The 72089-nt window shown below is 36.1% G+C and overlaps 2 protein-coding genes and 1 long non-coding RNA gene across 12 annotated transcripts in view; all 3 read right to left on the bottom strand.

Moving 5' to 3' along the window:
* Positions 1–28241: 28241 nt before the first annotated feature.
* Positions 28242–36314, bottom strand: LOC132803950 (uncharacterized). Of its 2 annotated transcripts, none has more exons than XR_009639230.1 (3): positions 36079–36314; positions 32370–33656; positions 28242–29959 (listed from the first exon to the last, which is right to left on the bottom strand). It is a non-coding gene; the product is annotated as an uncharacterized LOC132803950 (long non-coding RNA). The 2 variants fall into 2 exon arrangements; XR_009639229.1 differs by lacking the exon at positions 36079–36314 and adding an exon at positions 33830–34262 and having other exon boundaries at positions 32370–33717.
* A 29350-nt stretch (positions 36315–65664) lies between these two features.
* LOC107430253 (uncharacterized) lies at positions 65665–70014 on the bottom strand. 6 transcript variants are annotated; one of them, XM_048463787.2, is made up of 4 exons: positions 69615–70013; positions 68281–68658; positions 66438–68115; positions 65665–66135 (listed from the first exon to the last, which is right to left on the bottom strand). In XM_048463787.2, the coding sequence occupies exons 3-4, from the start codon at positions 68107–68109 to the stop codon at positions 65780–65782; spliced, it is 2028 nt and encodes a 675-aa protein (XP_048319744.2). In that variant the 5' UTR covers positions 68110–68115; positions 68281–68658; positions 69615–70013; the 3' UTR covers positions 65665–65779. The 6 variants fall into 6 exon arrangements, with proteins under 6 accessions (XP_048319744.2, XP_048319746.2, XP_015896563.2 ...); XM_048463789.2 differs by lacking the exon at positions 68281–68658 and having other exon boundaries at positions 66438–68112; positions 69615–70014; XM_016041077.4 differs by lacking the exon at positions 68281–68658 and having other exon boundaries at positions 69615–70010.
* Positions 70015–70756: 742 nt separating this feature from the next.
* Positions 70757–72089, bottom strand: part of LOC125419005 (uncharacterized) — a 4824-nt gene continuing 3491 nt past the window's right edge. For 3 of the 4 annotated variants that reach the window (XM_048463790.2, XM_048463791.2, XM_060818193.1), the window contains one exon: positions 70757–71494. In XM_048463790.2, coding sequence (XP_048319747.1) covers positions 70959–71486 — 528 coding nt within the window. In that variant the 5' untranslated portion in view covers positions 71487–71494 and the 3' untranslated portion in view covers positions 70757–70958. Of the gene's footprint in view, positions 71495–71797 lie in introns of all 4 variants that reach the window. The other variant, XM_048463793.2, reaches the window with a different exon arrangement.

Here is a 72089-nt window from a genome sequence, read left to right as displayed (position 1 = left end):
GAGGTGAGATAAAATCTGATCCTAAACTTCAAAAATCTAGAGAAATAATTTGTTTTAAGTGCCAAGGAAGAGGACACATATCCAGCCAATGCCCAAATAGAAGAATCATGGTATTAAAGGGTGATGGTGAGCTGGAATCCGCAAGTGAAGAAAGTGGAGCTGAAACCGAGCGAGAGGAGGATTGCAATGAAGATGAAGCCGAACCTGTAGATACATCTAATGCTGAGTTGAGCTTGGTTTCAAGGAGAGTACTTTCTGTCTATAAAGATGAAGTGCAGATACAAAGAGAAAACATCTTCCATACTCGCTGCGAAATACAAGGTAAAATTTGTAGCATGATTATAGATAGTGGGAGTTGTACTAATGTGATAAGTAATCTTGTAGTTGATAAATTAGGCTTGAAAACAATTAAACATCCAGAACCTTATAGATTACAATGGCTTAATGATAGTGGTGAGATGAAAGTAAACAAACAAGCCAAAGTAAAATTTAATATAGGTAGATATGAGGATGTAGTTTTATGTGATATTGTACCTATGATTGCTGGACATATACTATTAAGTAGACCATGGCAATTTGATAAAGATGCTACTCATTTTGGTCGAGAAAATAGTATTGTTTTCAGGTTTAAAGGGAAGAAGATCAAGCTGGAACCATTATCTCCTAAAGAGGTTTACAAGGACCAATTACAAATGCAACAAAGGAGAGAAGCCGAAAAGCTCAAGGAAAAAGCAAGCATGGCACCAACGGCTTCACCATCCATTCAAGAAGGTAAGATTGAGGTTGCTGACCAAGGTAAGGGTTCTAAGGTTCATATTGAGTGGAAAGACCAAGAAAAAGCCGAGAGAGAGGTGAGAAAAGAGAGCAAACCCGAGAGCATAAAAAAACTGGAAATTTCCGCCAATGAGAGCCAAACCGAGCAAGGAAAAAGAAAAGAAAGAAAAGAGAGGAAAAACCAGAATTTTTATTTGAGTTTAGGGGATATTAATAAGGTTATTGAGTGTAAGAAACCTTTGCTGGTCATGATTTATAAAGAAAATTATTTAATGATCAAACTAACTTTGAAGAACTTGAATTGCGAAGTTCAATGATTTCTCTTTTGAAGGAATTTGGAGATGTCTTCCCAAATGAAATTCCAAGTGGACTACCATCCAATCAAGAGGGACAAGGTGAGCTTGCTGTCCAAGGTAAGTCTTCTAATACTCAGGTTGTGTGGAAAAATTTTAATAAAACCAAGAGTGAGAATTTTGGTGTAAAAGCCGAGAGTGAGGAAGGTGAGATGGCCGTGAGTGAGAAAGGAAAAGGAAGACAAGAAAGGAAAAATACAAATTTTTATCTTAGCTTTGGTGATGTTAATAAAGTAATTATGAATAAGAAATCATTGCTGACCATGAATTTTAAAGACACTTATTTAAAGATGTCTTTATTGCATAGAACTTTATCTGCATTGTTGAGAGCTTTACTTAGTGGCAATTTGAAAATTTGGAAAATATTGTTTGCTAACTTTAAAAAGTGTAATTTTTACCATAATAAGCATGTATTTCTAGATTTTGTTGTAATAGTATTTGACCCAGGAGAATTGGTTTGGTTGCACTTACAAAAGGAAAGGTTTCCTAATCAAAGAAAGTCAAAGCTCATGCCGCCTATGGATGGACCTTTTCAAGTTTTGGAGCCCAATAACAAGAATGCCTACAAGCTTGATTTACTAGGTGAGTATAACATGAGTGCTGCATTTAATGTTACTGATTTAACTCCTTTTGCTGCAGGTGATGATCTTGATTTGAGGACAAATCCTTTTCAAGAGGAGGGGAATGATGTGATTCCGCCCGAGCCCGCTCCACCGATAACCTGCTGGGGTGCTGACTCGACACGGATGAAGACTAGGCCAATCACGAGAGCTCAAATTAAGAGATTTAAGGGCAACCTGGGAGTATTTATATAGAGGGTAATCAATCTCAATAGAGCTTGTCCATACTTGAAGATACAAAGCCTATTCGAAGCATCCAAGTGGTGGAAGCCGATATGGACCCGGGTGACGGTTTTGGTACATTTTTGGAGTCCGGGAAGCATGAAATGGTTCCAATTCTTTATGGGTTCAATACATATGCCTAAGAGGTCATGGAATCAAGTTAAAGCAGCCTCAAATGCAATCAAAAAGGGCTTGTACGGACAGCATCAACAATTTGGCCGAATTTGCTGTATTGCTTGCTGGCTTTACTGTATTTTACTGTTTTAGCCTTTTCTTATTTTTCCAAGCATGGGCAACGTGTGGAACTTCATATTCAGCTTATTTGGCATCCTACAAAGCATCTAGAAGCTGACTTGAAGCTCAAAGAGGTCAAAGATTGATCAAAGTCAACTTGATCAAAAAGGCTAGCATTTTTAGTTTCCTAATTTGTTTTTACTTTTTGTTTTAGGAAACTACCATTACTTTTTGGCTTTTATTTATTTATTTTCTGGACAAATAAGATTAGGAAAGTTATTATTTTATTATTTTCTTTGTAAATTAATTAATTCCTAATTCAAAATAAAGGAATTAATTAATCCAAATTAGATTAGGAAAAGGAAAGTTTCGGCCAAGGTAGAATTCTTCATTGAGTGGCCGGTTTTTCCTAGGGTTTTTAGGGTTTATTTTGTTTCTTTCAAAGCCTATTTAAAGGCTTATTTTTCATTAATAATATAACTTTAAACTTTGATTTGATTAAGAAAATACTTGTGAGATTAATTATCTCTTTGTTCTTTGAGAACACCTAAAACATCATTAGAGAACTGGTTGTTTTAGCTTGACTTATCAATAGGTTTTCCATCCCCTATTGTGGCGTCTACATTATACCAAGGTTTCTAACCACAGGTTGGTTAGGGGTTGAGGTCCATTCCATTGGAACTTGAACTTAATTAAGATCCGGGCTAATATAATACGGGTTTAGGAGCAGGTCGTCCTAGGTTCGTATCATCGGGGGAAGTAACTTTGGAGATGACTTGGATGAGGGGATTGATGAAATTTTTGAACCTCAAGAAAGGCCAATCCATGGAGACCATCAAGGACTGAAGATAATGATCTAGGGAGTATCAAGGTAAACATTCCACCTTTCATGGGAAAAAAGTGATCTGGAGGCATATTTGGAATGGGAGGAGAAAATGGAGATGCTTTTTTATTGTCATAATTATTTGGAGGCCAAGAAGTTGAAGTTAGCAGCAATGGAGTTTGGTCATTATGCACTAAAATGGTGGACCAATGAGCAAAATACCCGAAGAAGAGTTGGTGATGACTTGATCACTACATGGCAACAAATGAAAGGAGCCATGAGGAAGTGGTTCGTACCATCACATGATCATAGGTTGCTGTATCAAGGGCTTCAATCTTTATCTCAAGGAAGTAGGTCCGTGGAGGATTATTATAAGGAGATGGAGATGCTTATGATGAGTTTAATCATGAATGAGGATAGAGAAGCAACCATGGTAAGATTCTTTGGTGGATTAAATCGAGAGATAGCCGATCAACTAGAATTGTAACAATATCTGGAATTGGAGGAAATGTTGCATGTGGCTATTAAATTGGAGCATCAATTCAAGAGGAGGGGTATAGACTCACGGTTTGGGGGTGTTTCCAATAGTGGAAGATCAATTCCAAGTGGCTGGAGAAACAATCCTACCTATGAAAGAAAGCCAAAGCCGAAGGTGGGAGAAGAAACCACCAATTGACCAAAAAGGGAGCCTAAAACTAAATCTGTCCAAGCACATAAAAATGAGGTAAAATCTTATCCGAAACCTTCAAGATCAAGAGAAATTATTTGTTTTAAGTGGCAGGGATGAGGACACATCACTAGCTAATGCCCGAATAGAAGAATCATGGTGTTAAAGGGTAATGGTGAGCTAGAAACAGAAAGTGAGGAAAGTGGTGATGAAACCGAGCAAGAGGAAGAGGAAGAGCTTGAAGGTGAGGCTGATACTTTGAATGCTTCCCATGCTGAATTAAGCTTGGTTTCTAGGAGAATTCTGGATGCATACAAAGATGAGGATGAAATTCAAAGAGAGAACATCTTCCACGCCCAATGTGAAATCCAAGGTAAGATTTGTAGCATGATAATTGATAGTGGAAGTTATACAAATGTAATTAGTAACATTGTGATTGATAAAATAGGCTTAATAATTATTAAACATCCAGAACCATATAGATTACAATGGCTTAATGATAGTGGTGAGATGGAAGTTAATAAACAAGTCAAAGTAAAATTCAGCATTGATAAATATATGGATGTGGTTTTGTGTGATGTTGTATCTATGAGACATATTTTACTTGGTAGGCCTTGGCAATTTGATAGAGATGCTATTCATTATGGTAGAGAGAATAGTATTGTTTTTAGATTTAAAGGTAAAAAGGTCAAGCTAGAGGCGTTAACTCCTAAAGAGGTGTACAAAAATCAAATACAAATACAACAAAGGAGGGTGGCCGAACAACTCAAGGAGAGAACTAGCATGGCCCCCACGGCAACAACACCCATCCAAAGAGTCCAAGCCATGCAAGACCAACTAGGTAAGTGTTCTAAAACCCAACTTGAGTGGAAAAACCAAGAGAAAGCCAAAATTGGAGTGAAAAAAAAATGAGAAACCCAAGAGCTATAGCAAGAAACCCGAGAGTAAGGAAAGTTGTGTGGTGGCAGAGAGAGAGAGAGAGAGGGAAAGAAAGGAAAGAAACGAAGAATAAAGATTTTTATTTGACTTTTGGAGATGTAAATAAAGCTATCTTGAGTAAGAAACCATTGTTGATCATGATTTATAAAGATAATTATTTTAATGATCAAGCTAACCTTGAAGAACTTGAATTGCCAATTTCGATTCTTTCTCTTTTGTAAGATTTTGAAGATGTCTTTCTGGATGAGATTCCAAGGGGATTACCACCAATTAGAGGGATTGAACATCAAATTGAAATTGTTCCAGGGGCTTCCATACCAAATAGACCTGCATATAGAAGCAATCCCGAAGAAACAAAGAAACTACAAAAACAGATAAGTGAGTTACTTGATAAAGGTTATATTCGTGAGAGTATGAGTTTATGTGTTGTTCCTATTTTATTAGTGCCTAAAAAATATGGTTCTTAGAGAATGTGTATTGATTGTAGGGCTATAAATAATATCACCATTAAATACAAACAACCAATTCCTAGATTAGATGATATGCTTGATGAATTACATGGTGCTTGCATGTTCACTAAAATTGATCTTAAAGTTGATACCATCAAATTAGGATGAAAGAAGGTGATGAATGGAAGACTGCATTTAAGACTAAATATAGGTTGTATGAATGGTTAGTCATACATTTTGGTTTAACTAATGCACCTAGTACTTTTATGAGGCAAATCATGTTATGCGTCCATTTATTGGTAAATTTGTGGTTATGTACTTTGATGACACTTTAGTGTATAGCCGAAACTCGGATAAGCATGTAGAACATCTTAGGAAAGTTTTAAATATCCTTAGGAAAGAAAGGTTATTTACTAACATGAAAAAGTGTGACTTTTGCAAAGATGAGCTTGTTTTCCTAGGATTTGTAGTAAGTGCTGCAGGAATCAAAGTTGATCAATCTAAAGTTCAAGCAATCAAGGAGTGGCCAACACCAACATCAATCACCCAAGCTAGGAGCTTTCATGGTTTGGCTAGTTTTTATGTGGCCAACACCAACATCAATCACCCAAGTTAGGAGCTTTCATAATTTGGCTAGTTTTTATTGAAGATTTGTCAAGAACTTTAGCATCATCGCAATACCTTTGAATGAAGTTGTAAAGAAGAATGCTGGCTTTAAATAGGGGAAAGTACAAAAAAAATCTTAATTTATTGAAAGAAAAATTATATAATGCACCTTTACTAGTTTTGCCAAATTTTTTTAAGACTTTTGAAATTGAATGTGATGCTTCAGATGTAGGTATTGGAGCTTTATTAATGCAAGAAGGAAGGCCCATAGCCTACTTTAGTGAGAAATTAAATGGAGCTACACTAAACTACCCGACATATGATAAGGAGATGTATGCTTTGGTGAGGGCTTTGGAAACGTGGCAACATTATCTCATACCAAAAGAATTTGTGATTCATACAGATCATAAATCTTTAAAGCACATTAAAGGTCAAGGAAAGCTCAACCGAAGGCATGCCAAGTGGATTGAATTTATTGAGACCTTTTCATATGTGATCCGCTACAAGAAAGGTAAGGAAAATGTGGTTGCCGATGCATTATCCCGAAGATATGTTCTTTTTTCTACCTTAGATGCTAGATTGCTTGGTTTTGAACAATTAAAAGAACTTTATGAGCATGATAGTGACTTTGGAGAAATATTTAGAACCTGTTTGAAACATGGATTTAATAAATTTTACATATTTGAGAGGTATTTTTTAAGGAAAACAAACTTTGCGTGCCTAATTATAGCATTAGGGAGTTATTAGTTCGGGAAGGTCATGGGGGTGGTTTAATTGGACATTTTGGTGTTTTTAAAACTTTATCTTTTCTGCGAGAACATTTTTATTGGCCTAACATGAAGAGAGATGTTGAGAGAATATGTGAAAGGTGCTTGAAATGCCAAAAGACTAAGTCCACATTGAAGCCGCATGGATTGTACCAACCTTTGCCGATTCCTTCACATCCTTGGGTAGATTTGTCTATGGATTTTATTCTTGGTTTGCCTAGGTTAAGGATAGGTAAGGATTCAATATTTGTTGTTGTAGATAGATTTTCTAAGATGACACATTTTATTACATGTAATAAAACTAATGATACATCTAATGTTGCTAATTTATTTTTCAAAGAAATTGTGAGGTTACATGGAATTCCTAGGACTATTGTTTCGGATAGAGATGCTAAGCTCTTAAGTTATTTTTGGAAAACTTTGTGGGCTAAATTAGGTACTAAGCTGTTATTTTAAACTACTTGTCATCCACAAACTAATGGACAAACCGAAGTAGTAAATAGGACTTTGTCTACATTGTTGAGAGCATTAATTAGTAGAAATTTGAAAACTTGGGAGGATTGTTTGCCACATGTTTAATTTTCTTATAATAGGTCTTTGCATTCAGAGACTAAATTTACTCCATTTGAAATTGTTTATGGTTTTAATCCTTTAACTCCATTAGATTTAACACCTTTACCTTTAAGTGAACGTGCTAATCTAGATGGAAAACAAAAAGCTGATTTTGTGAAGCAAATTCATGAAAATACTAAAGCAAATATTGAGAGGAAGACCAAGCAATATGCAAGAAGTGCTAATCAAGGCCGAAAACAAGTTTCTTTAAACCTGGAGATTGAGTTTGGTTGCACCTAAGAAAGGAGACGTTTCTCGAGCAAAGGAAGTCTAAGTTTATGCCACGTGGAGATGGACCTTTTTCAAGTTTTGAAGCGGATAAATGACAATGCTTACAAAGTTAATTTTCCAGGTGAGTATACTATTAGTACTACTTTCAGTGTTGCTGATTTGTCTCCTTTTGCTGCAGGTGATGACTTTGATTTAAGGAAAAATCCTTTCCAAGAGGAGGGGAATGATGCGAATCCGCCGGAACCCGCAGAACCAACAACCCGCTAGGGTGCTAATTCGATACGAATGAAGACCGAGCCGATCACTAGAGCTCAAGCTGAGATGTTTAGGGACATACTTGCCAATTTTATCCAGGGGATAATTCATTTTCAAGAGGGCTTGTCCATACCCGAAGAGCCAAGACCAATTTTGAGCATCCCAGTGGTGGAAGCCGATACGAGCTCGGGTAGCTGTTTTGGTACTTTTAAGGAGTCCAAGTAGCATGAAATGGTTACAATGCTTCATGGATTCAATGAATATGTATAATAGGATATGGAATCAAGTCAATTCAGATTCAAACCCATCCAAAAAGGGGTTGGGCGCATGGATTAAAGTTTGGCTGATTTTTGCTGTTTTCTTGTTGGCTTTACTGTATTTTGCTGAGTTGGCTTTTTGTCTTTCTTCCAAGCAAGGGCAACGTGGGGGACTCCATAATAAGCTTACTTGGCATCCTAAAAAGCATATTGAAGCTGATTTGGAGCTAAATTAGGTCAAAGATTGGTCAAAGTCAACTTAGTCAAAAAACTAGTATTTTAGTTTCCTAATTTGTTTCTACTTTTTGTTTTAGGAAATTACCAATACTTTTTGGGTTTTTATTTATTTATTTGCTGGAAAAATAAGTTTAAGAAAGTTTTTATTTTATTATTTTCATTGTAAATTAATTAATTTCTAACCCAGAATAAATGAATTAATTAATCCAAATTAGATTAGGAATGGAGTAAATTTTCGGCCATGATAGGATTCTACAAGTCATGGCTGGTTTTACCTTTTCTTTTTAGGGTTTTATTTTGTTTTCTCTTAGCCTATAAAAGCGCTTGTTTTTAAGAAAGAACATACCATTAATAATATTCAGAATTTACTTTGTGAGATTGAATTTTTTTTGTTCGTTTGAACACCTGAAACACCATTAGAGAGTAAGTGTTTTAGCTTGACTTATCAATAGGACTTCCATCACCTATTGTGGCGTCTTCACTATATATCAAGGTTTCGAATCATAGGTTGGTTAGGGGTCAATGTGACCATTAGAACTTGAACATACTTAGATCCGAGCTAATATAATACGGGTTTAAGAGCAGGTCATCCTAGGTTTGTATCAATGAGTTTACAAATAAACTAAGTTACTCCTATGCTATATAAAATAGACATGCAAATGCCTATTATGTGATCATATTATCTTACACATGATACATAATTATTTTATGCAAATTCCAGAATGTATAAGATATATCTTTTTACCAGAACATCAACACTCTCACAGACACTTATCATTGTAAACATAACATGCTATATCATATATGATAATTTATAGTATAACTTAGAGCACAAAGAAATTAATGCTGGAATTTTCCATAAGGTGTAAAAAAACCCACTTAACATATTTTATTCGTAAAGTGTAAATCACCCATGTATCATATTGCATGTAAATTCTCATTTTTAAGAGTAAAGTAGCATGATTCTGTTTAATCAAGTTAAACAATGATATTCAAACTTTGTTGTTCTGTGCTCGGTTCATTTTAACAATATTTACGTATCATAATTTTGTATTATACACTTAAAAGTATAAAAAAAAAAAATCATATGTACATCGTACCAACATAGCATTTTCACATAAGCTTTCATAATATGAGCCTAATGGTAAAATATAAAATATCTCAATAAGAAAAATTTATATTTTTGAATGAATCTTTCCAAAACTGAAATAAACATGTTAAAGCACCTGAACACAAGTTCCTTGGTTACTTCACACCTGTTTCTCTTGAACTTCTACAAAATGATGTGCTTTCTCTCTCTCTTTCTCTCTCTATCTCAATTTATAACTCTCTTCTTTATTCTACTTCACTTTTTGTCTTATTCTATTGTATTATAGAATTCCATAATGTGTATATATATATATATATATATAAAAGTAAGAAGATGACTCCTAATATAACTCAACTAGCATAAAATAATGAAAGATAGTTATACCCTTTATCTTTTGTTGTAATCTAAAACATATAATTCAAACTTAAATAATCCTTTTTTAACCTTATCTAAACCCAACTAACCAAGAGATAAATAAAAAGATAAATTATTTATCCTTACTCTTATAAGAAATTCAAATAAGATACATAAAAAATTCTATCTATTTCTTAAAAGTTAGAGTTCTAGTCAAAATAAGTAAACAAATGTTAAATCTTTCGGGCAAATATTATGAGTAAAAGATTGTTTTGCCCTCGCCAACAATTCAGGGGTATTACAAGTAAATCTTCTAGAAAGATATCAATGAAGTGTCGAACCACCTTCATATTCTTCAACTTTGGTGTCATTTTGTTTAAGCCCACTACACTTGCTAGGTAGGCTTGACATCCCTTTCTCACACTTTGTAGTGCTTGCATTATAGAGATAACCTTCAGAAAGGGTTTGATGCCAAGCCCCTAAAAAACTAGTGTCTCTTCAGTTTCTAGTTTAAAAAGAATCTTCTTCTCTTAACACTCAATCCTAGCATTCAACTTAGACATCCAATCCCTACCAAAGATAACATCAAAGTCAAACATATCTAGTACAATCAGATTTACAATTAAAGTCTTGCATTTATTTCTACATCACAAGATCTGAGCACATTCCTAGCATTCATAATACTTCCAAAAAGTGTGAACACATTCAACTCAACATCAAGCTTAATAGGAAGGTTTTCTATTAATTTAGCAAATCTACTATGTCGACGAAGAATCAAACAAAACATAAGCTTCCTTACTAGAAATTGAAAGCTTACTTGTTACCACCAAAGGATAAACTTTTACATCATCACGTGACATAGAGTGAAATCGTGCTTGAGCTTGACCTACTTCCTTATTCAACATGGGACAATCTTATATCATGTGACCTATCTTCCTACACTTTATGTTTCTTTCCACATGTAGAACATGTAGGGATCTCTACTTAACCTCTTTCCTATCTTGGCTTCTTGCCACTTGTGTCATTCTCATTAAATTTTCTATAGTTGTTACTATTATGATTCCAAGGCTTCTTTCCAGAATTTGCATTAGTGTTCTTCTTTGCAAGTTCCATTTCAGCTATAGTTTGGACTCTTTGCTAAACCTCCTCATACATTGTCAAATGTAACATTGCCACAACATTATAGAGGTCATCCTTCTTTATAAAGGTCACAGTGACAAATTTCATAAACTTGTGACAAACCTCAAATTGAGAGATATCATTGGAAATAAGCCTTTTAAATATATAGAAGTTAGTAAACATTGTTTTTGTAGTTTTTTTACGGAAAAGAAAAAAATTATTAAACAAAAAAGTAATCAAATAATTGAGTTTAAAGAGCTTAAGGAAATTAACATTTTATCAAAACAAAACCTTTACGCTTTGACTGAAATATCTATTTTTCCATTATATTCTTTGTCATTTTCTTCCAAAATATGTAAAATCAAGAATATCTATAATTAAACCAAAAATATTGAACAAAATACATATATGCACTTACCACAATAGTTTGTAAATTTAAATTCTTTCTTATCAAGAATATTTTTATACAATTTAACCAAAAACAAAGGAGATGAGTATTATACAAACCAATTGTGAGAAAATATGTCAAACTTAAGAGACACAAATTAAGAAGTAAACACTTTCACAGAGCACAAAAAAGTATGTTCAAATTACCCAAAATTATCACATAAACTTGAGCAATGATCATATTTCCTTTTTTTCTACCAAATTAGTATGATTGCTGGTCTAGAATCTTTGAATTCATCATAAGTACTACTGACATTTCTATGTAATCATAGTTATTATATGCAAATTCTTCAAAACTTCTTGTTTACTTCCTCAACCAAGTGAAAATGCATAAGAAAATAAATAAACAAAATGAAAATAAGAATATTAAGAGGAACCAAAACATACAAAATATGAAGTATCCATAAAATAGGAAAAAATAAAATAGAAAGTAAGAAGATTAAGTTCCAACCTGTAGATTGAAAAAGTAAAAAACCAATACAAATTTTGAAGTAAATTATAGCCTTTTACGACAAAAAAAAGGTATTCTAAACTGCAAAATGAAAATGAAACAAGAGAAAAGCAGAAATACCAGAAAGATGAGAGGGATTAGTAGCACTAAAAAAATTCTTTCTTCGTAAATGGCAACACTAACACAAACATTCATATATATATATATATAGGAGATGAGATTAAATAAAAATACTTTAAAACCATATTGCATCCATTTGAGAACCACAAATATAAAAGATAAATATGTAAAACCAACATTAGTTAATTGTAGAGGAAGCAAAAAATAATTACCTGAAAATCATATCATATTCATTTAGAATCACAAATATGAAAAACAAATTTGTAAAATCAACACTAATTAATTGGAGAGCAAGCAAAAAATAGTAACACCACATACTTAATAAAAAACCATAAAAACTGAAAAAAAATACATAAATACAATCTAACCTTTTATTCAAAATTATTATATTGCTATAGATATAGATTCATCAATAAAGATTGTGAAATATAGTTTATTAAACTTAATATATTAGTCCATATTTGATAATTCCACGTAACATTCATTAGTTTAGTAGATTTTATATTTAGAACTAAAGTATTCAGTGTTAGATATTTTATGTACACTAGCCATAATCATGCAACTCACTTATAAAGATTATTTGCGCTAGTAATGAAACTAGTTTATTTATTGAATTTTGCAATAAGGCTCTTAGATACACATTCATGTAATAATTCAATTGGTCAACTGGATTGAAGAATTTATCCTAGAGGGCTAATTAGTTTATTCCTAGTTTTATTATTGTTGTTGTTATTCTTGTTTTTGTCATGCTTTCTTTTCAACTATCACTTTTCGAGTTTATCATATATATAGAAAAGGTAACAAGGTCACCGATATCCTATCTAAGAATTCTATCTCTTTGTCTTTTGAGTCTTCTGGGTCTTTTGCTCTAGTTTTTTGCAATATAGCAGTTCAAGATGATATGTTGGGTCAATCTTCTTATTGTTTTTGTTGATGTTTTTCCATTTGCTTTGTTTTTTGTTGTGTATTATTATTATTATTTTTTTATTATCTAGCACTCTTTTTCCTCTTAGAAATTTTCCCCACTGGCAAGGGGTTTTAATGAGACCATATGGGGTTTTCGACATTTTTATTTTTGGTTTGTTTTACCTCCTCATATGATTTTTTTTCTTTTTTTCTTTTTTTAATCTCAATAGCTGCATGGAAGGTTTAGTGAATGTAAACTTTTATTTAATAAAATATAGTATATGGATGTGTGTAGAACTTGGATTTATAGTGCTATAAATTGTTATTCATTAGTTTAAATATGTTAATTGATTTATTGTTTTAGCATTATCAATTGGAATCAGAGCCACAAACACGTTTAACTGTATTTTAACATTTGATCTTTATAATCTATGATTTATCATAGCTATGATATGTGTTTTATCACTCATTTACCAAGCCATGTTTGTATTTTATGATCTATATCTATGATCTATGCAAAATTTATGTGAAATTATTTTGATGAAAAAAATTTATTATCGTTTGGTTTTGATATACTATGTTGTGTAACAAAGAATTTGGATTCCACTCTTTTTTTCTTTTTTTTTTAATAAGAGTATCGGGTTTTACACCAAGGTAAAACTGATTTTATGCAAAAATTTTGGAAAAATTGAGACCTAGGTATTATTGAATCATGTATAATGAAGTGAATGAAGTATTTGTTGATCATCAATTTGGTGTGAAAGCATGTGTTTTCCAAATGAAACTATGAAACACCAGCCGATCCCTTTTTCTTTTTTCTTTTTTCTCTTGTTTGACCATCGAATTTTCTACAAGATTTGACAAAATTTGAACTTGAGATTTGTTATAAAGTGTTTTTCAAGGTAAAATGGAGTGAGTTCGTGCATCCAGTTTGGTCTTAAACACTGTTGAATCCAGAAAAATATGGAAACCCATGGTTGAATTTTTCTAGGTTTGGGACATTAATTTTCTAGTTGTTTTAGGTTGGTTTGACATAGAAATCTTGTCAGTTCCATCTGGATGAAACGAACAGCATAGGTTTCAACAAAAATTATGGTTAGAGATGGAAGCTTTGTTAGGTTTGTGAGGTGAGTCATGTGACCCGTTTCCCTATAAACCAGTTCAAGCATGACCCAATTCATTCTAGAAGATTATGCAAACAACGCAACATGTAGTTATAAGGGTGGGCCAAAAAATGTGTTGTCTAGATGGTTGACATCATCATGCTTACATCATCTAGTGCTGATGTCATCATGATAATGTTAGAATTCTTTTTTTGAAAAAAAATATATATATATATATATATATGTATATACATATTTTTCCATTTATCTTAGATGGTTTTAATTTTAAAAAAAAATATTTCATTCCTAGTTTTATTTAAATTTAAATGCTCATGGTCATTTAAATGATTTTTGTTATATTTTCCCATTAAAAATGCTTTGAGCTATGTTAATATTGTGGTGAAAATTAGTTAAGTGCTTGCTTGTTGAAATATTTGACATGTCTAAATGATAAATTATCATGAGGCTTAATGCCTAGTTGAGATAGTGGTATGGAATTTTGAGGTCTCACCTGTCATGAGGCTTAAATTTGTTATATCATGGGTGTCAATGGAATTACAGTTGACATAGTAAATGGAGTTTTGGATACTCACTCTATTTTGATAATTACTTTGTCCAATTTATGAGTATCAATGTGAACTTGACATAGTAAGTAGGATGCCTAAGTATTTGCTTATCATAAAATTTAGCTTGCCTGTTTCATGAAATTACTAATTTAACATATTCTCTCCCACTTATGAACCAAAGTCTATAAGGATGATTAGGCTACGCTGTTGGTAGTTTAATTACTTGGTAGGATATTAGGAATGACAATGAAAGTTGATTGTGTCAGGATCCTCCTAATATTACCTATCGAAACACTAGGATGGCCTCAACTAGGGGAAATCTTATCAAAAATTCGATAGAAAATATAGCAGGATCTCCTCTATAAATTGGATACTCCCAAATGTACCCTACAAAGAAAACTTATCCCTTTAGCATCTAGAAAATATACAAATACAAATTGGATTGCTAATAATTGATAAATTGTAAGACAATTTTTCATAAAATGAATTACATCTAATAAAATATACATAATGGAACAATATTTTAAATTGAATGATTGAGGTCTTACTAGTAACTCCGATGTCACCCTTATCCAGAACCAATGTATATATACACATACATTTTATATATATTTGTACACAACGTCTTAAAGAATTGTATAAACTACCCAAGAATATAATACCTGTCCGAAAGCTAACACGCATTGCTCGAAGGTTAACATCTTCCTTAATGCTACAAAACCTTCCCAAAAGCTAATATACCTGTCTAAAGGCTACGATACCTGCCCGAAGGCTGTAATACCTACCCAGAGGTTAATGCCCTGCCCGCAAGCTATGATACCTGTCCAAGTCTGCAATACCTGTGTGAAGGCTAATACACTTGCTTGAATGCTACAATACTTATTCAAATATGACAATAACTAACCAAAGGCTAATACACCTGTGCAAAGGCTTCGATACCTGCCCAAAGCCTACATTACATAACTAAAGGCTAATACACTTGTTTGAAGGTTTCGAAATCCATTAAGTTATCAATTTGGACAAATACAATAATTGTGCAGAACAATAATAATAGTGATAATAATAATATTAATCATAAGCGTAAATAGGTAAAATAGAACTAAAACTGATAAATAAATTACATGACATGTACACTCTTAGCAACGGTACACTTGATATACCATATAGTACACTAATACATAGTTCTACGATATCAATTGTCTACAGGTATACTATTACTAATACAACCAATGGTGGTTGCCTATAATGGAACCCACTGGTCTCATAAACAATAAAAATACAATACTAAGCCATTCATAAGTCGAGCTAGGTCATTGCTATAGTACGGTGTGGTATACCATAACATAACATAATATATATATATATATATATATGTATGTATACATCGAAAGGACATCTGATGTATCATACGATATAGCAAATGCTGCTACATGATGCTTGGCGTCCCAAACTTGACAGATGGGAAGGGAAGAGGAGAGCCTGAACGCGGTCCCATTAGCATCCCAATAGTGTTGCTAAATAACCTTCATTCTACAACCAAGAGGATGGTTAATGTCATCACCTTAGAAATACCTGACTATCCTTTCTCACTTTAGCGTCTATAGGAATTGCTAAACTGTCATCCTCAAGCCATGGGTAGGGTGGCTAATGCCATTACCTCAGAATACCTACCTATCCTCAATCACCAAAGATCATAAAGGATAACTAAATATAACCTATGCGTTAATCCATAAATATAACAATACAAAATACCAGTATGGTACAAAATTATAAAAAAGTCAATTTCTCATAATTACATTTCTAAAACCATAATTAAATATTTTAAACAAACAAACAAACAAATAAATAAATAAATATTCATAAAACCCACAACATAATTTTAGGGAAATATACTATAGTAACATCATTTTAATATTAAATATTTTTATAACTTTAATTCTCTTAGATCAATATAGATAAATGAATAAATAATTAAATAATTAAATAAATCAATAATTAATAACAATTAGCCTTACGGAAATCATATGCATGTATTCATTTATACTCACGCATATAAATATATATATATATACACACTAACATATTTTAATAACATGTATATCAATTTACTGCCAATTTCTAAAATCCACTTTTTAATAGTAACTAAATTTGATAGAATTCACCTCACCAGCCTTGCATGTCAGCATGCCACATTGCAAGCCATATCACCAACCATACCATGTATATCATCTTCTTCAGCATTCCAAGAATCGCTATCAAAGCCGGTACTACACCTATACTACACACCACCTCAAAGTTTGCCAAGCATAGGCCAAAATAATCCAGTCTTTGTAATAATTAGGACCATAACATTAACAATAATTTTAAAATAAAAATTAACATTCACAACTTCATATTTACACAATCCTACATACACACATATATGTATAAACATGTATATATATATATATATATTATTCAATTTAACACAATTTCTACAATAAATACAAATTTACTCAAAAATGGAAACATGTCAAATACCTAACCAAAATTTACAAATTATATACCAAATGAAGGCTTGATGGATGAGTATCAAAGATACTTAGCTCAAACATGCATATATCATCACAGGTGGTCATAAAATGGCTGGGAAATTTTGGTCAAACTTCAAATCATTGTATCTCTTCAACCACTTGGAATTTTAAAAAGTGGTGGCCTTATTTGAAGAAAAGGGGTCAAAATTAAGGGGAAAGGACCAACCTTATAGCCAAAAACTTCTAGAAAATTGGAAAACTGGACAACACCAGCTGTTGGCATTCAAAATGTCGATCCCGATGCGTTTGCCAAACAAGTGGCAAGGGATTTGGTGACCAGTGTCACCTTGCTATGGGCTTCCATGTCGAACGATATGTGTCAGCACCCAATGGCTGGAGCATGGCCAATTTTGGTCGGTTAGAGAGAGAAAGAGAGAGAGAGAGGGCTTTTGGTGCATGGAGGAGGAGGAGGGATATAGAGAGAGAAAAGAAAAAGAAAAAGAAAAATATTTTAATGGTCACACGTGGCACTCCTAGGCCATGACATGTGGCACTCACCAATTGGTGACACATGGCACCTACCAATTGGTGACACATGACACTTATCAGATATCCGTTTAAATATTCCATTACCTAGTAAAGTCAGTCCTAGAAAAGTAGGCACAACTTTATAGTTCCTTAACCTTTCAACAGTAGGTCCAAATCAAACATGTTAGTAGTCTACGAACTTATATAAATGAGCATTATCACAGAGTACATAAGTCAAAATCATAATTAATAAAATAAAAAGTCAACCTTAGGCTCGTCGATTAGTTTGGACTACAAATTGCTATGACGATAACTTTCTAATTTCAACTCCAATTTTGGCATACTAGTAGTCTTCGAACTAGAGTCGAAGAGTACTTCACCATGGTGCCTTGGTCGAAACAAAATTCCTCTTACAGTAAAAAATTAATCATAGAATCCACTTGGTCAACCCTGAGAAAACTTGGTCAAAAATTCAAATTCAGAGCACTTTCTCAGATCGAGGTGTTACAAATTGACTACCATGAATTGTAGGTTTTGAATTACGCTTTCGATGACTTATATCAGTTCATTTAATTTGATTAATAGTCCTTGAGTGGTTATCGAATCCTTTATTCTACGAAGATCCTAGCTATATTATATATTTTAATCTGGATAGAGGGGATTGAGAAGATAGCACTTACATAATCCTTATGATGTAATGCATTCTTGTTTTTGGCCATTTCCACAACTAAGAGAATCCTTAGTACTGTGCTTGTACATATCAGGATAAAATTGGATTGGACTAATTATCAGAAGTGTAGAAAAAAAAAATTGTAATGTTTTTTTTTTAACTCTTATAAAGCTAGATTTAGCTTTAGAAATTTATCCACTAGAGATACCAAATAATTAAAGTATAAAGAATCACATGGATAATTATATTTTTCAAATATTCCATAGTTGAATCCTGTGAATGAGCTCAATATGAAATTTATCAAGTTTGATAAATTGAGAAACACTACTATTTGGATTTATTGAACTTTATTATGTATGACGGAGTCAGTAATGTAAAGGAGATTATCTTGAAACTTTCCTCTTATTATAATAAGCTCATGGACCTTGGGATAAACATTGCAGAGAAGAATCTAACCTACACCATGATGAAGAGTCTTTCGTCTCTTTTTTAACAATATTAGGTCAAGCCTCAACACACTAGGAAGTTTGGATGTGGTTTAGAGGAGTTAACTATTATTCTATTTAAGAAGGAGAGTGACCCAAGTTGAACAGGTCTAAACTTTAGCTATATGACTAGTCAAAGGGACAAATTCAAGAATATTTTTGTACAGAAAGGATAAAATCAAAAGTGCAATAAGAAGAAGGATTTTGATATGAAGTTTCATTCGCACAGAGTTGGTTTATCACCTGGAGATAGAAATAAAATATATATTTTATGTGTAACTTTGGCTCACAGTTCGGTAAACTATTGAAAGTTAATGGCTTAATAAGAAATAACACGGAATGTTAAACTAATTGAGACTAGCTATTATGAGATTTTATAAGGTATTTTATGGCAACTTAACTTATAAGCAGCTATTTGTGTGAAATTCTCTTGTTATGTTATTATTATACCAATAGTTGCACTTTTATGGTCAAGAATTAGTAATAATTCTTTATGTTATGATCACGATGTCTATGTTTTTGTTACACCTTTTGCTTTGGAAGGCTATAGGTATTTCATTATCTATATTGATGACTTCTTCTGTTATGGATATGTTGTACTTGTCTATATGAAGTTTGATGCTTTATATGAGTTTAAGGTGAATATTGAGCTTCAGATGAATAAAAAATCAAAAACTATGAAGTCTTACATTGATGGTGAATACTATGGTAGATATGACGAGATTGGATAACTCACAGAGCCATTTGCAATTTATTTGCATGAGTATGTCATTGATTTGTAATATACAATGCCTAACACTCCTCAGCAAATAGCATAGTTAAAAGGAAGAATTGCATTTAATGAGTATAGTGTAGTGTGTGTTGACAAATTTTCATTTGTCTGATTTTTTTTGTGGATAAAAAGTTATGTCTAGATTACACCTTTTCTTGTGTATAAGGTTGCAAAGCTGAGACTATGATTTATAATTCTTAAGCCAAGATTTTGGATCCAAAAAATTTAAAGTTTATTTTGTAGTCTATTGTATAGGATCCAACAATTCCAAATTATATTGTCCATCTCACACCACCATAATTATTAAGTCAGACAAAACTACTTATTTTGAAGATATTTTTATCATTGATAACAACAATAGTATAAGAGAGCTTGAATTCAAGATGGAAAGTGTGCTTATTCATATTGCTAATGTTCTTCTTATAGATACTATTGATCGGATAGTTAAGGAACCAGTAGTTGGATGGGATTGAATCCATTGAGATAGAATGAGATGTTTCGGTTGTAGTTGTTGCTAATGTGCCCATGAGAAGGTTTTAAGGGGTTTGAAGTTTTGTTGTACTTGAGGACTATTTTTTCAATTTGTAGGACCATAAATTTGATATAAGTGATGAATTGGATTAATTACTTGAAGGTGGTAAACCTATTGGATGCAAATGTGTCTTTAAGACTTAGAGGATCTTCAATGGTCAAGTGAGGTAAATATAAGGTTCTACTAGTTGCCAAAAGGATTAGTCAAAAGTGTGGTATTAATAGTAAAGAGACAATTAAGGTAATTGTTTATATTATGACAATTATGGCAATTATGGCTCCTTATGACATGGAGTTGCATTTATTATATGGATGTTAGAACTACTTTTCTAAATGGAGATTTGTATGAGGACATGTACATCATCCAACTGATTGGTCTTCAAGTAGTGGGGAATGAGAATTTAATTTTGTATGCTTAAGAAGTTCATTTATGGTCTTAAGCAGGTATTTAGATAGTAGTATTTCAAGTCTGAAGAAATTATCACCAAAAATAGTTTTAAGGAGAATATTATTGATAAATGCATAAATATTAGGGTTAGTGGGAGCAATTTAATATTGTATGTTATGTTGATAACATAATGTTAGCTTCTAATGATATTGACCTATTGATTGAGACAAAACAAATGTTGCATACCCATTTTGATATTAAAGGTCTTGGACACACTTTCCACATTGAGTATAAAGATTCTTCAAGATAGAGCCAGTTGTGTATTGCAGTTTTCTCATTCAGAACCAACATTAATAGAATTCTCACGAAGTTTGTTATGCTACTAGTCTTCCTAGGATTGCATCGATGGTTAACGATAATAAGCTCTTTAGGGATTTGTGCTCCAAGAATAAGGGATTGATAAAAAGACAGAGTAGTCAATTTTTTTTTTCTGCATTTAGCTGTTTTTATGTCCACTCAAAATTGCACATCATCAGATAGTATTCATGTTTAGGTGTGTCATGGTAAATATTTAACTAATTCCAATTATATGTATTACGAAACAACCATGTTTGTTTTTAAGATGACCGTACCACTACTTTGTTGTAATGGGGTTTTAGGAGCTGGTTATAGTTGTCAGGACCCGTCCAGAATTCCTTCCCCGGAACCCTAGACAGCCCTGATCCCAGGGAAACCCTACCGAACCCTCCAACGGAAAATCCGGCAGAGCCTCCCCTAAGGGATTTACTTACCACAAATTACCTGCACTGAAAACACACTTCTTAAAAACATCCCCTTATTCCTCCCACAAACTACAAATTGTTCCACAAATTTTAGCACTTCAAAAGAAAACAACAGCAGCAACCCAGTGCATAAAAACAACTACACGTCCAATACAGTATACAGAGCATTATACAGAAACATGCGGAATTTATAAAATGACAGATACGGAAACAATACAAGATAGAGAGGAAAAAGGGAAGAAAAACTGCTTGAACCTTCGGCAACGAACTGAGACGTTGGGCTCGCCCCGGACAATCAACGTCTCCAACCTGGACCTAGGGGAACGGAATTTAAGAGTGTGAGATGCTAATCATCTCAGTGAGTGACCCTAACTACTATACACCTTTAATAATAATAAAATAATAACAATTAAGGAGTTTAATTAAGCAATACCGAACAATTAAATAAATAAATATTTGAAGTAATAATTTCTCTCAAAATCCTCACTATTCACTCTGTTTGAAATGTTCCCCTTTTAAAACATTTTCACAAAACCCTTGTACGTACTTCCCAAAAACCAAGGAACCAAACGAATTAATAAACAACAATTAAACAAATAAATAAATACCCCAAATATAAATATTCTGTAATAAATTATAATAAATAATTTTTTGAACACCTTTGGGGTTTTAAACTTTAATTGCAATTTACACCGACAATTACACTTGACGCACCACACCATATACCGGTGATGCCCTCCGATACCCAGCGTCCCGAGCACCGACTGGCGGGAGGTTAAAGAGAGAAACCTGCAGTGGTCACTTCGGCGTCCCGACAGTACCGACTGCTAAAAACCATCACCCGGCCAAGGAGGGGGGCGGCTGTGCACAACAATAACCTTGCCTGCCCACGGTCCAATGGCAACTCACGGGTGAAGTAATAACCGCACGCTAAACCATATAATAACCGCGTGCTAAATCACGTGTCCATACACCATACACCAGAACACCAATACTGTATGAGTGCGTCTAAAAATAAACATAAACAACCAACCGTACCATTTTTCCAAAAACCACCGTGGGAAGCATACCAAATTTTCACAAAACACCATCCCACATATTTTTATTCAACAACCCGGTACGAAACAGCGATAATCAACAAACCACAATTTTCCTCGAAATACGAGATGCAACCATAAAAATACCGCGGGCATAATTTATAAAATATAACCAAATATTTTCGGAAAATATTTAGCCCAATTATGCCCGGAAAATCAAATTTAAAACCACGTACAAATACCATCAAAATTCACTTTGCTCAGGCATAATAAATTAAACGACAATAAGACCATAATTAAATCACACCACATGAGCATAATTTAAATATCAATTTAAATACCAATTAAATATAATTAATTGCCCAAAAATGATATAAAATCCAAACGCAATTAATTATTGAAAATACTTGCTCATGTGTAATAATTACCATTTAATCATAATGAAATAATAATCGGGAATTTCTAATGACCCAAAATTTCATTTAACACCAATGGGTAAATATATATATAACATAATATTTTTCCCGATTATATTTAAAATACACCACATGAGCACAAATTACAGATATCAAATTAATACCACATAAATACAATTAATTACCCCAAAAATATTTTTAAAGGTGGGTCACTCACCTGGAACACGCAATTAATCCAAGATCCACCACGGGATCAATTCTACGACTCACCGGTGCTCCTAGAACAAAATTCACAGACAGTCAAATAAATTAATATTTTATTCGGATAAATAATACCCGGTACCCGGGGGCTTAAACGCAAACGTTAACCAAAATAGGCGAATGATATACCGAATCGAAGCTCGTGGGACGAGGATCACAAATCCGGTCTCCATCGACCCCAATTCCGCCGGAGGTGGCCGGAATTTGGTCGGAAAGTTTCGGCCGGTGTTCACTTCCCCATATCTCGCAAACCGCTTCGAATTTCTGGGATTGGAGGCCATTTTTGGATTCAGAGGACCCAAAATAGGGGGATAGGAGGCTCAATTGGGAGTGGGCTGGCCGGAAAACACAAGAAAAGAGGAGAGAGAAACTTGGCCGGCCGGCGGCTTCTCCGGCCCGATCGGCGCGCGTCCGGCGGCGGCTGGCCGTGAAACTTGGCGGCCAAGCTCGCGAGGTGGCGGGCTTCCTTGGTGGCTGGCGCGTGAGGGCTATGGGTGGCCGGAATTCAAAAACACGGGAGAGAGAGAGGGACGGCCGGAGGGAAGAAAAATAAATGTGTGTGTCGTGTGTGTTTCGGGGAAGAAGAAGGGAAAAAAGAAAAGAAAAAGAAAAAGAAAAAGAAAAAGAAAAAGAAAAAGAAAGAATGGTGTTTTCCCACGTGGGGAAAGAAAAAGAAAAAGAAAAAGAAAAAGAAAAAGAAAAAGAAAAGAAAAAGGAAAAGAAAAAGAAAAAGGAAAAGGAAAAAGAAATAATTAAATAATATTAATAATAATATTATTATTTAAAATAATAATAAAATAATTTGATTTTTTTACACATGGTTGACATGTGTCATTTCACCATGTTGACACATGGTCACCTTCATTGAGTCACACGTGGCACATTGTCATGCGTGTAAAAATAATATTAAAATAATACAGTATTTGAAAAACTTTACAGATCCATAACTTTCAAACCACATGTCCAAATTGGACGTGCCGCTAGTCTACGGACTCGTATCGACGAGCACTTCACAACCATGCATGAGTCAAAGCTCAACCTTGCATGAATAAAAAGTCAACTCCGGCACCCCTTGGACAGTTTGGACCTCAACTTGTTTTACTCAAAACTTTCAAACCGTAGCTCCGTTTTCGACGTGCTACCAGTCTACGAACTCGTGCCAACGTGTACTTCGTAACCGTACCTCAGTCAACCTAAAATTCCAACCGGGTCAAAAAGTCAACTTTTGACCCCTTTGGTCAACGGTCAACGGTCAACAGTCAACCTCGGTCAACGTGCAAAAATTCCGACATGGTTCGGGACGGGATGTTACAACCTTCCCCCCTTACAAAATTTCGTCCTCGAAATTTCTTACGTCGCTGAAGTCGGTCTTGGAAAAACCATAACATAAAACAAATATGCACGCTTGTAATAGAGGTACGTACGACACCTTCTACATACTACGTGATCCATGATTCCAACTGTCGCCTACACTCTGCTACCAATACAAACCAGGGTGGTTGCCTATATTGGCCGTCCAATCCCCTGGACTCGTAGGCAACATGATCATGGGGCTAGCTCTACATGGACCACAATGGTTCGCCGCCTCCATATGGTGCAGTATAATAACAAACAATATACATACAAATACATGTACGAACACAAACCAAAAATACTTGAATAAAACACCTTTAATTTCAAATACCACTTTGAAAAGCATTTGAGTTGTAATAATCGATCGGAAAAAAATATTTTGACACCCTCGAAGATTAGAGTTATTCAAACTCGGGCAACGAATTTGCTTTGAGACAAACGGAAAGAACGCTTTAAGACGGAAAAACGAGAGAATAGACACGGATGGGATGCACAACAATGCACAGTCCCTTAGGAATACTAGAACCTAGAGCTCTGATACCAACTGTCAGGACCCGTCCAGAATTCCTTCCCCGGAACCCTAGACAGCCCTGATCCCAGGGAAACCCTACCGAACCCTCCAACGGAAAATCCGGCAGAGCCTCCCCTAAGGGATTTACTTACCACAAATTACCTGCACTGAAAACACACTTCTTAAAAACATCCCCTTATTCCTCCCACAAACTACAAATTGTTCCACAAATTTTAGCACTTCAAAAGAAAACAACAGCAGCAACCCAGTGCATAAAAACAACTACACGTCCAATACAGTATACAGAGCATTATACAGAAACATGCGGAATTTATAAAATGACAGATACGGAAACAATACAAGATAGAGAGGAAAAAGGGAAGAAAACCTGCTTGAACCTTCGGCAACGAACTGAGACGTTGGGCTCGCCCCGGACAATCAACGTCTCCAACCTGGACCTAGGGGAACGGAATTTAAGAGTGTGAGATGCTAATCATCTCAGTGAGTGACCCTAACTACTATACACCTTTAATAATAATAAAATAATAACAATTAAGGAGTTTAATTAAGCAATACCGAACAATTAAATAAATAAATATTTGAAGTAATAATTTCTCTCAAAATCCTCACTATTCACTCTGTTTGAAATGTTCCCCTTTTAAAACATTTTCACAAAACCCTTGTACGTACTTCCCAAAAACCAAGGAACCAAACGAATTAATAAACAACAATTAAACAAATAAATAAATACCCCAAATATAAATATTCTATAATAAATTATAATAAATAATTTTTTGAACACTTTTGGGGTTTTAAACTTTAATTGCAATTTACACCGACAATTACACTTGACGCACCACACCATATACCGGTGATGCCCTCCGATACCCAGCGTCCCGAGCACCGACTGGCGGGAGGTTAAAGAGAGAAACCTGCAGTGGTCACTTCGGCGTCCCGACAGTACCGACTGCTAAAAACCATCACCCGGCCAAGGAGGGGGGCGGCTGTGCACAACAATAACCTTGCCTGCCCACGGTCCAATGGCAACTCACGGGTGAAGTAATAACCGCACGCTAAACCATATAATAACCGCGTGCTAAATCACGTGTCCATACACCATACACCAGAACACCAATACTGTATGAGTGCGTCTAAAAATAAACATAAACAACCAACCGTACCATTTTTCCAAAAACCACCGTGGGAAGCATACCAAATTTTCACAAAACACCATCCCACATATTTTTATTCAACAACCCGGTACGAAACAGCGATAATCAACAAACCACAATTTTCCTCGAAATACGAGATGCAACCATAAAAATACCGCGGGCATAATTTATAAAATATAACCAAATATTTTCGGAAAATATTTAGCCCAATTATGCCCGGAAAATCAAATTTAAAACCACGTACAAATACCATCAAAATTCACTTTGCTCAGGCATAATAAATTAAACGACAATAAGACCATAATTAAATCACACCACATGAGCATAATTTAAATATCAATTTAAATACCAATTAAATATAATTAATTGCCCAAAAATGATATAAAATCCAAACGCAATTAATTATTGAAAATACTTGCTCATGTGTAATAATTACCATTTAATCATAATGAAATAATAATCGGGAATTTCTAATGACCCAAAATTTCATTTAACACCAATGGGTAAATATATATATAACATAATATTTTTCCCGATTATATTTAAAATACACCACATGAGCACAAATTACAGATATCAAATTAATACCACATAAATACAATTAATTACCCCAAAAATATTTTTAAAGGTGGGTCACTCACCTGGAACACGCAATTAATCCAAGATCCACCACGGGATCAATTCTACGACTCACCGGTGCTCCTAGAACAAAATTCACAGACAGTCAAATAAATTAATATTTTATTCGGGTAAATAATACCCGGTACCCGGGGGCTTAAACGCAAACGTTAACCAAAATAGGCGAATGATATACCGAATCGAAGCTCGTGGGACGAGGATCACAAATCCGGTCTCCATCGACCCCAATTCCGCCGGAGGTGGCCGGAATTTGGTCGGAAAGTTTCGGCCGGTGTTCACTTCCCCATATCTCGCAAACCGCTTCGAATTTCTGGGATTGGAGGCCATTTTTGGATTCAGAGGACCCAAAATAGGGGGATAGGAGGCTCAATTGGGAGTGGGCTGGCCGGAAAACACAAGAAAAGAGGAGAGAGAAACTTGGCCGGCCGGCGGCTTCTCCGGCCCGATCGGCGCGCGTCCGGCGGCGGCTGGCCGTGAAACTTGGCGGCCAAGCTCGCGAGGTGGCGGGCTTCCTTGGTGGCTGGCGCGTGAGGGCTATGGGTGGCCGGAATTCAAAAACACGGGAGAGAGAGAGGGACGGCCGGAGGGAAGAAAAATAAATGTGTGTGTCGTGTGTGTTTCGGGGAAGAAGAAGGGAAAAAAGAAAAGAAAAAGAAAAAGAAAAAGAAAAAGAAAGAATGGTGTTTTCCCACGTGGGGAAAGAAAAAGAAAAAGAAAAAGAAAAAGAAAAGAAAAAGGAAAAGAAAAAGAAAAAGGAAAAGGAAAAAGAAATAATTAAATAATATTAATAATAATATTATTATTTAAAATAATAATAAAATAATTTGATTTTTTTACACATGGTTGACATGTGTCATTTCACCATGTTGACACATGGTCACCTTCATTGAGTCACACGTGGCACATTGTCATGCGTGTAAAAATAATATTAAAATAATACAGTATTTGAAAAACTTTACAGATCCATAACTTTCAAACCACATGTCCAAATTGGACGTGCCGCTAGTCTACGGACTCGTATCGACGAGCACTTCACAACCATGCATGAGTCAAAGCTCAACCTTGCATGAATAAAAAGTCAACTCCGGCACCCCTTGGACAGTTTGGACCTCAACTTGTTTTACTCAAAACTTTCAAACCGTAGCTCCGTTTTCGACGTGCTACCAGTCTACGAACTCGTGCCAACGTGTACTTCGTAACCGTACCTCAGTCAACCTAAAATTCCAACCGGGTCAAAAAGTCAACTTTTGACCCCTTTGGTCAACGGTCAACGGTCAACAGTCAACCTCGGTCAACGTGCAAAAATTCCGACATGGTTCGGGACGGGATGTTACAACCTTCCCCCCTTACAAAATTTCGTCCTCGAAATTTCTTACGTCGCTGAAGTCGGTCTTGGAAAAACCATAACATAAAACAAATATGCACGCTTGTAATAGAGGTACGTACGACACCTTCTACATACTACGTGATCCATGATTCCAACTGTCGCCTACACTCTGCTACCAATACAAACCAGGGTGGTTGCCTATATTGGCCGTCCAATCCCCTGGACTCGTAGGCAACATGATCATGGGGCTAGCTCTACATGGACCACAATGGTTCGCCGCCTCCATATGGTGCAGTATAATAACAAACAATATACATACAAATACATGTACGAACACAAACCAAAAATACTTGAATAAAACACCTTTAATTTCAAATACCACTTTGAAAAGCATTTGAGTTGTAATAATCGATCGGAAAAAAATATTTTGACACCCTCGAAGATTAGAGTTATTCAAACTCGGGCAACGAATTTGCTTTGAGACAAACGGAAAGAACGCTTTAAGACGGAAAAACGAGAGAATAGACACGGATGGGATGCACAACAATGCACAGTCCCTTAGGAATACTAGAACCTAGAGCTCTGATACCAACTGTCAGGACCCGTCCAGAATTCCTTCCCCGGAACCCTAGACAGCCCTGATCCTAGGGAAACCCTACCGAACCCTCCAACGGAAAATCCGGCAGAGCCTCCCCTAAGGGATTTACTTACCACAAATTACCTGCACTGAAAACACACTTCTTAAAAACATCCCCTTATTCCTCCCACAAACTACAAATTGTTCCACAAATTTTAGCACTTCAAAAGAAAACAACAGCAGCAACCCAGTGCATAAAAACAACTACACGTCCAATACAGTATACAGAGCATTATACAGAAACATGCGGAATTTATAAAATGACAGATACGGAAACAATACAAGATAGAGAGGAAAAAGGGAAGAAAACCTGCTTGAACCTTCGGCAACGAACTGAGACGTTGGGCTCGCCCCGGACAATCAACGTCTCCAACCTGGACCTAGGGGAACGGAATTTAAGAGTGTGAGATGCTAATCATCTCAGTGAGTGACCCTAACTACTATACACCTTTAATAATAATAAAATAATAACAATTAAGGAGTTTAATTAAGCAATACCGAACAATTAAATAAATAAATATTTGAAGTAATAATTTCTCTCAAAATCCTCACTATTCACTCTGTTTGAAATGTTCCCCTTTTAAAACATTTTCACAAAACCCTTGTACGTACTTCCCAAAAACCAAGGAACCAAACGAATTAATAAACAACAATTAAACAAATAAATAAATACCCCAAATATAAATATTCTGTAATAAATTATAATAAATAATTTTTTGAACACCTTTGGGGTTTTAAACTTTAATTGCAATTTACACCGACAATTACACTTGACGCACCACACCATATACCGGTGATGCCCTCCGATACCCAGCGTCCCGAGCACCGACTGGCGGGAGGTTAAAGAGAGAAACCTGCAGTGGTCACTTCGGCGTCCCGACAGTACCGACTGCTAAAAACCATCACCCGGCCAAGGAGGGGGGCGGCTGTGCACAACAATAACCTTGCCTGCCCACGGTCCAATGGCAACTCACGGGTGAAGTAATAACCGCACGCTAAACCATATAATAACCGCGTGCTAAATCACGTGTCCATACACCATACACCAGAACACCAATACTGTATGAGTGCGTCTAAAAATAAACATAAACAACCAACCGTACCATTTTTCCAAAAACCACCGTGGGAAGCATACCAAATTTTCACAAAACACCATCCCACATATTTTTATTCAACAACCCGGTACGAAACAGCGATAATCAACAAACCACAATTTTCCTCGAAATACGAGATGCAACCATAAAAATACCGCGGGCATAATTTATAAAATATAACCAAATATTTTCGGAAAATATTTAGCCCAATTATGCCCGGAAAATCAAATTTAAAACCACGTACAAATACCATCAAAATTCACTTTGCTCAGGCATAATAAATTAAACGACAATAAGACCATAATTAAATCACACCACATGAGCATAATTTAAATATCAATTTAAATACCAATTAAATATAATTAATTGCCCAAAAATGATATAAAATCCAAACGCAATTAATTATTGAAAATACTTGCTCATGTGTAATAATTACCATTTAATCATAATGAAATAATAATCGGGAATTTCTAATGACCCAAAATTTCATTTAACACCAATGGGTAAATATATATATAACATAATATTTTTCCCGATTATATTTAAAATACACCACATGAGCACAAATTACAGATATCAAATTAATACCACATAAATACAATTAATTACCCCAAAAATATTTTTAAAGGTGGGTCACTCACCTGGAACACGCAATTAATCCAAGATCCACCACGGGATCAATTCTACGACTCACCGGTGCTCCTAGAACAAAATTCACAGACAGTCAAATAAATTAATATTTTATTCGGGTAAATAATACCCGGTACCCGGGGGCTTAAACGCAAACGTTAACCAAAATAGGCGAATGATATACCGAATCGAAGCTCGTGGGACGAGGATCACAAATCCGGTCTCCATCGACCCCAATTCCGCCGGAGGTGGCCGGAATTTGGTCGGAAAGTTTCGGCCGGTGTTCACTTCCCCATATCTCGCAAACCGCTTCGAATTTCTGGGATTGGAGGCCATTTTTGGATTCAGAGGACCCAAAATAGGGGGATAGGAGGCTCAATTGGGAGTGGGCTGGCCGGAAAACACAAGAAAAGAGGAGAGAGAAACTTGGCCGGCCGGCGGCTTCTCCGGCCCGATCGGCGCGCGTCCGGCGGCGGCTGGCCGTGAAACTTGGCGGCCAAGCTCGCGAGGTGGCGGGCTTCCTTGGTGGCTGGCGCGTGAGGGCTATGGGTGGCCGGAATTCAAAAACACGGGAGAGAGAGAGGGACGGCCGGAGGGAAGAAAAATAAATGTGTGTGTCGTGTGTGTTTCGGGGAAGAAGAAGGGAAAAAAGAAAAGAAAAAGAAAAAGAAAAAGAAAAAGAAAGAATGGTGTTTTCCCACGTGGGGAAAGAAAAAGAAAAAGAAAAAGAAAAAGAAAAGAAAAAGGAAAAGAAAAAGAAAAAGGAAAAGGAAAAAGAAATAATTAAATAATATTAATAATAATATTATTATTTAAAATAATAATAAAATAATTTGATTTTTTTACACATGGTTGACATGTGTCATTTCACCATGTTGACACATGGTCACCTTCATTGAGTCACACGTGGCACATTGTCATGCGTGTAAAAATAATATTAAAATAATACAGTATTTGAAAAACTTTACAGATCCATAACTTTCAAACCACATGTCCAAATTGGACGTGCCGCTAGTCTACGGACTCGTATCGACGAGCACTTCACAACCATGCATGAGTCAAAGCTCAACCTTGCATGAATAAAAAGTCAACTCCGGCACCCCTTGGACAGTTTGGACCTCAACTTGTTTTACTCAAAACTTTCAAACCGTAGCTCCGTTTTCGACGTGCTACCAGTCTACGAACTCGTGCCAACGTGTACTTCGTAACCGTACCTCAGTCAACCTAAAATTCCAACCGGGTCAAAAAGTCAACTTTTGACCCCTTTGGTCAACGGTCAACGGTCAACAGTCAACCTCGGTCAACGTGCAAAAATTCCGACATGGTTCGGGACGGGATGTTACAACCTTCCCCCCTTACAAAATTTCGTCCTCGAAATTTCTTACGTCGCTGAAGTCGGTCTTGGAAAAACCATAACATAAAACAAATATGCACGCTTGTAATAGAGGTACGTACGACACCTTCTACATACTACGTGATCCATGATTCCAACTGTCGCCTACACTCTGCTACCAATACAAACCAGGGTGGTTGCCTATATTGGCCGTCCAATCCCCTGGACTCGTAGGCAACATGATCATGGGGCTAGCTCTACATGGACCACAATGGTTCGCCGCCTCCATATGGTGCAGTATAATAACAAACAATATACATACAAATACATGTACGAACACAAACCAAAAATACTTGAATAAAACACCTTTAATTTCAAATACCACTTTGAAAAGCATTTGAGTTGTAATAATCGATCGGAAAAAAATATTTTGACACCCTCGAAGATTAGAGTTATTCAAACTCGGGCAACGAATTTGCTTTGAGACAAACGGAAAGAACGCTTTAAGACGGAAAAACGAGAGAATAGACACGGATGGGATGCACAACAATGCACAGTCCCTTAGGAATACTAGAACCTAGAGCTCTGATACCAACTGTCAGGACCCGTCCAGAATTCCTTCCCCGGAACCCTAGACAGCCCTGATCCCAGGGAAACCCTACCGAACCCTCCAACGGAAAATCCGGCAGAGCCTCCCCTAAGGGATTTACTTACCACAAATTACCTGCACTGAAAACACACTTCTTAAAAACATCCCCTTATTCCTCCCACAAACTACAAATTGTTCCACAAATTTTAGCACTTCAAAAGAAAACAACAGCAGCAACCCAGTGCATAAAAACAACTACACGTCCAATACAGTATACAGAGCATTATACAGAAACATGCGGAATTTATAAAATGACAGATACGGAAACAATACAAGATAGAGAGGAAAAAGGGAAGAAAACCTGCTTGAACCTTCGGCAACGAACTGAGACGTTGGGCTCGCCCCGGACAATCAACGTCTCCAACCTGGACCTAGGGGAACGGAATTTAAGAGTGTGAGATGCTAATCATCTCAGTGAGTGACCCTAACTACTATACACCTTTAATAATAATAAAATAATAACAATTAAGGAGTTTAATTAAGCAATACCGAACAATTAAATAAATAAATATTTGAAGTAATAATTTCTCTCAAAATCCTCACTATTCACTCTGTTTGAAATGTTCCCCTTTTAAAACATTTTCACAAAACCCTTGTACGTACTTCCCAAAAACCAAGGAACCAAACGAATTAATAAACAACAATTAAACAAATAAATAAATACCCCAAATATAAATATTCTATAATAAATTATAATAAATAATTTTTTGAACACCTTTGGGGTTTTAAACTTTAATTGCAATTTACACCGACAATTACACTTGACGCACCACACCATATACCGGTGATGCCCTCCGATACCCAGCGTCCCGAGCACCGACTGGCGGGAGGTTAAAGAGAGAAACCTGCAGTGGTCACTTCGGCGTCCCGACAGTACCGACTGCTAAAAACCATCACCCGGCCAAGGAGGGGGGCGGCTGTGCACAACAATAACCTTGCCTGCCCACGGTCCAATGGCAACTCACGGGTGAAGTAATAACCGCACGCTAAACCATATAATAACCGCGTGCTAAATCACGTGTCCATACACCATACACCAGAACACCAATACTGTATGAGTGCGTCTAAAAATAAACATAAACAACCAACCGTACCATTTTTCCAAAAACCACCGTGGGAAGCATACCAAATTTTCACAAAACACCATCCCACATATTTTTATTCAACAACCCGGTACGAAACAGCGATAATCAACAAACCACAATTTTCCTCGAAATACGAGATGCAACCATAAAAATACCGCGGGCATAATTTATAAAATATAACCAAATATTTTCGGAAAATATTTAGCCCAATTATGCCCGGAAAATCAAATTTAAAACCACGTACAAATACCATCAAAATTCACTTTGCTCAGGCATAATAAATTAAACGACAATAAGACCATAATTAAATCACACCACATGAGCATAATTTAAATATCAATTTAAATACCAATTAAATATAATTAATTGCCCAAAAATGATATAAAATCCAAACGCAATTAATTATTGAAAATACTTGCTCATGTGTAATAATTACCATTTAATCATAATGAAATAATAATCGGGAATTTCTAATGACCCAAAATTTCATTTAACACCAATGGGTAAATATATATATAACATAATATTTTTCCCGATTATATTTAAAATACACCACATGAGCACAAATTACAGATATCAAATTAATACCACATAAATACAATTAATTACCCCAAAAATATTTTTAAAGGTGGGTCACTCACCTGGAACACGCAATTAATCCAAGATCCACCACGGGATCAATTCTACGACTCACCGGTGCTCCTAGAACAAAATTCACAGACAGTCAAATAAATTAATATTTTATTCGGGTAAATAATACCCGGTACCCGGGGGCTTAAACGCAAACGTTAACCAAAATAGGCGAATGATATACCGAATCGAAGCTCGTGGGACGAGGATCACAAATCCGGTCTCCATCGACCCCAATTCCGCCGGAGGTGGCCGGAATTTGGTCGGAAAGTTTCGGCCGGTGTTCACTTCCCCATATCTCGCAAACCGCTTCGAATTTCTGGGATTGGAGGCCATTTTTGGATTCAGAGGACCCAAAATAGGGGGATAGGAGGCTCAATTGGGAGTGGGCTGGCCGGAAAACACAAGAAAAGAGGAGAGAGAAACTTGGCCGGCCGGCGGCTTCTCCGGCCCGATCGGTGCGCGTCCGGCGGCGGCTGGCCGTGAAACTTGGCGGCCAAGCTCGCGAGGTGGCGGGCTTCCTTGGTGGCTGGCGCGTGAGGGCTATGGGTGGCCGGAATTCAAAAACACGGGAGAGAGAGAGGGACGGCCGGAGGGAAGAAAAATAAATGTGTGTGTCGTGTGTGTTTCGGGGAAGAAGAAGGGAAAAAAGAAAAGAAAAAGAAAAAGAAAAAGAAAAAGAAAGAATGGTGTTTTCCCACGTGGGGAAAGAAAAAGAAAAAGAAAAAGAAAAAGAAAAAGAAAAAGAAAAGAAAAAGGAAAAGAAAAAGAAAAAGGAAAAGGAAAAAGAAATAATTAAATAATATTAATAATAATATTATTATTTAAAATAATAATAAAATAATTTGATTTTTTTACACATGGTTGACATGTGTCATTTCACCATGTTGACACATGGTCACCTTCATTGAGTCACACGTGGCACATTGTCATGCGTGTAAAAATAATATTAAAATAATACAGTATTTGAAAAACTTTACAGATCCATAACTTTCAAACCACATGTCCAAATTGGACGTGCCGCTAGTCTACGGACTCGTATCGACGAGCACTTCACAACCATGCATGAGTCAAAGCTCAACCTTGCATGAATAAAAAGTCAACTCCGGCACCCCTTGGACAGTTTGGACCTCAACTTGTTTTACTCAAAACTTTCAAACCGTAGCTCCGTTTTCGACGTGCTACCAGTCTACGAACTCGTGCCAACGTGTACTTCGTAACCGTACCTCAGTCAACCTAAAATTCCAACCGGGTCAAAAAGTCAACTTTTGACCCCTTTGGTCAACGGTCAACGGTCAACAGTCAACCTCGGTCAACGTGCAAAAATTCCGACATGGTTCGGGACGGGATGTTACAACCTTCCCCCCTTACAAAATTTCGTCCTCGAAATTTCTTACGTCGCTGAAGTCGGTCTTGGAAAAACCATAACATAAAACAAATATGCACGCTTGTAATAGAGGTACGTACGACACCTTCTACATACTACGTGATCCATGATTCCAACTGTCGCCTACACTCTGCTACCAATACAAACCAGGGTGGTTGCCTATATTGGCCGTCCAATCCCCTGGACTCGTAGGCAACATGATCATGGGGCTAGCTCTACATGGACCACAATGGTTCGCCGCCTCCATATGGTGCAGTATAATAACAAACAATATACATACAAATACATGTACGAACACAAACCAAAAATACTTGAATAAAACACCTTTAATTTCAAATACCACTTTGAAAAGCATTTGAGTTGTAATAATCGATCGGAAAAAAATATTTTGACACCCTCGAAGATTAGAGTTATTCAAACTCGGGCAACGAATTTGCTTTGAGACAAACGGAAAGAACGCTTTAAGACGGAAAAACGAGAGAATAGACACGGATGGGATGCACAACAATGCACAGTCCCTTAGGAATACTAGAACCTAGAGCTCTGATACCAACTGTCAGGACCCGTCCAGAATTCCTTCCCCGGAACCCTAGACAGCCCTGATCCCAGGGAAACCCTACCGAACCCTCCAACGGAAAATCCGGCAGAGCCTCCCCTAAGGGATTTACTTACCACAAATTACCTGCACTGAAAACACACTTCTTAAAAACATCCCCTTATTCCTCCCACAAACTACAAATTGTTCCACAAATTTTAGCACTTCAAAAGAAAACAACAGCAGCAACCCAGTGCATAAAAACAACTACACGTCCAATACAGTATACAGAGCATTATACAGAAACATGCGGAATTTATAAAATGACAGATACGGAAACAATACAAGATAGAGAGGAAAAAGGGAAGAAAACCTGCTTGAACCTTCGGCAACGAACTGAGACGTTGGGCTCGCCCCGGACAATCAACGTCTCCAACCTGGACCTAGGGGAACGGAATTTAAGAGTGTGAGATGCTAATCATCTCAGTGAGTGACCCTAACTACTATACACCTTTAATAATAATAAAATAATAACAATTAAGGAGTTTAATTAAGCAATACCGAACAATTAAATAAATAAATATTTGAAGTAATAATTTCTCTCAAAATCCTCACTATTCACTCTGTTTGAAATGTTCCCCTTTTAAAACATTTTCACAAAACCCTTGTACGTACTTCCCAAAAACCAAGGAACCAAACGAATTAATAAACAACAATTAAACAAATAAATAAATACCCCAAATATAAATATTCTATAATAAATTATAATAAATAATTTTTTGAACACCTTTGGGGTTTTAAACTTTAATTGCAATTTACACCGACAATTACACTTGACGCACCACACCATATACCGGTGATGCCCTCCGATACCCAGCGTCCCGAGCACCGACTGGCGGGAGGTTAAAGAGAGAAACCTGCAGTGGTCACTTCGGCGTCCCGACAGTACCGACTGCTAAAAACCATCACCCGGCCAAGGAGGGGGGCGGCTGTGCACAACAATAACCTTGCCTGCCCACGGTCCAATGGCAACTCACGGGTGAAGTAATAACCGCACGCTAAACCATATAATAACCGCGTGCTAAATCACGTGTCCATACACCATACACCAGAACACCAATACTGTATGAGTGCGTCTAAAAATAAACATAAACAACCAACCGTACCATTTTTCCAAAAACCACCGTGGGAAGCATACCAAATTTTCACAAAACACCATCCCACATATTTTTATTCAACAACCCGGTACGAAACAGCGATAATCAACAAACCACAATTTTCCTCGAAATACGAGATGCAACCATAAAAATACCGCGGGCATAATTTATAAAATATAACCAAATATTTTCGGAAAATATTTAGCCCAATTATGCCCGGAAAATCAAATTTAAAACCACGTACAAATACCATCAAAATTCACTTTGCTCAGGCATAATAAATTAAACGACAATAAGACCATAATTAAATCACACCACATGAGCATAATTTAAATATCAATTTAAATACCAATTAAATATAATTAATTGCCCAAAAATGATATAAAATCCAAACGCAATTAATTATTGAAAATACTTGCTCATGTGTAATAATTACCATTTAATCATAATGAAATAATAATCGGGAATTTCTAATGACCCAAAATTTCATTTAACACCAATGGGTAAATATATATATAACATAATATTTTTCCCGATTATATTTAAAATACACCACATGAGCACAAATTACAGATATCAAATTAATACCACATAAATACAATTAATTACCCCAAAAATATTTTTAAAGGTGGGTCACTCACCTGGAACACGCAATTAATCCAAGATCCACCACGGGATCAATTCTACGACTCACCGGTGCTCCTAGAACAAAATTCACAGACAGTCAAATAAATTAATATTTTATTCGGGTAAATAATACCCGGTACCCGGGGGCTTAAACGCAAACGTTAACCAAAATAGGCGAATGATATACCGAATCGAAGCTCGTGGGACGAGGATCACAAATCCGGTCTCCATCGACCCCAATTCCGCCGGAGGTGGCCGGAATTTGGTCGGAAAGTTTCGGCCGGTGTTCACTTCCCCATATCTCGCAAACCGCTTCGAATTTCTGGGATTGGAGGCCATTTTTGGATTCAGAGGACCCAAAATAGGGGGATAGGAGGCTCAATTGGGAGTGGGCTGGCCGGAAAACACAAGAAAAGAGGAGAGAGAAACTTGGCCGGCCGGCGGCTTCTCCGGCCCGATCGGCGCGCGTCCGGCGGCGGCTGGCCGTGAAACTTGGCGGCCAAGCTCGCGAGGTGGCGGGCTTCCTTGGTGGCTGGCGCGTGAGGGCTATGGGTGGCCGGAATTCAAAAACACGGGAGAGAGAGAGGGACGGCCGGAGGGAAGAAAAATAAATGTGTGTGTCGTGTGTGTTTCGGGGAAGAAGAAGGGAAAAAAGAAAAGAAAAAGAAAAAGAAAAAGAAAAAGAAAGAATGGTGTTTTCCCACGTGGGGAAAGAAAAAGAAAAAGAAAAAGAAAAAGAAAAGAAAAAGGAAAAGAAAAAGAAAAAGGAAAAGGAAAAAGAAATAATTAAATAATATTAATAATAATATTATTATTTAAAATAATAATAAAATAATTTGATTTTTTTACACATGGTTGACATGTGTCATTTCACCATGTTGACACATGGTCACCTTCATTGAGTCACACGTGGCACATTGTCATGCGTGTAAAAATAATATTAAAATAATACAGTATTTGAAAAACTTTACAGATCCATAACTTTCAAACCACATGTCCAAATTGGACGTGCCGCTAGTCTACGGACTCGTATCGACGAGCACTTCACAACCATGCATGAGTCAAAGCTCAACCTTGCATGAATAAAAAGTCAACTCCGGCACCCCTTGGACAGTTTGGACCTCAACTTGTTTTACTCAAAACTTTCAAACCGTAGCTCCGTTTTCGACGTGCTACCAGTCTACGAACTCGTGCCAACGTGTACTTCGTAACCGTACCTCAGTCAACCTAAAATTCCAACCGGGTCAAAAAGTCAACTTTTGACCCCTTTGGTCAACGGTCAACGGTCAACAGTCAACCTCGGTCAACGTGCAAAAATTCCGACATGGTTCGGGACGGGATGTTACAACCTTCCCCCCTTACAAAATTTCGTCCTCGAAATTTCTTACGTCGCTGAAGTCGGTCTTGGAAAAACCATAACATAAAACAAATATGCACGCTTGTAATAGAGGTACGTACGACACCTTCTACATACTACGTGATCCATGATTCCAACTGTCGCCTACACTCTGCTACCAATACAAACCAGGGTGGTTGCCTATATTGGCCGTCCAATCCCCTGGACTCGTAGGCAACATGATCATGGGGCTAGCTCTACATGGACCACAATGGTTCGCCGCCTCCATATGGTGCAGTATAATAACAAACAATATACATACAAATACATGTACGAACACAAACCAAAAATACTTGAATAAAACACCTTTAATTTCAAATACCACTTTGAAAAGCATTTGAGTTGTAATAATCGATCGGAAAAAAATATTTTGACACCCTCGAAGATTAGAGTTATTCAAACTCGGGCAACGAATTTGCTTTGAGACAAACGGAAAGAATGCTTTAAGACGGAAAAACGAGAGAATAGACACGGATGGGATGCACAACAATGCACAGTCCCTTAGGAATACTAGAACCTAGAGCTCTGATACCAACTGTCAGGACCCGTCCAGAATTCCTTCCCCGGAACCCTAGACAGCCCTGATCCCAGGGAAACCCTACCGAACCCTCCAACGGAAAATCCGGCAGAGCCTCCCCTAAGGGATTTACTTACCACAAATTACCTGCACTGAAAACACACTTCTTAAAAACATCCCCTTATTCCTCCCACAAACTACAAATTGTTCCACAAATTTTAGCACTTCAAAAGAAAACAACAGCAGCAACCCAGTGCATAAAAACAACTACACGTCCAATACAGTATACAGAGCATTATACAGAAACATGCGGAATTTATAAAATGACAGATACGGAAACAATACAAGATAGAGAGGAAAAAGGGAAGAAAACCTGCTTGAACCTTCGGCAACGAACTGAGACGTTGGGCTCGCCCCGGACAATCAACGTCTCCAACCTGGACCTAGGGGAACGGAATTTAAGAGTGTGAGATGCTAATCATCTCAGTGAGTGACCCTAACTACTATACACCTTTAATAATAATAAAATAATAACAATTAAGGAGTTTAATTAAGCAATACCGAACAATTAAATAAATAAATATTTGAAGTAATAATTTCTCTCAAAATCCTCACTATTCACTCTGTTTGAAATGTTCCCCTTTTAAAACATTTTCACAAAACCCTTGTACGTACTTCCCAAAAACCAAGGAACCAAACGAATTAATAAACAACAATTAAACAAATAAATAAATACCCCAAATATAAATATTCTATAATAAATTATAATAAATAATTTTTTGAACACCTTTGGGGTTTTAAACTTTAATTGCAATTTACACCGACAATTACACTTGACGCACCACACCATATACCGGTGATGCCCTCCGATACCCAGCGTCCCGAGCACCGACTGGCGGGAGGTTAAAGAGAGAAACCTGCAGTGGTCACTTCGGCGTCCCGACAGTACCGACTGCTAAAAACCATCACCCGGCCAAGGAGGGGGGCGGCTGTGCACAACAATAACCTTGCCTGCCCACGGTCCAATGGCAACTCACGGGTGAAGTAATAACCGCACGCTAAACCATATAATAACCGCGTGCTAAATCACGTGTCCATACACCATACACCAGAACACCAATACTGTATGAGTGCGTCTAAAAATAAACATAAACAACCAACCGTACCATTTTTCCAAAAACCACCGTGGGAAGCATACCAAATTTTCACAAAACACCATCCCACATATTTTTATTCAACAACCCGGTACGAAACAGCGATAATCAACAAACCACAATTTTCCTCGAAATACGAGATGCAACCATAAAAATACCGCGGGCATAATTTATAAAATATAACCAAATATTTTCGGAAAATATTTAGCCCAATTATGCCCGGAAAATCAAATTTAAAACCACGTACAAATACCATCAAAATTCACTTTGCTCAGGCATAATAAATTAAACGACAATAAGACCATAATTAAATCACACCACATGAGCATAATTTAAATATCAATTTAAATACCAATTAAATATAATTAATTGCCCAAAAATGATATAAAATCCAAACGCAATTAATTATTGAAAATACTTGCTCATGTGTAATAATTACCATTTAATCATAATGAAATAATAATCGGGAATTTCTAATGACCCAAAATTTCATTTAACACCAATGGGTAAATATATATATAACATAATATTTTTCCCGATTATATTTAAAATACACCACATGAGCACAAATTACAGATATCAAATTAATACCACATAAATACAATTAATTACCCCAAAAATATTTTTAAAGGTGGGTCACTCACCTGGAACACGCAATTAATCCAAGATCCACCACGGGATCAATTCTACGACTCACCGGTGCTCCTAGAACAAAATTCACAGACAGTCAAATAAATTAATATTTTATTCGGGTAAATAATACCCGGTACCCGGGGGCTTAAACGCAAACGTTAACCAAAATAGGCGAATGATATACCGAATCGAAGCTCGTGGGACGAGGATCACAAATCCGGTCTCCATCGACCCCAATTCCGCCGGAGGTGGCCGGAATTTGGTCGGAAAGTTTCGGCCGGTGTTCACTTCCCCATATCTCGCAAACCGCTTCGAATTTCTGGGATTGGAGGCCATTTTTGGATTCAGAGGACCCAAAATAGGGGGATAGGAGGCTCAATTGGGAGTGGGCTGGCCGGAAAACACAAGAAAAGAGGAGAGAGAAACTTGGCCGGCCGGCGGCTTCTCCGGCCCGATCGGTGCGCGTCCGGCGGCGGCTGGCCGTGAAACTTGGCGGCCAAGCTCGCGAGGTGGCGGGCTTCCTTGGTGGCTGGCGCGTGAGGGCTATGGGTGGCCGGAATTCAAAAACACGGGAGAGAGAGAGGGACGGCCGGAGGGAAGAAAAATAAATGTGTGTGTCGTGTGTGTTTCGGGGAAGAAGAAGGGAAAAAAGAAAAGAAAAAGAAAAAGAAAAAGAAAAAGAAAGAATGGTGTTTTCCCACGTGGGGAAAGAAAAAGAAAAAGAAAAAGAAAAAGAAAAAGAAAAAGAAAAGAAAAAGGAAAAGAAAAAGAAAAAGGAAAAGGAAAAAGAAATAATTAAATAATATTAATAATAATATTATTATTTAAAATAATAATAAAATAATTTGATTTTTTTACACATGGTTGACATGTGTCATTTCACCATGTTGACACATGGTCACCTTCATTGAGTCACACGTGGCACATTGTCATGCGTGTAAAAATAATATTAAAATAATACAGTATTTGAAAAACTTTACAGATCCATAACTTTCAAACCACATGTCCAAATTGGACGTGCCGCTAGTCTACGGACTCGTATCGACGAGCACTTCACAACCATGCATGAGTCAAAGCTCAACCTTGCATGAATAAAAAGTCAACTCCGGCACCCCTTGGACAGTTTGGACCTCAACTTGTTTTACTCAAAACTTTCAAACCGTAGCTCCGTTTTCGACGTGCTACCAGTCTACGAACTCGTGCCAACGTGTACTTCGTAACCGTACCTCAGTCAACCTAAAATTCCAACCGGGTCAAAAAGTCAACTTTTGACCCCTTTGGTCAATGGTCAACGGTCAACAGTCAACCTCGGTCAACGTGCAAAAATTCCGACATGGTTCGGGACGGGATGTTACAACCTTCCCCCCTTACAAAATTTCGTCCTCGAAATTTCTTACGTCGCTGAAGTCGGTCTTGGAAAAACCATAACATAAAACAAATATGCACGCTTGTAATAGAGGTACGTACGACACCTTCTACATACTACGTGATCCATGATTCCAACTGTCGCCTACACTCTGCTACCAATACAAACCAGGGTGGTTGCCTATATTGGCCGTCCAATCCCCTGGACTCGTAGGCAACATGATCATGGGGCTAGCTCTACATGGACCACAATGGTTCGCCGCCTCCATATGGTGCAGTATAATAACAAACAATATACATACAAATACATGTACGAACACAAACCAAAAATACTTGAATAAAACACCTTTAATTTCAAATACCACTTTGAAAAGCATTTGAGTTGTAATAATCGATCGGAAAAAAATATTTTGACACCCTCGAAGATTAGAGTTATTCAAACTCGGGCAACGAATTTGCTTTGAGACAAACGGAAAGAACGCTTTAAGACGGAAAAACGAGAGAATAGACACGGATGGGATGCACAACAATGCACAGTCCCTTAGGAATACTAGAACCTAGAGCTCTGATACCAACTGTCAGGACCCGTCCAGAATTCCTTCCCCGGAACCCTAGACAGCCCTGATCCCAGGGAAACCCTACCGAACCCTCCAACGGAAAATCCGGCAGAGCCTCCCCTAAGGGATTTACTTACCACAAATTACCTGCACTGAAAACACACTTCTTAAAAACATCCCCTTATTCCTCCCACAAACTACAAATTGTTCCACAAATTTTAGCACTTCAAAAGAAAACAACAGCAGCAACCCAGTGCATAAAAACAACTACACGTCCAATACAGTATACAGAGCATTATACAGAAACATGCGGAATTTATAAAATGACAGATACGGAAACAATACAAGATAGAGAGGAAAAAGGGAAGAAAACCTGCTTGAACCTTCGGCAACGAACTGAGACGTTGGGCTCGCCCCGGACAATCAACGTCTCCAACCTGGACCTAGGGGAACGGAATTTAAGAGTGTGAGATGCTAATCATCTCAGTGAGTGACCCTAACTACTATACACCTTTAATAATAATAAAATAATAACAATTAAGGAGTTTAATTAAGCAATACCGAACAATTAAATAAATAAATATTTGAAGTAATAATTTCTCTCAAAATCCTCACTATTCACTCTGTTTGAAATGTTCCCCTTTTAAAACATTTTCACAAAACCCTTGTACGTACTTCCCAAAAACCAAGGAACCAAACGAATTAATAAACAACAATTAAACAAATAAATAAATACCCCAAATATAAATATTCTATAATAAATTATAATAAATAATTTTTTGAACACCTTTGGGGTTTTAAACTTTAATTGCAATTTACACCGACAATTACACTTGACGCACCACACCATATACCGGTGATGCCCTCCGATACCCAGCGTCCCGAGCACCGACTGGCGGGAGGTTAAAGAGAGAAACCTGCAGTGGTCACTTCGGCGTCCCGACAGTACCGACTGCTAAAAACCATCACCCGGCCAAGGAGGGGGGCGGCTGTGCACAACAATAACCTTGCCTGCCCACGGTCCAATGGCAACTCACGGGTGAAGTAATAACCGCACGCTAAACCATATAATAACCGCGTGCTAAATCACGTGTCCATACACCATACACCAGAACACCAATACTGTATGAGTGCGTCTAAAAATAAACATAAACAACCAACCGTACCATTTTTCCAAAAACCACCGTGGGAAGCATACCAAATTTTCACAAAACACCATCCCACATATTTTTATTCAACAACCCGGTACGAAACAGCGATAATCAACAAACCACAATTTTCCTCGAAATACGAGATGCAACCATAAAAATACCGCGGGCATAATTTATAAAATATAACCAAATATTTTCGGAAAATATTTAGCCCAATTATGCCCGGAAAATCAAATTTAAAACCACGTACAAATACCATCAAAATTCACTTTGCTCAGGCATAATAAATTAAACGACAATAAGACCATAATTAAATCACACCACATGAGCATAATTTAAATATCAATTTAAATACCAATTAAATATAATTAATTGCCCAAAAATGATATAAAATCCAAACGCAATTAATTATTGAAAATACTTGCTCATGTGTAATAATTACCATTTAATCATAATGAAATAATAATCGGGAATTTCTAATGACCCAAAATTTCATTTAACACCAATGGGTAAATATATATATAACATAATATTTTTCCCGATTATATTTAAAATACACCACATGAGCACAAATTACAGATATCAAATTAATACCACATAAATACAATTAATTACCCCAAAAATATTTTTAAAGGTGGGTCACTCACCTGGAACACGCAATTAATCCAAGATCCACCACGGGATCAATTCTACGACTCACCGGTGCTCCTAGAACAAAATTCACAGACAGTCAAATAAATTAATATTTTATTCGGGTAAATAATACCCGGTACCCGGGGGCTTAAACGCAAACGTTAACCAAAATAGGCGAATGATATACCGAATCGAAGCTCGTGGGACGAGGATCACAAATCCGGTCTCCATCGACCCCAATTCCGCCGGAGGTGGCCGGAATTTGGTCGGAAAGTTTCGGCCGGTGTTCACTTCCCCATATCTCGCAAACCGCTTCGAATTTCTGGGATTGGAGGCCATTTTTGGATTCAGAGGACCCAAAATAGGGGGATAGGAGGCTCAATTGGGAGTGGGCTGGCCGGAAAACACAAGAAAAGAGGAGAGAGAAACTTGGCCGGCCGGCGGCTTCTCCGGCCCGATCGGCGCGCGTCCGGCGGCGGCTGGCCGTGAAACTTGGCGGCCAAGCTCGCGAGGTGGCGGGCTTCCTTGGTGGCTGGCGCGTGAGGGCTATGGGTGGCCGGAATTCAAAAACACGGGAGAGAGAGAGGGACGGCCGGAGGGAAGAAAAATAAATGTGTGTGTCGTGTGTGTTTCGGGGAAGAAGAAGGGAAAAAAGAAAAGAAAAAGAAAAAGAAAAAGAAAAAGAAAGAATGGTGTTTTCCCACGTGGGGAAAGAAAAAGAAAAAGAAAAAGAAAAAGAAAAGAAAAAGGAAAAGAAAAAGAAAAAGGAAAAGGAAAAAGAAATAATTAAATAATATTAATAATAATATTATTATTTAAAATAATAATAAAATAATTTGATTTTTTTACACATGGTTGACATGTGTCATTTCACCATGTTGACACATGGTCACCTTCATTGAGTCACACGTGGCACATTGTCATGCGTGTAAAAATAATATTAAAATAATACAGTATTTGAAAAACTTTACAGATCCATAACTTTCAAACCACATGTCCAAATTGGACGTGCCGCTAGTCTACGGACTCGTATCGACGAGCACTTCACAACCATGCATGAGTCAAAGCTCAACCTTGCATGAATAAAAAGTCAACTCCGGCACCCCTTGGACAGTTTGGACCTCAACTTGTTTTACTCAAAACTTTCAAACCGTAGCTCCGTTTTCGACGTGCTACCAGTCTACGAACTCGTGCCAACGTGTACTTCGTAACCGTACCTCAGTCAACCTAAAATTCCAACCGGGTCAAAAAGTCAACTTTTGACCCCTTTGGTCAACGGTCAACGGTCAACAGTCAACCTCGGTCAACGTGCAAAAATTCCGACATGGTTCGGGACGGGATGTTACAACCTTCCCCCCTTACAAAATTTCGTCCTCGAAATTTCTTACGTCGCTGAAGTCGGTCTTGGAAAAACCATAACATAAAACAAATATGCACGCTTGTAATAGAGGTACGTACGACACCTTCTACATACTACGTGATCCATGATTCCAACTGTCGCCTACACTCTGCTACCAATACAAACCAGGGTGGTTGCCTATATTGGCCGTCCAATCCCCTGGACTCGTAGGCAACATGATCATGGGGCTAGCTCTACATGGACCACAATGGTTCGCCGCCTCCATATGGTGCAGTATAATAACAAACAATATACATACAAATACATGTACGAACACAAACCAAAAATACTTGAATAAAACACCTTTAATTTCAAATACCACTTTGAAAAGCATTTGAGTTGTAATAATCGATCGGAAAAAAATATTTTGACACCCTCGAAGATTAGAGTTATTCAAACTCGGGCAACGAATTTGCTTTGAGACAAACGGAAAGAATGCTTTAAGACGGAAAAACGAGAGAATAGACACGGATGGGATGCACAACAATGCACAGTCCCTTAGGAATACTAGAACCTAGAGCTCTGATACCAACTGTCAGGACCCGTCCAGAATTCCTTCCCCGGAACCCTAGACAGCCCTGATCCCAGGGAAACCCTACCGAACCCTCCAACGGAAAATCCGGCAGAGCCTCCCCTAAGGGATTTACTTACCACAAATTACCTGCACTGAAAACACACTTCTTAAAAACATCCCCTTATTCCTCCCACAAACTACAAATTGTTCCACAAATTTTAGCACTTCAAAAGAAAACAACAGCAGCAACCCAGTGCATAAAAACAACTACACGTCCAATACAGTATACAGAGCATTATACAGAAACATGCGGAATTTATAAAATGACAGATACGGAAACAATACAAGATAGAGAGGAAAAAGGGAAGAAAACCTGCTTGAACCTTCGGCAACGAACTGAGACGTTGGGCTCGCCCCGGACAATCAACGTCTCCAACCTGGACCTAGGGGAACGGAATTTAAGAGTGTGAGATGCTAATCATCTCAGTGAGTGACCCTAACTACTATACACCTTTAATAATAATAAAATAATAACAATTAAGGAGTTTAATTAAGCAATACCGAACAATTAAATAAATAAATATTTGAAGTAATAATTTCTCTCAAAATCCTCACTATTCACTCTGTTTGAAATGTTCCCCTTTTAAAACATTTTCACAAAACCCTTGTACGTACTTCCCAAAAACCAAGGAACCAAACGAATTAATAAACAACAATTAAACAAATAAATAAATACCCCAAATATAAATATTCTATAATAAATTATAATAAATAATTTTTTGAACACCTTTGGGGTTTTAAACTTTAATTGCAATTTACACCGACAATTACACTTGACGCACCACACCATATACCGGTGATGCCCTCCGATACCCAGCGTCCCGAGCACCGACTGGCGGGAGGTTAAAGAGAGAAACCTGCAGTGGTCACTTCGGCGTCCCGACAGTACCGACTGCTAAAAACCATCACCCGGCCAAGGAGGGGGGCGGCTGTGCACAACAATAACCTTGCCTGCCCACGGTCCAATGGCAACTCACGGGTGAAGTAATAACCGCACGCTAAACCATATAATAACCGCGTGCTAAATCACGTGTCCATACACCATACACCAGAACACCAATACTGTATGAGTGCGTCTAAAAATAAACATAAACAACCAACCGTACCATTTTTCCAAAAACCACCGTGGGAAGCATACCAAATTTTCACAAAACACCATCCCACATATTTTTATTCAACAACCCGGTACGAAACAGCGATAATCAACAAACCACAATTTTCCTCGAAATACGAGATGCAACCATAAAAATACCGCGGGCATAATTTATAAAATATAACCAAATATTTTCGGAAAATATTTAGCCCAATTATGCCCGGAAAATCAAATTTAAAACCACGTACAAATACCATCAAAATTCACTTTGCTCAGGCATAATAAATTAAACGACAATAAGACCATAATTAAATCACACCACATGAGCATAATTTAAATATCAATTTAAATACCAATTAAATATAATTAATTGCCCAAAAATGATATAAAATCCAAACGCAATTAATTATTGAAAATACTTGCTCATGTGTAATAATTACCATTTAATCATAATGAAATAATAATCGGGAATTTCTAATGACCCAAAATTTCATTTAACACCAATGGGTAAATATATATATAACATAATATTTTTCCCGATTATATTTAAAATACACCACATGAGCACAAATTACAGATATCAAATTAATACCACATAAATACAATTAATTACCCCAAAAATATTTTTAAAGGTGGGTCACTCACCTGGAACACGCAATTAATCCAAGATCCACCACGGGATCAATTCTACGACTCACCGGTGCTCCTAGAACAAAATTCACAGACAGTCAAATAAATTAATATTTTATTCGGGTAAATAATACCCGGTACCCGGGGGCTTAAACGCAAACGTTAACCAAAATAGGCGAATGATATACCGAATCGAAGCTCGTGGGACGAGGATCACAAATCCGGTCTCCATCGACCCCAATTCCGCCGGAGGTGGCCGGAATTTGGTCGGAAAGTTTCGGCCGGTGTTCACTTCCCCATATCTCGCAAACCGCTTCGAATTTCTGGGATTGGAGGCCATTTTTGGATTCAGAGGACCCAAAATAGGGGGATAGGAGGCTCAATTGGGAGTGGGCTGGCCGGAAAACACAAGAAAAGAGGAGAGAGAAACTTGGCCGGCCGGCGGCTTCTCCGGCCCGATCGGTGCGCGTCCGGCGGCGGCTGGCCGTGAAACTTGGCGGCCAAGCTCGCGAGGTGGCGGGCTTCCTTGGTGGCTGGCGCGTGAGGGCTATGGGTGGCCGGAATTCAAAAACACGGGAGAGAGAGAGGGACGGCCGGAGGGAAGAAAAATAAATGTGTGTGTCGTGTGTGTTTCGGGGAAGAAGAAGGGAAAAAAGAAAAGAAAAAGAAAAAGAAAAAGAAAAAGAAAGAATGGTGTTTTCCCACGTGGGGAAAGAAAAAGAAAAAGAAAAAGAAAAAGAAAAAGAAAAAGAAAAGAAAAAGGAAAAGAAAAAGAAAAAGGAAAAGGAAAAAGAAATAATTAAATAATATTAATAATAATATTATTATTTAAAATAATAATAAAATAATTTGATTTTTTTACACATGGTTGACATGTGTCATTTCACCATGTTGACACATGGTCACCTTCATTGAGTCACACGTGGCACATTGTCATGCGTGTAAAAATAATATTAAAATAATACAGTATTTGAAAAACTTTACAGATCCATAACTTTCAAACCACATGTCCAAATTGGACGTGCCGCTAGTCTACGGACTCGTATCGACGAGCACTTCACAACCATGCATGAGTCAAAGCTCAACCTTGCATGAATAAAAAGTCAACTCCGGCACCCCTTGGACAGTTTGGACCTCAACTTGTTTTACTCAAAACTTTCAAACCGTAGCTCCGTTTTCGACGTGCTACCAGTCTACGAACTCGTGCCAACGTGTACTTCGTAACCGTACCTCAGTCAACCTAAAATTCCAACCGGGTCAAAAAGTCAACTTTTGACCCCTTTGGTCAATGGTCAACGGTCAACAGTCAACCTCGGTCAACGTGCAAAAATTCCGACATGGTTCGGGACGGGATGTTACAACCTTCCCCCCTTACAAAATTTCGTCCTCGAAATTTCTTACGTCGCTGAAGTCGGTCTTGGAAAAACCATAACATAAAACAAATATGCACGCTTGTAATAGAGGTACGTACGACACCTTCTACATACTACGTGATCCATGATTCCAACTGTCGCCTACACTCTGCTACCAATACAAACCAGGGTGGTTGCCTATATTGGCCGTCCAATCCCCTGGACTCGTAGGCAACATGATCATGGGGCTAGCTCTACATGGACCACAATGGTTCGCCGCCTCCATATGGTGCAGTATAATAACAAACAATATACATACAAATACATGTACGAACACAAACCAAAAATACTTGAATAAAACACCTTTAATTTCAAATACCACTTTGAAAAGCATTTGAGTTGTAATAATCGATCGGAAAAAAATATTTTGACACCCTCGAAGATTAGAGTTATTCAAACTCGGGCAACGAATTTGCTTTGAGACAAACGGAAAGAACGCTTTAAGACGGAAAAACGAGAGAATAGACACGGATGGGATGCACAACAATGCACAGTCCCTTAGGAATACTAGAACCTAGAGCTCTGATACCAACTGTCAGGACCCGTCCAGAATTCCTTCCCCGGAACCCTAGACAGCCCTGATCCCAGGGAAACCCTACCGAACCCTCCAACGGAAAATCCGGCAGAGCCTCCCCTAAGGGATTTACTTACCACAAATTACCTGCACTGAAAACACACTTCTTAAAAACATCCCCTTATTCCTCCCACAAACTACAAATTGTTCCACAAATTTTAGCACTTCAAAAGAAAACAACAGCAGCAACCCAGTGCATAAAAACAACTACACGTCCAATACAGTATACAGAGCATTATACAGAAACATGCGGAATTTATAAAATGACAGATACGGAAACAATACAAGATAGAGAGGAAAAAGGGAAGAAAACCTGCTTGAACCTTCGGCAACGAACTGAGACGTTGGGCTCGCCCCGGACAATCAACGTCTCCAACCTGGACCTAGGGGAACGGAATTTAAGAGTGTGAGATGCTAATCATCTCAGTGAGTGACCCTAACTACTATACACCTTTAATAATAATAAAATAATAACAATTAAGGAGTTTAATTAAGCAATACCGAACAATTAAATAAATAAATATTTGAAGTAATAATTTCTCTCAAAATCCTCACTATTCACTCTGTTTGAAATGTTCCCCTTTTAAAACATTTTCACAAAACCCTTGTACGTACTTCCCAAAAACCAAGGAACCAAACGAATTAATAAACAACAATTAAACAAATAAATAAATACCCCAAATATAAATATTCTATAATAAATTATAATAAATAATTTTTTGAACACCTTTGGGGTTTTAAACTTTAATTGCAATTTACACCGACAATTACACTTGACGCACCACACCATATACCGGTGATGCCCTCCGATACCCAGCGTCCCGAGCACCGACTGGCGGGAGGTTAAAGAGAGAAACCTGCAGTGGTCACTTCGGCGTCCCGACAGTACCGACTGCTAAAAACCATCACCCGGCCAAGGAGGGGGGCGGCTGTGCACAACAATAACCTTGCCTGCCCACGGTCCAATGGCAACTCACGGGTGAAGTAATAACCGCACGCTAAACCATATAATAACCGCGTGCTAAATCACGTGTCCATACACCATACACCAGAACACCAATACTGTATGAGTGCGTCTAAAAATAAACATAAACAACCAACCGTACCATTTTTCCAAAAACCACCGTGGGAAGCATACCAAATTTTCACAAAACACCATCCCACATATTTTTATTCAACAACCCGGTACGAAACAGCGATAATCAACAAACCACAATTTTCCTCGAAATACGAGATGCAACCATAAAAATACCGCGGGCATAATTTATAAAATATAACCAAATATTTTCGGAAAATATTTAGCCCAATTATGCCCGGAAAATCAAATTTAAAACCACGTACAAATACCATCAAAATTCACTTTGCTCAGGCATAATAAATTAAACGACAATAAGACCATAATTAAATCACACCACATGAGCATAATTTAAATATCAATTTAAATACCAATTAAATATAATTAATTGCCCAAAAATGATATAAAATCCAAACGCAATTAATTATTGAAAATACTTGCTCATGTGTAATAATTACCATTTAATCATAATGAAATAATAATCGGGAATTTCTAATGACCCAAAATTTCATTTAACACCAATGGGTAAATATATATATAACATAATATTTTTCCCGATTATATTTAAAATACACCACATGAGCACAAATTACAGATATCAAATTAATACCACATAAATACAATTAATTACCCCAAAAATATTTTTAAAGGTGGGTCACTCACCTGGAACACGCAATTAATCCAAGATCCACCACGGGATCAATTCTACGACTCACCGGTGCTCCTAGAACAAAATTCACAGACAGTCAAATAAATTAATATTTTATTCGGGTAAATAATACCCGGTACCCGGGGGCTTAAACGCAAACGTTAACCAAAATAGGCGAATGATATACCGAATCGAAGCTCGTGGGACGAGGATCACAAATCCGGTCTCCATCGACCCCAATTCCGCCGGAGGTGGCCGGAATTTGGTCGGAAAGTTTCGGCCGGTGTTCACTTCCCCATATCTCGCAAACCGCTTCGAATTTCTGGGATTGGAGGCCATTTTTGGATTCAGAGGACCCAAAATAGGGGGATAGGAGGCTCAATTGGGAGTGGGCTGGCCGGAAAACACAAGAAAAGAGGAGAGAGAAACTTGGCCGGCCGGCGGCTTCTCCGGCCCGATCGGCGCGCGTCCGGCGGCGGCTGGCCGTGAAACTTGGCGGCCAAGCTCGCGAGGTGGCGGGCTTCCTTGGTGGCTGGCGCGTGAGGGCTATGGGTGGCCGGAATTCAAAAACACGGGAGAGAGAGAGGGACGGCCGGAGGGAAGAAAAATAAATGTGTGTGTCGTGTGTGTTTCGGGGAAGAAGAAGGGAAAAAAGAAAAGAAAAAGAAAAAGAAAAAGAAAAAGAAAGAATGGTGTTTTCCCACGTGGGGAAAGAAAAAGAAAAAGAAAAAGAAAAAGAAAAGAAAAAGGAAAAGAAAAAGAAAAAGGAAAAGGAAAAAGAAATAATTAAATAATATTAATAATAATATTATTATTTAAAATAATAATAAAATAATTTGATTTTTTTACACATGGTTGACATGTGTCATTTCACCATGTTGACACATGGTCACCTTCATTGAGTCACACGTGGCACATTGTCATGCGTGTAAAAATAATATTAAAATAATACAGTATTTGAAAAACTTTACAGATCCATAACTTTCAAACCACATGTCCAAATTGGACGTGCCGCTAGTCTACGGACTCGTATCGACGAGCACTTCACAACCATGCATGAGTCAAAGCTCAACCTTGCATGAATAAAAAGTCAACTCCGGCACCCCTTGGACAGTTTGGACCTCAACTTGTTTTACTCAAAACTTTCAAACCGTAGCTCCATTTTCGACGTGCTACCAGTCTACGAACTCGTGCCAACGTGTACTTCGTAACCGTACCTCAGTCAACCTAAAATTCCAACCGGGTCAAAAAGTCAACTTTTGACCCCTTTGGTCAACGGTCAACGGTCAACCTCGGTCAACGTGCAAAAATTCCGACATGGTTCGGGACGGGATGTTACAATAGTGGTTGCAGAGCCATGTTTTTAGATCAGTGCATCACTACTTTGATATAGTGGAGTTTTATGAGCTAATTGATACGAACCTAGGTTGACTTGCACCTACACCCGTATTATATTAGCCCATATTGAAAAATTAAGCTCAAGTTCTTATGGTCACCTCAACCCCTAATCAACCTATGACTAGAAACCTTGGTATGTCGAAGATGCCATAATAGGTGATGGATGTCCTATTGATAAGTCAAACTAAAACACTCTCTCAAATGGTGTTTTAGGAGTTCAAAGAGAACAAAGAGAATTCTTTCTCACAAATATTTTTCTGTATAATATGTAAGCTGATTTCTCATTGAAAATAAGCCTTTAAATAGGCTTTGAAAGAACAAAATAAAACCCTAAAAGAATAGTCAAAACCGGCCATACAGAATAGGAAACCAAGCATGGCCGAATTTCACCTTCTTTTCCGAAACTAAATTATATTAACAAATTCCTTTATTTTGAATTAAGAATTAATTAATTTACAATTAAAATAACAAAATATCAACTATCCTAAGTTAATTTGTCCAGAAAACAATTAAATAAAAACCAAAATAAAATATTGTTTCCAAAAACAAAAAGTCAAATTCAAATTTGGAAACTAGTTGACTAATTTTACAACTAAGCTAACTTTGATAAATTTTCAGCTTATAAAGGCTCCAAATCAGATCTAATGTGCCATGGAGGATGCTAAATAGGATTAATTATGGTTCCCATATGTTTTCCTTGATTGGAACAAAGAGAAAATGCTTAATCATCAAAATACAACAAAGCCAGTGGCAAATACAGTAGATTTGGCCAAAAATCTCTTCCATTCGCAAATGGCCTCCTTGGTTGCTTTTGATTCTGTCTTGACATGTTTCCATGACCTTTTAGTGATGTCAATTGAGTTTATGAAGTGTTGAACCCATTGTTTGCTTCCTGGACTCCACAAATGCACTAAAATAGCTACTCGGGGTCCATATCAGCTTCCACCACTTTGATGCTTCAAACAAGCTTTGAATCTTCAGGTATTGACAAGCCCTTTTGAGAATTGATAACTCCTTGTAAAAATCCAGCTAGGTTGTCCTAAAATCTCTTGGCTTGAGCTCTAGTGATTGGCCCGGTCTTTATCTGTATAGGATCTGCAGCCCAGTGGATTATCGGTTGTACAGGTATGGGCGGATTCTCATCATTTCCCTCCTCTTGAAAAGGATTTTCCCTCAACTCAAAGTCATCACTTGTAGCAAATGGAGATAAATCAGCAACATTAAATGTAGCACTCACATTATACTCACCCAATAGGTCAAGCTTGTAAGCATTTTCATTAATCTTTTCCAAAACTTGAAAAGGTGCATCCCTATAGGGCATAAACTTCGACTTTCTTTGTTCAGGAAACCTCTCCTTTCTTGAATGCAACCATACCCAATCTCCAGGTTCATAGACAACTCTAATCGGGCCTTGGTTAGCATTCCTTGCATTTTGCTCGGTCCTCCTCTTAATATTTGCCTTTGTCTTTTCATCAATCTGCTTCACATAATCATGTTTTTGCTTTCCATCTAGATTAGCACGTTCACTTAAAGTAAAGGTGTTAAATCTAATAGAGTCAAAGGATTAAAATCATAAACAATCTCAAATGGTGTATATTTAGTAGCCGAATGCAAAGATCTATTATAAGCATATTCAACATGAGACAAACATTCTTCCCATGTTCTTAAATTTCTACTAATTAAAGTCTTTAACAATGTAGACAAAATCATATTTACTACTTCAATTTGTCCATAAGTTTATGGATGAAAATTAATTGAAAATAAAATTTTAGTCCCTAACTTAGCCCATAAAGTTTTCCAAAAATAACTTAAGAACTTAGCATCTTGATACAAACCTAGGATGACCTACACCTAAACCTTTATTATATTAGCCCGGATCTAATTATGTTCAAGTTCTAATGGTCACCTTGACCCCTAACCAACTTATGATTAGAAACCTTGATATATAATGAAGACTCCACAATAGGTGAAGGAAGGCCTATTGAGAAGTCAAACTAAAACACTCACTCTTTAATGGTGTTTTAGGTGTTCAAAAGAACAAAAAGAAATTCAATCTCACAAAATAAATTCTGAATATTATTAATGGTGTGTTCTTCCTAAAAAATAAGCCCTTTTATAGGCTAAGAGGAAACAAAATAAAACCCTAAAAACAAAAGGTAAAATCGGCCATGACTTGTACAATCCTATTATGGCCGAAAATCTACTCATTTCCTAATCTAATTTGGATTAATTAATTCTTTTATTTTGAATTAGGAATTAATTAATTTACAATGAAAATAATAAAATAATAACTTTCCTAAACTTATTTTTCTAGCAAATAAATAAATAAAAACCTAAAAAGTAATGGTAATTTCCTAAAACAAAAAGTAGAATCAAATTAGGAAACTAAAATACTGGCTTTTGGACTAAGTTGACTTTGATAAATCTTTGACCAAAATGAGCTCTAAATCATCTTGAATATGCTTTCTAGGATGCCAAATAAGATTTTTATGGAGTCCCACACGTTGCCGTTGATTGGAAGAAAGAAAAAAATCCAACTCAGAAGCTAGTAAGAAAACAACAAAAACAGGCCAAACTTCAATCCATGCGCACAACCCCTTTTTGGATGGGTTTGAATCTGCCTTGACTTGATTCCATATCCTTTTAGATATATGCACTGAATCCATGAAGTATTGGAACTATTTCATGCTGCTCGGATTCCTTAAAAGTACCAAATCAGCTTCAATATGCTTTTTAGGATGCCAGATAAGCTTATTATGGAGTCTCACACGTTGCCCTTACTTGGAAGAAAGAGAAAAAGCCAACTCAGTAAAATACAGTAAAACCAGCAAGCAATACAACAATTTTCGGCCAAATTTTGAAGCTGTCTGTACAAGTTGGTTTTACTTTTGCCTTCACTTATTTCCATGACCTCTTAGTGATATTTATTGAATCCATAAACAGTTGGAACCATTTCTTGCTACCCGAACTCCAGAATGTAGCAAAATCGTTGCCCGAGTCCGTATCGGCTTCCACCACTTGTATGCCCAAAACAGGTCTTGGATCTTCGAGTATAGACAAGCCCTCTTGAGAATGAATAACTTCCTGGATAAATGCAGCAAGGTTGTTCCTAAACCTCTTAGCTTAAGCCCTAGTAATCGGCCCGGTCTTCATCCGTATAGGGTCAGCAACTCAGCAGGTTATCGGTTGTGCGGGCACGGATGGATTTGCATTACATCCCTATCAGAAACAATAGTTCTAGGCATACCATACAACCTTACAATTTCCTTAAAGAATAAGTTAGCAACATTAGATGCATCATCAGTTTTATTTCATGCAATACAATTTGCCATTTTAGAAAATCTATCCACAACAACAAAAATTGAATCCTTACCTATCCTAGACCTAAGTAAACCAAGAACAAAATCCATAAACAAATCTACCCAAGGAAAGGATAGAATCGACGACGGAAGATACAAACCTACGGTTTCAACCTAGACTTGGATTTTCGACAATTTAAGCATCTTTCACAGATTCTTTCCATATCTCTCTTCATGTAATAAAAGTGTTCTTGCAATAAGAATAAAGTTTTTAAGACATCAAAATAACCCATTAAGCCACCACCATGACCTTCCCTCACCAACAATTTCCTAATGCTACAATTAGGCACACAAAGTTGATTTTCCCTAAAGAAATATCCCTCAAAGATGTAAAAGTTATTAAAACCATGTTTTGTATAGTTCCTAATATTTCGCCAAAGTCACTATCATGCTTATAAAGTTCTTTCAATTGTTCAAATCCAAGCAATCTAGTATCTAAGGTAGAAAATAGTACATAGGGATAATGCATCGGCAACCACATTTTCCTTACCTTTCTTGTAGCGAATGACATAAGGAAAAGTCTCAATGAACTCAATCCACTTAGCATGTCATTAGTTAAGCTTCCCTTGGCCTTTGACATGCTTCAATGATTCATGATCCATATGAATCACAAACTCCTTCGGCATTAAGTAATGCTGCCACGTCTCCAAAGCCCTTACCACCGCATACATCTCTTTGTCATATGTCGGGTACTTCAATGCCACTCCATTTAGTTTCTCACTAAAGTATGCTATGGATCTTCCTTCTTGCATTAAAATAGCTCCAATATCTACACCCAGAGCATCACATTCAATTTCAAAAGTTTTAGAAAAGTTAAGCAAAACTAGCAAAGGTGCATTAGATAATTTTTCTTTTAACAAATAAAAAGATTTTTCTTGTGCTTCCCCCCATTTGAATCCAACATTTTTCTTTACAACTTTGGTCAAAGGTGCTGCAATGGTACTAAAATCCTTGACAAATGTTCAGTAGAAACTAGCCAAACCATGAAAGCTCCTCACTTAGGTAACAGATGTAGGTTTTGGCCACTCTTGTATAGCTTTAACCTTGGATTGATCAACTTTAATTCCTGCAGCACTTACAACAAATCCTAGAAAAACCAATTCGTCTTTACAAAAATCACACTTTTTGAGGTTAGCAAATAATCTTTCCTTTCTAAGCACTCCTAAAACTAACCTAAGATGTACTACATGCTCATCTAAATGCCTACTATATACAAATATATTACCAAAATAAACAACCATAAATTTTCCAATGAATGAGTGCATAACATGGTTCATTAATCTCATAAAGTACTAGGTACATTAGTTAGACCAAATGGCATTACTAACCACTCATACAAACCGTATTTTGTTTTAAATGTGGTTTTCCATTTATCACCCTCTTTCATCCTAATTTGATGATATCCACTTCTAAGATCAATTTTAGTAAAAATGCATGCACCATATATTCATTTAACATATCATCTAACCTAGGAATTGGATGCCTATATTTAATGGTTATATTATTAATAGCCCTACAATCCACACACATGCACCATGAACCATCTTTCTTAGGTACTAATAAAATAGGAACAACACATGAATTCATACTCTCATGAATATAACATTTGTCAAGTAACTCACTTACCTGCCTTTGTAGCTCCTTTGTCTCATCAGAATTACTCTTATATGCAAGCCTATTAGGAATTGCAGCTTCCGACACAAAATCAATTTGATGTCTAATTCCTTGGATAGGTGGTAAACCATTAGGAATCTCCTCGGGAAATACATCTTCAAAATCCTGTAAAAGAGAAAAGATAAAAATTGGCAATTCAAGTTCTTCGGGGTTAACTTGATCATTTAATTAAACATTTTTACAAATCATGACCAGCAGGGGTTTATCACTCAAAAATACCTTTTTAATTTCCCCAAAACTAAGATAAAAATTCTTGTTTTTCTTCTCTTTCCTTTCTTTTTCCCTCTCACTCAAGGATTCACCTTTTCTATCACCATTCTTGGCTTTTGCTTAATTTCTCTCTCTCGCATTGTCTTGCTCTTTCCACTCAATTTAGGTTTTAGAGGACTTACCTTGGACAGCAAGTTTGGACCTACCCTTTTGGATGGATGATGAAACCGTGGGTGCCATGCTTGCTTTCTCCTTGAGCCGTTCGACCTCCCTCCTTTGTTGCATTTGTAATTAGTCTCTAAATACCTCCTTTGGAGTCAATGGCTCCAGCTTAACCTTTTTTCGTTAAATTTAAAAACAATGGAATTCTCTCTTCCATAGTGTATGGCATCCTTATCAAATTGTCATGGGTTCCCCAATAAAATATGTCCAGCATGCATGGGCACAACATCACACAATACAACGTCCACATATTTATCAATGTTGAATTTTACTTTGACTTGTTTATTTACTTTCATCTCACCAGTATCATTGTAATCTATATGGTTCTAGATGTTTAATGGTTGCTAACCCTAATTTATCAACTACCACATTACTAATTACATTAGCACAACTTCCACTATCAACTATCATACTACATATATTACCTTGAATTTCACTAAAATCACTCCGTCACGTGTTTTACTCAAATAAGGTCTCGGCACTCGTGTTTGCATACTAGTTTCAGCTTTTACTTTCTTTTAAGCTCACACTCTCTTGCCTTTTTGCACTCAAAGAATTATCTCAAAGTGTTAATTAAAAAACACACAAAATAGCAGTTAGATCTCGAGTTTGCTTTAATTTAACTTATCAACAAAACAACAACTAAAACAAACAAATAACGAGTGAATTGACAAAACCTATTCTCGGCCTAACTAACCCAAAATAAGATAATTCAACAAGTAATTTTGGGAATCAAATGAAAAACTGACAGAATATTAAGTAACCAATAATTCAAGAATAAAATTTAGAAAAGAGATTCAAACAATCACCAAGAAAGAATTTGAACAAATATGGAGTAGTTGTTGGTTGTTGTTCTTGTAATTTAAGTCTTTATATCAAATCCTTTACCAATTTTAATCCAAACAATTTTAACACTCAAAAATTCAAATTTCCAGTAACCAAATATTGAATAAATAGGCAATAACACAGCAACTCCAACAATTTTCCAGCAAACAAATTCGAATTCCAAACTTCAACTAAAACCGGCCTTTTACAATTTTTTATTTTTTTTTATCTTCGGCTTTTCTTCCTTTTTTTTTTTTTTTTTAACTCACAGAATATAAATTCAACTTTAGGAGCAAGAATTAACACCACAAATTGCAATTCCAATGCCAAAAATGCAACAAACCCAAACTAAACTCCAAGCAAAAACAAATTGCACAATTTTTAGATTTTTATGCAATATGCTTTCAAATCTCTTTTTTTTTTTTTTAAATATATAAATGCAACTAATTAAGATTAAAACAGCAAAGAAAAAATCAACAATAAACCAGGAAAACCTAATTTGACTAGGAATGAGTTCTTTTTTTTTTTTTTATGCAGAACGTGTATGAACTAAGAACAATCTCAACCTAACGTTAAAATCAGAATAGCACAAAACAAAATAAATCAAATAAAATAGATCAAATCTGAACAAAATCTTGGCTTTGATGCCAAATAATACGAACCTAAGTCGACTTGCGCCTAAACCCATATTATATTAGCCCGGATCAAAAAATTAAATTCAAGTCCTTATGGTGACCTCAACCCCTAATCAACCTGTGACTAGAACCCTTGGTATGTTGAAGATGCCACAATAGGTGATGGATATCCTATTGATAAGTCAAACTAAAACACTCTCTCTCTAATGTTGTTTTAGGTATTCAAAGAGAATAAAGAGAATTCTTTCTCACAAATATTTTTCTATATAATATGTAAGCTGATTTCTCATTGAAAATAAATCTTCAAATAGGCTTTGAAAGAATAAAATAAAACCCTAAAAGAATAGTCAAACCGGCCATAGAGAATAGGAAACCAAGCTTGGCCAAATTTCACCTTCCTTTCCTAAACTAAATTGTATTAATAAATTCCTTTATTTTGAATTGGGAATTAATTAATTAACTTATACTTAAAATAATAAAATATCAACTTTTCTAAGTTAATTTTTCCAGAAAAAATTAAATAAAAACCAAAATAAAATATTATTTTCTAAAACAAAAAGTCAAATTCAAATTTGAAAACTAGTTGACTAGTTTGACAACTAAGCTAACTTTGACCAATTTTCAACTTGTAAAGGCTCCAAATCAGATCCAATGTGCCATGGAGGATGCCAAATAGGATTAATTATGATTCCCATATGCTGTCCTTAATTCGAACAAAGAGAAAATGCTTAATCATCAAAATACACCAAAGTCAACGGCAAATACAGCAAATTCGGCCAAAAATCTCTTGCATGTGCAAATGGCCTCCTTGGTTGCTTTTGATTCTGCCTTCACTTATTTCCATGACCTCTTAGTGATGTACATTGAGTTTAAGAAGTGTTTAACGCATTCCTTGGTGTCCGGAGTCCACAAATGCACTAAAACCACTACTCGGGTCTATATCAGCCTCCACCACTTGGATGCTTAAAGCAGGCTTTGAATCTTCGGGTATTGACAAGCCCTTTTGAGACTTGATAAATCTTTGTACAAAGTTAGCCAGGTTTTCATTAAATCTCTTGGCTTGATCCCTAGTGATTGGCCCGGTCTTTATTTATATAGGATCTACACCCTAGCGGGTTGTCGGTTGTACGGGTATGGGTGAATTCTCATCATTTCCCTCCTCTTGAAAAGGATTTGCCTTCAAATCAAAGTCATCACCTGTAGCAAATGGAGGTAAATCAGTAACATCAAATGTAGCACTCACGTTATACTCACCCAATAGGTCAAGCTTGTAAATGTTTTCATTAATTATTTCCAAAACTTGAAAAAGTCCATCCCCACGCGGCATAAACTTTGACTTTTTTTGTTCAGAAACCTCTCATTTCTTAAATAAAACCATACCCAATCTCCAGGTTCAAAGACAACTCTAATCCGGCCTTGGTTAGCATTCCTTGCATATTACTTGGTCCTCCTCTCAATCTTTGCCTTTGTCTTTTCATGAATCTGCTTCACAAAATCAGGCTTTTACTTTCCATTGAGATTAGCACGTTCACTTAAAAGTAAAGGTGTTAAATCTAATGGAGTCAAAGGATTAGAACTATAAACAATCTCAAATGGTGTATATTTAGTACCTGAATGCAAAGATCTATTATAAGCAAATTCAACATGTGGCAAACATTCCTCCCATGTTCTTAAATTTCTACTAATTAAAGACCTTAATAATGCAGACAATGTCCTTTTTACTACTTTAGTTTGTGGATGATAAGTAATTGAAAATAATAGTTTAGTTCATAACTTAGCCTACAAAGTTTTTCAAAAATAACTTAAGAATTTAGCATCTCTATCCGTATGGGATTGTGGAATAGTTAAGAATGTTGTGGCTTACTAGGAGTTTTGTAATATACAGTATGTCCATGTTTTATGCTATATATGATTGAGTATTACCCTGTAACAATACATGGATAAATATGGATCATTATTTATGTATATTAAGAGTTTGTTAAAAAAATTTGCTCCATGTGCTTGCAGGCTTGTTATGAGACTTTTAGCTTTATATATGTATATGTCGATCCACAAGTACTATAATATGTCTTTGTTATACCTAGTTTGAATATGTTATTGCATTATATTAGTACACAATATACTTAAATGACATAGTATCATATATTGGGGGATTGCACATAGAGTAAGGTGAATCTTTACTACTTAAATAGAGCATATGGAATGCAAAGTTCTTTACTACTTAAATAGAGCATATGGAATGCAAAGTGCTTAGTTAAAATAATATATGGTTTTGGGATATTGATTAAGAGAGTCTCTACTATGTAATCTGGTTTGTTGTTATGTTCTGTCAGCATGCAATATGCTTAAATGAAATAGAATTTCGTTTGGGAGATTCTATAGTAAATGAGTTTGTTGTTATATATAATGATTATGCAATCTAAGTGTAAAACTATTAGATATTTTATATAGACTAGTTATAATCATGTAACTCACTCATAAGAATTACTTGTGTTAGAAATGGTACTAGCTTATTTGTTGACTTTTGCATTAGGATTCTTGGACACATACTCTCTATAATACTTTAATTGGATCATTAAACCGAAAACCACTCCTCTCTAGAAGCCAGTTAGCTTATTTCCTTTTTTTTATTATTATTACTATCATTATTATTAGTTATTTTGAGTATATAAAATTGTGGAATAAGTTGTGAGTTAGTATATATGACGCATATGGTATTGACATGAGGTTAGAGTTTGAGGCATTTAAAATGTTTGTTTGGTGAAAATCGAAAAGAAACATATTAAAAAGGAGTGTATACATTAGGCACCACTCCTGAATTTCTAGTTTTTTTGTTTTGCAATATTAATGATCATAAAGATTCAATGATTGCGCAAAAAAAGTTAGTGAATCATATATTTATTTAATAAAATACAATGTATGCATGTTTGTAGATACTGAATTTATAGTACTATAAATTGTTGTTCATTGGTTTAAGTATGTTGATTGATTTATTGTTTTGGCATATCATTACGGTCTAACACAAAAAAAAAAAAAAAAAATAGAAGAAGCAAAATGAAACAAAACAAAACAAAAAAGGGAGATAAGAAATAAGAAAAACTGTTAGGGCTAAGTTAAAATGTGGGAAACAAGCAAAGAAACAAAGCATAAATGTACATTCCTTTCTCTTAAGGGATATACTAATGCTAAAAGGTCGTTGCTAATTATTGCAAATGATATTAGAAATGTCAAAGCAAAAAAAAAAAAAAAGAAAGTGATATTAGGAATATAAGTGAGATATATTATTATTTGATATAATATGAAACATATTATATTAAAGAGCAAAAAAATCTATAACATTAATTGTTACTCTTGATGAATTTTATATAAATATAAACTTATCAACAATTTCATTAATAGATAATAACTGAAACCAGACTTTCTCTTTGTTTGTACCGTTTGTTATTTTAACTTTGAGAATTTGTTTTTTGCCATGTAGCATCTTTGCAAGTCCCGTGGACGGCAAAAACCTTGTCACGTGCTATCTTATATTTTTATAACAAATGACAAGCCTTTTTATTTTTTATTGGGGGGTAAATGACAACCTGATGTCAACTTAAGGAATCTTATGGAAACCACGCAGGGATCTTGTTAAAGCAATTTAACAGGCAATTTAGCAATGAGTAGCTTTATATACTTTCTTGCCTGTATCATTATTATTATTTATTATTTTATTTTGAAATTTTCCAATTCAAGATCCAAAAGAAAATTTAAAATTTTTAAAAAATTGTAGATTTTAAAAAATTTGATAAATTATTATGCAATTTCATAAAGTTTATAAAGAATTTATAATAATCCAATAAAATCATTGGGATTAAAGTTGAATTTCGATATTGATAATTTTTTTCATAATTTTATTTTTAAAATCTTTTTAAATATATTTAAATCTTTTATTTTTTGAAATATTTTAAAATTATTGACTTTTCAAATACCTCTAAACTTTAAAAAAATTTTACAAAATATATCTGAATTTTAATAAACTTTTATGAAATTTATTATAATTCAAATTGAATATTATTTGACTTATATATACTTTTTTAAAATTTAAATTGAATATTTTTAAATTTTTAAAAAATTTTAAAATACTTCAAACTCTAAATTGAATATACCTTTAAATTGTAAATTGAGTACATCCTCTTAATTTTCTTTCTTTTTATTATTTTTTCTTTTATTATTATTGTAATTATTGGAGTAGGAGAATTTGAATTCAAGATATAGATCAATAGCTTTACTGTTAGAGATATAAATCTTCTTTCCCATTTTCGTTGAACTAGTGTAAAGAAAAATAAATCAAACATATAGCGCGTAACTATTTTTCAAGTAGGTAAAATTTGATCACTGGCTCAATGTAAATGAAAATAGAAAATAAAAGAAAGATAATCCTACAATTAATCGGCTGTGTCTTTTGGACAATGCCGTTTGTTAACATTTTTATTTTTTTTGTTTTTAATTTTTTTTTCTGTCCAATAGTTATAATTTGCTTGTGTCAAGCATTAATTAGTGTTATTTAGAATTTATTAGATATTTAAATTAACTAAGTAAAATTTAAAAAAAAGAATTCAAAATTTTACATATATAATTTCAAATTGTGTTTTTTCATTTTAAGTTTATAATTATTTAAAATATCTAATAAATTATAGCTATTATTAACTAGCATCTGAGATAAATAGTTTACGCGTAATTAGATAAAAAATAAACTAAAAAAAACAAAAAAACAAAACAAAAAATAAAAAAGAATCATGTTAACAAAACAAGACTTTTTTAGCTTTTGAAAAAACACTTTATTGGCCACTTTATTTTCCACTTATCCTAATAATTCCAGACAATAGTTGCAAATCTCCATTTAATCTTTTATTTTAAATTTATAAGTTAACCAACGAAAGAACACATGATTACAATTGTAGCCAATAATTTCTCCATTTTGTCTTTTTTCAATTTTCTAAATTAACCAACGAAAGAACGCATGACTACAAATTGTAGCCTAATATTTGTTAATACACTCATTGCATTGTGCAGGCGGTGAATATTTGGCTATCATTAGCCAAAAATACAACAATGTCTAACCATAAGCAAAAAGGCCATCACACAGAATTTAAGCAAAATTGGCTAAAATGATTGGAAAATCATTTTTAAGCAATATTGCTAACCAACTTCTGAATTCTGATATATTATATTTTAATAATATAATACTAATTACAATAGTATACAAAATTACAACAATTGTTGTCATTTATCATTTTTTTTTTTTTTTTTTTTAGGGACTAGTCCTGCATTCTAGGAGTAAATTGTCCAACCATGAATCATCTACAAGTGGGGCTGAAGCCTCTAGTTCAGTGGGCCATTCAGAACCAACATCAATTTCATCAAACTTAATTTGTTTGCATTTTCCATCTCTACTTTGACATATAGCCTGTAACCAAAGATTGCAATGGACAAATACCAAATCATTGAATTTTTCCAGCTCTAACCTATTACGTTTCTTTGTGTGTATGCTCTCAAAGTTGCTCCAATTCCATTGGCACCAATGGGAACTACAAGGTTGGCTCAAAATCCGTATTGCAGCTCTCTGGTGTGTGGGGATTTCATAACCATATGCTGCCCACCAATCAACTAATAATGCATGCACCAAATTAGATGAAAATTTTGAGTTTCGCTAAAAGCATACGCCAAAATATAAAAAGCAGACACTTTCTATTCAGAAAGACTAAAAGGAAAAGGACAATAGCAGAAAAAGACTTGAAGAGAAAAAGAATGGAAACAATATCTCTCCAGAATGGACGACAGGTAGAGAAACTAAAAGCAAAGACATTTTTTATGCCAAACAAGTTCATTTCTTTTTTATGTATTAAGCTTCTTAAGCAACCAAAGCAATTTTTTTTTTTTTTTAATATATTATTGCGGGTGATACAGACCTGGGGCATTCAGTGTCCTTCCCATGATTGCAAAATCAGTCCCAAGAGCACCTTGTGCATTAATGTATAAAGGATGTTCCTTGGTTATTTCAACTTTATCGTTGTCTGTGCTAGCCATCTTTAGCATAGTTTCTTGAAACCCATTCCTCAACCTCAAATCGACCTTAAAGTTTGGGTTGTAAAATATAGAAGGATTAAGGAATGCTGCAGCTGCATGCAAGGATGTGTACAGCTGCACATTCCATCTTTGATCAATTATATCCCAAATTGGCATATACTCCTCCTTAATACCTTTATAATGAGTCTTTATTGTATCCTTGGCCTTTTCTATTCCTTCATATATGTATCCCATAGCTGGCATGTCTCCATCAACAATTCTTAGGATTTTAATAAGTGGCTCGGTTACACTCACAGCTTCATGTGCATACTTCCAAAATTTCTCTAAATACAACAGAGACTTAATCACTTGAGCCTCAGGGCATCTACTATATGTGGATGATAACCACTCTGTATGAGAAAACATGTGCTTTAGATTGTCCTCCTGAATTACAATGGACCTTAAGGAAAGGAAATTAGTCACATATCTACTAATTCTTGGCCTGATTAATTCCCTTCCACCTATGAATCTTCTCATCATATTCAAAGTCCATGAATGGCTGTATATGTACCTTGTTATGGTCTTTGCCTCCTCCAAGACTTTGCAAACCCAATCTTGTTTACCAATATCCTCCAACATTTTATTTACACAATTAGAAGCACAAGGAGACCAAAACAAGGAATTGTACTTGGCCATCAGAAGCCTTCCCGCACATACATAACTGGCAGAAGTATCAGTTATAATTTGGACAACATTTTCCACACCAACTTCCAAGACAACAGACTCAAGCAACTCAAACAAGTAAGTAGCATCATCTTCATGACCTGAGACATCCACTGACTTCAAAAAAAGCGTCCCCTTTGTGCATGTAACTGAGAAAACTACAATTGATTTGGTCCTACCATCAGACCAGCTATCACATAAGACCGTGCAGCCGGTTTCTTTCCACTCATCTCTATATTTCTTAAAGCGATTGTGTATCTCACCTTTCACTTTTTCCAACAAAGAAGATCTCAGTTTTTCATAACTTGGGGCTTTGTAGCCAACTCCAAATTCTGCTATAGCATCCACCATATCCTGATAATACATGGATTTAGCAGCACTGAAAGGGATAGAGTTGTGGTAGAAAAATGCAGCAACTTTTTTGTCAGCATCATCCTGCTTTTGTTTTTGCACATCATCCAATATTGGTTGTGCACTTGGTGAAGGATGTGGAAATAACAACGACGGACATGTGCTTCCATTTTGACCAGTAGATCCATGATTAGGATGGAAACCACCACTAGCAGAAGAGCTATTTTCTCGATTGTTGACCATGGCTGCTTGATCCACCTTTGGTTTCTTTGGAGTTTTCTGTTTCTTGGGAGTATTTAGAATACTTTTAATATGGTCACGCACATTAGTTGGGACTTCAGTGCATGGAACAATATCTTTGTTTTTTATTTGAGCTAAGTGAAACTTCATCCTGTATACCCCTCCACTGAACTCCCGCTGACAATAATTACACTTAACCTTCTGTCTATTTGCGTCAACAAGTACACAATGTTCCCAACAGGCATCTCTTCCTCGAACCATTGTCTTCTACAATTCAAAAGTTCAATAAAATTCATTACCTCGTCTAAATGTAGATAAATATTAGAAGAACACACATCAAAGCTAACATGATTTTGAAACAAAAGCAAAATGATTGAACATAATAATAGAAACGGGAAAAAACAGAAAATACAAATAGTCTCAAGACGTTACCAGAGGCCCAGTAGATAAATGGAGATCAATAGAAGCAATTAAAATATCCAAATGTCTCTGGGGTCACTGGCATGGATAAGGTGAATTTCTGATTTGAAGATTCAATTAGCATTCTTTAAACCCTCGTGTCATAGAAGGAATATCGACAGTCTAAAGTATCCAAAAAAGGGTTCCTGTCACTCAAACTTGCAAGTAGGCAGTTGACTTTTTATATCCGACAATGCCAACAATCTATGATATTATTCACCAGTTCATGTACTTGGTCAGCCATCATATTCATTAAGTTGTTTGCTCTTCTTCATTTGCCCATTAGAGGATGAAGGTCGCAAGAGTTGGCAATTTAATGGGCATATGGAACAAGGTTGAACTACATAGATGCTTTAAAAAATAAAAAATAAAAAATAAGAAAACTTTTCTCATATGGATAACATTCCCACTGAGTTAACAACATATGAAGCTTGAGAAACACCGAAAGTGAGAGACAGCAACAATACTTTACAAACCAAGACTTTACAACAAATGCTCATCATGCAAACTGTCTTTATAAAGTCAAAGCAAGTCCTCATGCATACTTACACAATTATGTGAAAACAAACCGGACCCATCTTTGCTCTTTGCTATGCAGCTAAAATTGAACCTGTTACGTTGGTTAAAAAGAAACAAACACTTCTACACCAATGCCAACTAAATTACAGTTATTCTCAGATCCTTCTTTGTGTAAGCTATAACAATTTGGATTTTGGAAAATCCTAATATCGGATCAGCACATTATATCTCATCCATATGATTAAACTGTGCTCAAAATTTTTAATACAACCATTGCCCAAGAATTTATCAATCAAACTGCAAAGAGAATTCATCAAACATTTAAGTAAATAATATGTCCATCTACATCCACAAATGGGTTATTATTTTATTTATTTATTTATTTATTTTTATTTACCAAGTTCTATGAAATGTTTCACAAGATATTCCTGAAAGTTACCAACTTTAATTAATAAAACAATGCAAAATCTTTAATAACTGCATCCAAAATTACAAGTAGCTGCTTGGTATTCCTTATACCATTTTTAAGTTAAATAGGTTGAATTTTATGTCAGTTAGATATTCTAGGATAAGTGAAACTTAAAAGCCAAATTATCTGCAAAAATCAACACCATCATTGACTAGTTCTTAATTGAAAAAAAAAAAAAAAATCAAATTATTAATATAAAATGAGAAAAATCTAAGCACCAAAATAGAGAAAACTGAACTTCTCCTGACCTTGAAAGCTAAAAGAAACAGAGCATCTTTATATGAGTGCTTAGGTTTCGGAGAGAGAGAAGAGGGAATACCTGGGTTGAGTACCTGGTCGTACAAAAAATATGTGAGGGAGCCGTACTTTGTTTGGAGTTAGGATTTGAGAGTGGGGCCAGAGAAAAAATGGGAATGGTCGGAATCTGAAAGATGGGATCGGCGATTTGGAGGATGGAATGGTACCGAGGAAATGAAATCCACGGCGATAATTTAGTGGTCCTCGCCTTGCTTTTTACGCGAGGAAGCGTGGAAATCGTACCCCTACCATCTGTCACGTGATTTGCGCGTGTTTTTCATGTCCTAAAGTCTAGAAGTGCCAATCAAATGCAAAACGATCTAGACAATAATTGACATTTTTCTTGTTAGAAATAAATAAATAAGAAAGTAAAATGCATCATAGTTTAAACTATGGATATTTTTTTACAACCATTGAATTATACTGAATCTTATCTTTTAAATGAAATTAATAAAGTAACGTCAACTTTAGATGAGGCTTCAATAAATAAATATTTTTTTTTAGAAAAATTAAATAAACAAAAAAGTAAAATGATTTAAACATTATTGACATTTATCTTGTTTAAAAAAAAAAAAGTGTTATTTTTTTCGTCTAATAAAATTTTTCCATTCAAATTTTATGCTTTTAGTAATAATAATAATAATAATAAAGTAAAAAAAGATTGCAGACATACATATGTATTATCATTCTCCTCGACCATGAAACTCAGAATATATATACGTACCCACTCTTAAAAATATAAAAGTAATTGTATCCTATCATAAAATCCATCTTGCCTCAGACGTGAAAAACTAGACTATAAGACAGATTTTGGGTATTATAATCATGAAAAGATTAGTGTAAGAAATAAATTAAAATTTTAGTAGAAAGCTTAAGTGTGCAAAAAATACTTTCTAAGAACAGAAAAAATATTCTAAATTAGCAAAAATAGTGGTTCTCTGGCTAACGGATTGAACCATGCTTGCATGAAAAAGAAACACGTTCATTCATGGAAAACATTTTGAACATATAACACAGGAAATCGTTGCGGGTAAAAACAAACTTGGTGCATAGAATTCTATCGTAAATAATTTAGTACTAATAGACTCAAAGTTATGCGGACTTCCTGGCTGAATCAGTGGAACAAGTAAAAAGTTTTTCGGACTGGGGGGATACATAACGCAGTTTGAAAAACTCTAAAATGGTTAGTATTTGAATTGTCCCTCGAGCATAGTAACAGTATGGAGCTGTAGTAAATTCAGATTCAACAAATAGGTCAAACAGCAGTAAGAGAATACAGCAAGTCGTCCAAAGAGATGAATTAGTATTTGGCTTATTTTGTACTGCAAAAATTTCAAAATCAGGTCTCACTCATGTTTGTGACCTACTACGCCGAGTTCACTTGCTGCCGAACTCTTCGAGCACAATCTGCAAAATTTCGAACAAGATGAGCACATTTCAAAGGATCCTTGACATGCTCCTGGTAGCATGCCAAGCAAGCCTCAGTCTCAGCCAAACAGGGCATAGGCTTCTGGTACGGAAGCTTGAACTCCTTATCACGGAGATCCTTTGCTCTTTGAGTTACTTCCTGAACCATGTTCTCCTCCTGCTTATGCAACCTCTCCAGTACCCGCTCACTGTCTTGAATTAATGATCGGATTGCATCTAATTCTGCATTGGCATTCTGTGCAGGAGCAGGCAGGAACAATGGAGACTGAAGTGGCCATCCAGTAGCAGTTGCCCCCTTTTGTGTTTCAGAATCATCAAAAGCCTGCTTTTGAGTTATCTTAGTTTGGGGTCGTTGTGGCTCTCGTGGCACCTTAATTTTAGTTCTTTTTTTCTTCTTCGACTTCTCAGAATCATCAGCTAGCCTATTAACCAGGTTTCTGCTAATCTGAATGCTAAACTCATCCATAGTGCTCCCTGAAAAAAGAAAAAAAAAAAAAATAGAAAAGAAGAAGAAGAATTAAACGTCAATAGAAGTGGCAGCGGTGGCTCAGAATCCAATACCCAGTAAACCAAACTTTCTTCAAACTCTTGACACTAATAATGAAACTTTAATTTCTGGCTCCAAATTATAGTCAACAGTGAAAATATAGAATCATACAATGTAAATGCTTCGTCCAACACCAAATGCATAATATAATGTAGCAACAAGCTCAGGTTGCTGTCTGTGATTCTCTGAACTCCTAACAAAAAATACACAAGAATACAACAAGGACTCACCTCCTTTGAACTTCTAAACCTGCAAAACTCAAGCCCATGCTACAAAATTTACTTTACATGTTGTATGTATCAATGTTGGTCAAAGCCAACCAGTAGATTTGTCCAAACATCCACTGGTGCAAGAATGGCCCCTCAATGATTGAGTAAAACATTATCCGTGTAAAAATACACATATTTAAGTCAGACTTGCTCAAAGAACAAGAGCGCAGGAAAGAAATGCTTAGTGATTAGTACACTCTCCTACATTTCTTAAATAAGTTGATTACTGGCAAATCGCAAAAGCCCTTGGGGA

This window comes from Ziziphus jujuba, chromosome 6 (genome assembly GCF_031755915.1).
Source record: "Ziziphus jujuba cultivar Dongzao chromosome 6, ASM3175591v1".
In the NCBI taxonomy this organism is placed as follows: Eukaryota; Viridiplantae; Streptophyta; class Magnoliopsida; order Rosales; family Rhamnaceae; genus Ziziphus; species Ziziphus jujuba.
The sequence above is the reverse complement of the archived record's forward strand: the minus strand, read 5'-3'. Positions and strand labels throughout refer to the sequence as shown.

Coding starts and splice junctions, on each gene's coding strand:
- LOC107430253 (XM_048463789.2), bottom strand. CDS start 68,109: ATGGTTCGAGGAAGAGATGCCTGTTGGGAACATTGTGTACTTGTTGAC. Junction 66,136..66,437: donor AAGGACACTGAATGCCCCAG/GTCTGTATCACC, acceptor ATGCATTATTAG/TTGATTGGTGGGCAGCATAT.